The 72,089-nt window shown below is 31.3% G+C and overlaps 3 protein-coding genes, 1 long non-coding RNA gene and 1 pseudogene across 5 annotated transcripts; 3 read left to right on the top strand and 2 right to left on the bottom strand.

Annotated features, from left to right (window-relative positions):
• Positions 1-8,789: 8,789 nt before the first annotated feature.
• On the bottom strand, positions 8,790-16,124 carry LOC108477697 (CBL-interacting serine/threonine-protein kinase 9-like; annotated as a pseudogene).
• A 23,626-nt stretch (positions 16,125-39,750) lies between these two features.
• Positions 39,751-42,551, top strand: LOC108479966 (GRF1-interacting factor 3-like). 2 transcript variants are annotated; one of them, XM_017782845.2, is made up of 5 exons: positions 39,751-39,981; positions 40,089-40,208; positions 41,030-41,106; positions 41,705-41,792; positions 41,870-42,551. In XM_017782845.2, the coding sequence occupies exons 2-5, from the start codon at positions 40,131-40,133 to the stop codon at positions 42,248-42,250; spliced, it is 624 nt and encodes a 207-aa protein (XP_017638334.1). In that variant the 5' UTR covers positions 39,751-39,981; positions 40,089-40,130; the 3' UTR covers positions 42,251-42,551. The 2 variants fall into 2 exon arrangements, with proteins under 2 accessions (XP_017638334.1, XP_052879185.1); XM_053023225.1 differs by lacking the exon at positions 39,751-39,981 and having other exon boundaries at positions 40,199-40,600.
• A 134-nt stretch (positions 42,552-42,685) lies between these two features.
• LOC108479965 (uncharacterized) lies at positions 42,686-44,086 on the top strand. The gene has a single exon (XM_017782844.2). It carries the CDS (start codon positions 42,870-42,872, stop codon positions 43,965-43,967), a length of 1,098 nt encoding a protein of 365 aa, XP_017638333.1. The 5' UTR covers positions 42,686-42,869; the 3' UTR covers positions 43,968-44,086.
• Positions 44,087-53,087: 9,001 nt separating this feature from the next.
• On the bottom strand, positions 53,088-54,101 carry LOC128285232 (uncharacterized). The gene is made up of 2 exons (XR_008275684.1): positions 53,867-54,101; positions 53,088-53,244 (listed from the first exon to the last, which is right to left on the bottom strand). It is a non-coding gene; the product is annotated as an uncharacterized LOC128285232 (long non-coding RNA).
• Positions 54,102-66,616: 12,515 nt separating this feature from the next.
• LOC108476518 (GRF1-interacting factor 3-like) lies at positions 66,617-70,242 on the top strand. The gene is made up of 5 exons (XM_017778741.2): positions 66,617-66,852; positions 66,965-67,084; positions 68,400-68,476; positions 69,365-69,452; positions 69,529-70,242. The coding sequence occupies exons 2-5, from the start codon at positions 67,007-67,009 to the stop codon at positions 69,925-69,927; spliced, it is 642 nt and encodes a 213-aa protein (XP_017634230.1). The 5' UTR covers positions 66,617-66,852; positions 66,965-67,006; the 3' UTR covers positions 69,928-70,242.
• Positions 70,243-72,089: the final 1,847 nt, after the last annotated feature.

Genomic DNA, 72,089 nt, shown 5'->3' with positions numbered 1-72,089 from the left:
GTTTAATTATATATCTCATTCACTATCTAAATCAATTTCTATTATTTTTGGTGATTTTTCAAATTCACGTCATTACTACTGTCTGATACTATTTTAAAGCTAATTTCACCTTTTTCATGATTTCCATGGAATAACTAGCATTTAGGCATACATAACACCAAACATGTCCTTGATTAGCCATTCCAATAGCTAATCATTATCAAGCATTCACATACCATTCATTAGCCATATCACAAGATCATACACACAAAATGGCTACGATGCTATACATGCCATACTCAAAATGAAACGTCTAGCTATACCAAAATAATCCTTGTGATAGTGTGCTTGGACCTCCAACGTACTTTACGATCCCCGAGTTAGCTTGACAAAACTATAAAAAGAAGGAAAATAAAGGGGGTAAGCATTAAGCTTAATAAGTTTGCATGCAAATAAATAACAAAATTCATAAGAATTATCTTACTACTTGGCATGATACTACTTGATGTAACTTCATTAATTGTTATAGACATATTTTAAACTTCTTCACTTACTCACTTACTTAAATACTTACTTACTTAATCAAATTTATTAATGCATTTTACTTACCTTTTTCCTTATCAAGCATACATGAACATTATATACTTACCTTTGCTCTTCTAGCATGAACTTGTCTTACCCTTTTTAGTATAACTTGTCTTACCTTACCTTACCTTGATATTCTCTTTAAATTTTCCCGTTGAACCACTTGGAATACTAAGGATACACGGGTACCTTACCATTGCCATGAATTGTCATGGTCTTACGTGGTATTCTTTTGAAACTTACCATTGCCATGTCTGGACATGGTCTTACATGGTATCATTGCCTTATGAACTCACCAATGCCATGCCTTGGCATGGTCTTACATGGGACCTTTGCCTTATAGAAACTTATCAATGCCATGTCTTGACATGGTCTTACATGATATCCTTGCCTTAGAAACCTTACCAATTTCCATGCCTTGGCATGGTCTTACATGGTATCCTTAAACCCTAATGTCATGACATTTGTATCCTACATATTCCTAAGGTTCAACCGGGACTTTCTGAAATTACTTCCCCGTCAATTCATGCTTGAGTCTTCTTTGAATAATTTCATAAAATAAATTTACACATGCTGTAAATTAACAACATTAACATAAAATAATAGAATATTTCATTTATTTACCGCAAACTTACCTCGAAACAGAATACGATCAACTATATCGATTTAGTCCACTATCTTTTTGTAACACCCCGAATTTGGGCCTAGAAGTATTGGGCCTTGAGTGTGGGTCCGTAAGGAGGTTTTATATAGGTATTTAATTGTGTAATGAAATGACACAATTAAATGTCCGCTTTGGTGGTTAATGGCCCTGAGAAGTGTTAAAGAAATCTTGGGTTCAAACTTGGGCTTTAGCAAAAATTTTGGTATTAAGTGAAAAAAACCAAGATGCTTGGATGAGGGTTTTTAAATTATTGTGTTAAATAAATGACACAAGGAAGCTTGTAGTCTAGTGGTTGTGGTGTCATTAAGGTTGTATGGGAGCCTGGGTTCAAGCCTTGGCTCTTGCAATTTATTTTGTTTTTTTAAAGGGAACACGGACTTTGGCCTTTAGACCATATAATTAATTGGGGATAAAATATGACACAAAAAGCCTTGTAGCTTAGTGGCAAGTAGCGTGTGGAGCATTTAAGGGAGGCATAGGTTGAATCCCATGGCAAGAAAAGAGCATTTATTTTGCTAACAGTGGCGGCAAGAGTTGGTGTTGAATTTAAACTCTAATGTTGGAGGATCCCACATCGAAGCTAATATAAGAGTGGTTGTGAAGTCGGCTTTAAATAGAGGGAACCATGAAGAGAGTAAATGTACCTTTCTTGGTGATCCCTTTCATTTGTATGGCGTGCTCGTTTGGGTTGGGCGTCGGCTAAGAGTGCTCGAGGCGTGGATTAACTCCAGTCTCCTATCGGTGTGTATTTATCACTACTCTTGTTGTTGGATGGCTACTTGGTAGTGATGGTAGAAAGGGGCTATAATGGGCCCAATAGGCCTACGGGCCCAATTGGATAAGTTGTTTGATTGTGTAGTAAATATTGGACTAGGCTAGGTGAATCTAATATTTGTGGCTAGATTTGGGCTAAAAGGGCCACACGAGTGTGGGCCCATTTAAGTAGAGAATGGGCTTTAGAGCCATTAGTATCGTTATCCATGTTTAGAATACTTTAGTTTACTAAAATTACCGAAATACCCTTAGTTTGTAAAAATACTAAAATACCCTCGATTTGTAAAATTCTTGAAATACCTTCGACTTGTAAAATTACCAAAGTACCCCGATTTACGTAATTATCGTTTTACCCCGATTTACATAATTACCGTTTTACCCTAATTTACATAATTATCGTTTTACCTCGACTTATAGAATTACCGTTTTACCCTCGATTTACGTAATTACGGTTTACCCTCGATTTATAGAATTCTTGTTTTACCCTTGATTTACTAATTCTTGTTTTACCCTCGATTTACAAAATTACTAAAATACCCTTGGTTTGTGAAATTACCGTAATACCCTCAATTTGTAAAACTACCAAAATACCCTGTATGGTAAAATGACGAATATGCCCTTTTGTTCCGTATGGTGATGTGCTTAGGATTTACATATATTGATATTGGATTAGTTAAGTTTGAGTGACGGTGGTGGTTATCGTAGGCGATTGATTTTGGAAGCGTTTCAACTTCAACCCATAACGGTGTGTACTAACCTCTAAATAGCTTAGATTAATATTTTCGAAAAGCCGAAAGCTTCATATTTTAGTGATTCGGAATTAATATTTAGATCTATTTTCTAAGCACGTTTAAGTTGGATTCACAACGGATATGGGGTAGGAAGGTATTTGGAACGTTCTTCAATGAGTAGATCTCTTGGTAAGTATTGAACCTTCTTTCCATTTGTATCTTGTGGTTTAAGAAAAGTGAAAACCCTCGTCGACTAAGGCTAAAAGGGTTTTTGGTGTTATTTGGTTTGTTGGTGCTAGTGAGGATTAAAGGCTACCGATCGAGGAGTGTGAAAAGCTTGGATCGTCGGAGTGACTAAATCTAGTCATCAACTTCAAAAAGGTATGAACCCAAGGGCCATTGTGGATGGTGGCGAATGTGTAAGTGATGATAATAGGTAGTTTTCGATTTGGTTTAATATTAACATGGTCTAATCTATAAGTGGTTGATTATAGGAGAAATCGCATAGGAGATCTCGTCAAGGAATATCGCAAATCGTGTGTAACGAACCCTTTTCATAAGCTTAAAGCGATAAATGCTTAAAAGTCGAAATGCCAAATTCGCATTTCGAGGACTCGTGAGTGTTAACGCTCATTAACTAGTTAGATTCGTTGAGATGATGATCGGGAACATTGGAAAGCGGTAAGAATGTGATTTTTGGCATTCACGGTAAGTTGGGCCTCGAGGGTCGCAATAGGGCCCAATAGGCTTTTGGGCCCATTTGGGTAAAATTGGTAGAAAACGAAATCTGTTAAATTGCATGTTAAGACTATTATCTTGTTGTGGATATAGGCTAAATGGGTCTAGATGACGAAATTGGCTAAGTAGGGCCCATTAGGGTTTTAGGCCCAATAACTCGATTTCGCTAAAATGGGCGTAATCACGGTTTGCACCCATGGATTGTTAGTAATCGTTAATGAACATGGAAACCCTAATTTTGGTAAAATTACGAGATTACCCTTATAATATGAAAATGACCGTTTTGCCCCTAGGTAAAATGACCATTATACCCCTAGGGTTTATGTATGATTTTAATACATGGGATTTTGATAAATATGGTATGTATGATATGCACATAAAATGTATGATATGCACATGATATGTATGATATGCACATGAGGTAATCATAAATGCATTGGGTTGGGTTTTATATGGATGGAGGAAGTGAAAAGGGCTTATGCCCCGTTATCAAAAGGGCTTATGCCCCAGCTTATAAAAGGGCTTATGCCCCGATTATTGAAAGGGTTTTGCCCGATTATTAAAAGAAGCTAGGCCTCCGGTTATATGATAAAGCAACTATCTTTGCCAAAGTGGAGAGTTTGGCGGGGTGGGTCGAGTTAATCCCACATGGTGTGTTGGTTGGTACGGTGGAGAGTAGCGAATGGTGGGTTGAGTAGTCTCCCAAATGGGTTGCATTCTTTCATTGAAATTATATGTGACATTGAAATGGGCCTAAGGGCCATACTGCTTTCTGATAAAGGCTTGACCAAGAATATGAAATATGAAAAGGCTTCGCCCAAGAATATGAAATATGAAAAGGCTTCGCCCAAGATTATGAAATATGAAATATGAAAAGGGCTACTACCAAATGCATGATTGAGATTGGATTTGGGCTTAGACCCAACAGTCGTTATTGTTTTGGGCTCGAAAGGGCTTGTTGCACATGAGTTTCCAAACTCACCCCTTTCCTTAACCTTGCAGTGAGCCTTGATGTGGGGACTTGGGCGGAGGGATTCAGAGTGGCCACGGTGATCGTCTTGGGCTTTAAATAAAGTGTTGGTTTCGTTTAATTTCCTTTAACTATTATTTATTTTTGGGTTGTAATAAGGCCAATTTTAACTTTCCTTTTATTTCTTTTTGAATTATTTTAATTTTAATAACTTTAAAAATTGGTTAATAATTATTCAAATGGGCTAGACTTAGGGCGTGTTTTCAAAATGATACTTGTTTTCAAAATATCTCAACACCACGATTAATCAATTTATCAAAGACGTCCACTTAAACAAATTTAAACTCGATATAACAAAGTGTGGCTATGGTTGTGGGCATGTCAGATTGGATCCAATTAAAGAGCTTGGTACTTAAGCGCCTTCATGGCTCACCTCCTCTGTCTCGGATACCTACCGGTGCCCAGCTTCCATACACTTTGTTAACTCAATAAAATGTATGGTTTTAAAACACTAAAACGGAACGTGGGTTTTCAACTCCAATGTGGCACGTCAGATTCGGCCATAACGTCTGGGCCGGGTTTTGGGTGTTACACTTTTTCTTTCCCCGGTCTAACTCCAAATTTCATTCTTCTTGATCTATAATAACAAATTTATCTTATTTAATACTCAAATTTATTAAAACAATCCTTGACTCAAACTTTGGAAAAATTACATTTTTGCCCCTAAACTTTTACATATTTACACTTTTTCCCCAAGGCTCGGAAATTAAACTTCATCCTATTTTCTTATGTTTTATGACATGCCGATCATTTTTCCCCTCTATGGCAACATCAAATTCTCACTCTAACATGTACTTATGAACATTAGGTATTTTTACCGATTATGTCGTTTTACTCATTTTCACGTAAAATCGCTTAGCAAAAGTTGTTTAACACAATTTCAAGCTTCATATTCTACCATAAAACATCAAAATAAACACATTTCACCTATGGGTATTTTTCCAAATATAAACCCTAGGTTAAATTATTACCAGAATAAGCTTAATCAAGTTACTGGGACTCTAAAAACATAAAAAAACATTAAAAACGAGGCTAAAACGGACTTAAAATTGAGCTTGGAGGCTTGAAAAACCCTATCTATGTCTTCCTCATGTGAAATTCAGCCAAGGGGTTTAAGATGGACAAAAATTGGCTTTTAATTTTGTTTTTAATTCATTTTAATAAGTAAATGACCAAAATGCGCCCTTAATTAAAAACTATGGTGTTTTATCTTCCTTTAGGTATTTTTGTCCAAACTAGTATAATGGTCTAATAACTATCCAAGGAACTCCACTTTAAAAACCCATTACTCACAAGTACTTAGTACCTTTGTGAACTAGAACACACATTTTATGACTTTTTCAATTTAGTCCTAAATATCAAATTGGACCCTCTATCGATAAAATTTCTAAACGAAATTTTCACACAATCATGAAATCATGCCATAGACCTTAAAATGATAATAAAATAAATTTTTCCACCTCGAATTTATGGTTTCGCAACCATTATTCCGTTTAGGCCCTATTTCGGGATGTTACATGTTTTCCGTGCGCAAGTTAGGTATTTAATTTTGATCGCCAATTCAGCATCCAAAAATGGTCCCGAACTCAAACATGGTGATGTTTTTCCTTTTGTGTCGACATGTACCTAGGGTGTCTAACTATTAATCATTTTGTGGATTGATTGTAAATAAGATTATAAGCTAATATTGATTGGTTATATACATATAATAATGTGTTTTTGTTTGAGGTCATATTATGGCATGTTTAAGTTAATGTTTAAATGAACATGAAATAGGAAAAATAGATTGAATTTGGTATGTTTACAAATTAGACTTGAATAATACTTTGAAGATATGAAATGTTTTGAAATTGTGTCTATTTGATCGGTAATGCTCTAAAACCCTATTCTGGTGAAGGATATGGGTTAGGGGTGTTACAGATGATGATTTTGTAGGTCATTAGTTTAATTAATTAAAGATATATGTTTAATTAATCATGATTAGCTTAACTAATTAAGTTTAATTAACAATTAAATCAAAATATAAACCAACTTTAATAGAAAAAAATGAAAAAAGGTCATCATCTTCCCAAAATCTCCACCGTCCTCCATAAATAAAAGAAATAAAAGCTTAAAAACCCTTGTGCATTCAGCATTAAATCCATCCATGTAAGTCCTGGAGCCATTTTTCTTTGATTTTTATAGATTTTTTTTTTATCATGAGAGCTTGATTAAGCTAACCTATGTATCAATTTGATCAATTGGCAAAATTTTGGTAAGTTGCCATTGTTGAGAATTGAATGAATTGGGTGTGAAATTGTTAGAAATTAAGCTTAGATGAAGAAAATGACTAAATTGTAAAGTTTAATTGTTAATTTCATACATTAGGGATCAAATTGAATGAAATAATTTTTTTATGAAATTTTATAGGAATAGGAAGTAGAGGGTCCCTAATGAATATATGTGAAATTGGATTTTGATCCGAAGCTTTAAATTGAAAGTTATGCTTAAGGGCTAAATTGAATAAATTGAAAAATATACATAAATAGATATTCAGTTATGAATTGGCTGGTAATTGATCGTGTAATTTTTTTTACTGTTCATAGCTAACGTCGATGTGAAACCTTCGAGAGGGAAAGGAAAAGTGAGAGTTGTTGACTAGTGACGCGAGACCACGTTTTGTACTTTTGTGATTCATGATAGAAGTATTTGTTTGCATATACATGTTTATTGATTGATGAATCATTAAGGTGAATATATGTTAATAGTATGACATGTTTCGGTTGGGTTTGTATAGATTATCGGGATAGAGGACTAAAATGAATAAAAAGGAAAATGGCATGAAATACATTGATTATATTATATGATATGGAAATTGAAATAAAGTATGTGATATAATGTGAAACGTATGAGTTTGATAATAATTTGGATTATGATTATGATTGAGTGATTTTATATGTATTGAATCATAAAATGGGTTGAATGTTGGTACCCTATTAGTTGTTCGGGTTATGTCAGATATAGTTGCCAGTTTACCTTACTTCGGTTTAACCGATTATGCACTTTGGTACCAGTTTTGTATTTTGATTGGACGATCCATGTATTCATCCAAGTCTGAATCATATTAATAGGGTTATAAAGGTGAATTCAGCAAGTGAAATTGTTAAATGAAATGGTTTAACGACATGGCCTCATTTATATTTCTACGTGAAATATGATAGAAAGATCAAATAAGCTATTGAACAAATTATTGAAAAGGAGCCCAGGAGGTAAAAATGATTGTGAATGAGTCAAATGACTCCAAAAATGTGATTGAACAGTAAGCAACCGGGGTAAAAGATATTAAGTGAATATGATATTGAATGACATGTGGTTTTTGTAAGCTTGATTTGAATTGATTAATGAGTTGGCTTATCAATGCTATATGTATGTTATATGTATGAAGATATGGTGGAAATGGATTGTAAATGTAGTCATGAATTAGTTAAACATGAAATGTACAAGTATAAGTATTTGTACTAGATCATGGTATTAATGTTTGTGTTATACTATCTTGAATCATGAAAGTACCACTGAGCCCTACCGTTTAGCGTACAATTTGTTTTCTCCGTATGTAGGTATAGGTGATCCTCGAGAATACGAGAAGAAGTTCCAACATCCAAAAAGTGATCCCCAACTTAGCAAAGTTTGTAAAGTTCTCTTCTAATTAGGATATGGCATGTACCTAGGGTTTAAGCTAGTTTTGTATCATAAATGGTTTTTTTGGAAGTTGGTTTATTAGTGTTATTTTGAAGTACCATTTTGGAATATTTTGGCATGAAATGCAATTGGTATGTTATTGAATTGATTGTTTTTGGAATGTTTAGATGTTATTTCAAGTAGCCCAAACTTGTACCAGGTTGATCCTTTTGGAAATAGTGAGACACATTGCGACGACGTAGTCTCAACATCGTGACAAGATCAATCAAAGAGTTACATTGCGACTTCAACCTGATACTTGAAAATATTTACAAATTGGTCCTAATTCGACCTCGAGTTAGCATTAGAGCTTTTGTAAGCTCGTATAAAACCCTAAAATAATTGTGCATAAATGAACGTTTAATGGTATAAATTTAATATAATTTATCGTAATTACTCCGGCAACAAATGTGACATCCTGTAACTCGGACCTGGAGATCGAGTCCGGTATCAGGGTGCTACATGCACAATAAATGACAAAGTCAATGAATTTTTTTTTTTTATAAAATCAATTGAACTTAATCACTACAAGGCATTACCTTTACTCTTCTTCAGGAATTCCTTCGGCGTTTCAAATTAGATCTTTCAACCCAGATGAGAAACTTTTGTAGAACTGCCATGTTAAATGAAAAATTAAGTAGATAAAATTTACTTAAATAAATATACTTGGATAATATATCATTGAATTATTTAGAGGTGAGCAGTTATATTGGTTAAATCGGTTAAGGATTTGGTTAGAATGGGTTATTGAAATTCATAATTGAAGCAGGGAAAGAGATTAGTTAATTGACTGAAGTTAAATTAATTCGTTTAGGTGGATCAGAATTAAAATTGGTGGATGGATTTTTTATTGTTGAAGATTTATAAATTAATTTAATTATAAATGAAAAACTTATCGATCTTGAAATATCGATGATTCCATCCATCTATGTTCCAATAAAAGACATCTCATTCATTGAACACATAGATATGGCTTAGACAAGAGAGATCACAGTAAAAAAGGGGTTCTTAATGAACTATGGTTCAAAAGGTCTAATTCAGAAATTCAATCGCTACTTTACAAGAATTGAGAAATTAGTCCCTTTAATTTCTCATAATTTGATTCTAGTACTTTTCAAAAACTAATAAGATAGTGCAGTTGTTGATAAACACATTGTTGAATTGCTAATTAGTTGCTTACAAATTGTTGAATTGCTTCCATGTCAACAATTTGACAACAAAATTTTAACAAAATTATTTAAATGGACTAAATTCTCGATATTCCTAAAGTAATAAAACCAAATAATAACAAATTAGGGTATAGGGACTAATTTCTCAATTTTCGCAAACGTTGCTATGCAAGTATATACCTTGTGAAACTCCAATGTGTCCACCAGTTTTCCGGAACTCCACCATGTGCAAGCATGGAGCAACCTCAAACACCTGAGATCAAAACAGCAATGATTATTTTATTTTATTTTTTGCATTTCTTTGCTTCTATTGATTTTAATAATAAAAAAATGTTAGGCAACAATTAAGTACCTCAGTAGCTACAGAAAGTTCGCCCTTTCTACCACTTTTATCACCTTTCAGTTTCATCTATTATGATGTGAATAACACATACATGAGACATAAAACATAGTTAGTAATCAAACATATGTGGAAATCAGCCAGTGCATGCCGGTGCAACATAACCTTGTAGTTTCTCTTGTCAACATTGAAGCCTAAAGGCTTTGCAGAATCCTCAATTTTCGAGATGATTTCGTTAGGAGGACATTGGGAAGCAAAACTGGTCTGTCGCTTTGCAAGATGCTGTCGTTCCGAATTCCGATCCGACCCACAAACCAAAAAGATTATAATATGACTATAATATATTCAAATTCTTGAATCAACAGAACATTTTAGCATACCATTTGTTTCTCAAACAAACTGTCAAGACAAAAGCTTTGGGACCTAGAGATAAGTTCAAAAGCATTCATGGACATAGGTTTCACTTTCCTTTCTGTTACAAGATTTTCCTGGAAAATCATGGAATTAACAATAAGTAAATGTCACATAATGACAGACCACGTTGTGTTTATATATAAATGGTTATGACAAGACGCCAGGACCTGTTTGGAGTCATTGAAAGCAACATCAATGTCATCAAGGTTTACATCCTCTTCTTTTTCGAATTGGGGTAGTTTGTACCCTTTCTTGAACCATTTATCTTGTAAAATTTCAGGAATAGTTATACGCTGCCACAAAAAGCAGAATTTCAACGCAATTGATGCATGCATGTATCATTTATAACAAGTTTTCGGAACATACAGTAAGAGGGTTCGGATCGAGAATCCATTGTATCAATCTCCTTGAACCGGATGAAAACCACGACGAGCAAGTGAAATCAGCCTTGGAAATCTGAATATATTATCATAAAAAGGTTTTAACCAAGTTCTCATCCGGAAAATAATCCACAACTTGGGATTTTTACTTACTTTTTGATACATGCTTATGAGGTTTGGTTCATCAAAGGGCATATAACCAGCCATGAGTACAAAGAGGATAACACCACAAGACCATGTATCTGATGCTCTACCATCATAACCTTGATCTCTAAGCACCTGATAAACAAAATCAGACACAATGTTACAACTCACCGTATCACCATAATGGGTAAAAGTATCGTGGAGGCCTCTATATTAGTAGTTAAACTATATTTTACTCCTATTCAAAAAAATGGTCAAATTAATCCTTAAACATTTAATCAAAGAGCAAATTAATCCTTACGTTAAAAATTTCATTTATCTCTACTTTAGTAGAAATGACGAACTTACTTTTTAATCTAATGTATAGGAGCTAACTTGCTCATTTTCAGAGTAGATGGGACAAAATGCAGTCCAACTTGAACCTCCATAGTACTTTTATTTCTCCGTAATGTCATTATAAATACCTCAGGTGCACCATAATTTGGTGTCCCACAGGCTGTATGGAGCAAACCATCCTCCTACATTATTTGGAAACATATTGTTACTTTGCTTACATAATTTGCGAACATATTGTTACATTGGTATAAGGTTTTACCCAAACTTCTTGTGATAAAGAATTTAATCCAAAATCTGAGATTTTGAGAACACCATGGGTGTCTAGAAGAAGGTTTTCAGGCTGCAAAAAAAAAAATGGAGTATTACATATGAATTATGCTACTAATTGACAAAGTCTGAAAAGTGTTGAAACATACAAGTGATGAATGAGTTAATTAAAGGGCGAGTTGAACATTCAAATCTCTATTGTAAACGCCTGTACCATGGCAGAAATCAACTACATTAATAAGCTGCTGGAAAAAGGTTCTAGCTTCATCCTCTTTGAGTCTCCCACGACTGGCCTATATAAATATCAAATGATTTTTAGTACAATAAATAATAAACCCCGATTTTGTGTATATTAAATTATGATACACTCACACTATAAGTGAAAAATAGAATCATGTAATAAATTTATTTATAAAAATTAATATACAAAATTAATTATGTAATGACCTGAATTTTACCGATGTCAAAAGTATATTTTGGTCTTTATTTTTGAAAAGTGGATTAAGTAAATATTTATTTAAAAATATTTACGAAGTACAATGAGTGGTTAATTAGAGTTTAATTAAGTGAATTTAATTTAATTAAGAATAATTGGATAAAAGGATTAAATTGAATGAAGTGTGAAAATTTAATTATAGAATAAAGAAAATTAAAAGGACTAAATAAGTAAATAAACCAAAAAGAGTGCTAAGTGTATGACAAAAATAAAATACAAGTATAATAAATATAATACACACATTTGTAATACATATATGTATTTGCTTATTATTTAAGTAAATATTAATGTATTTATTATTATTAAATTAATATTATATGATAAATAAATAAAAGTTGACAAATGTATGATATGTATAGTGACATGTGTGATACTAATATACATACATTTGTAAAATACATGTATATTTACTTATTATATAAGTATATTATTAAATAATATATTATATAATAAATAGATTAGTGAAAGACAAGTGTGATATTATAATGGATACAAATGTTAAAAGAATATTTGTTATTAAATAGATTTTTATAATGGATAATTATTAAGTTATTATATTATATTATATATATATAATGGTTTAATGAAATAAAGAAAGAAAAAGAATAGAAATAGAAACAGGAAGGGAAAATTGAAGGTTTGAAGCTTGAGGTTTAAATAGGTATGTCAATTTAGCCATTTTACTTAATTTTGATGTTTTAGAAGCTTTAGAACAAAGTTTTGATAAAATTAAGTTGATATTTTGAAAGTTATTAGATTTGTAGGTAATGTTCATGTTGAGTAAAATGATGAAATAAGGGTTAAATTGATAGAAATTCAAGTTAGAAATGAAATAAGGATTGAATTGTAAAGTAATTCATAAATTTTATGTTGTAGGGACTAAATTGATGAAATTTCAAAATTAGGAAAATATGTTGGAAAATCAATAGTTAAGTATGAGTTTGAACAAAATTTGAATAGAAATGAAGTATGAATTAAGATAGAAAAAGTAAGTGAATTTAGTTAAGATTAAATTGAGATTAAAGTAGAAATTGAATAGAAATTGTATTAATTAGATATAAATTAGTAGTGAATTAATGAATATGAATTGTTTTAATTCCCGTAGCTAATGTTGTCTGGGGAAATCTCGGCTAAGTAAGGAAAAATGGCAAAGACAACGGGAGTTAGCTCGAGAAAATACGGTTTGTTTTTCTATAATCTGAACTTAATACTTAAATTGTTGGATTTATTATTTAATATATATATATGTAGTAGGTGTAGGTGTTTTGAGATGATTATTTGAATTGGATTGAATATTGATTATATTGAATTAATTTATGAATATATGTGAATGTTTGAATTGAAATGAATATTGATGTGGAAATTGAATAATAAATATTTGTTATATTGGAAAATATATGTAGTTGGAAGTGTGATGAAATTGATAGAAAATTGTGATTATTGTGAAATTGAATATTTATTAGTGAAAAGTGAATGGAATTATATTGAATTGAAAAAAATATAGTTAATTAATTAAAATATGAATTAATTGAAAATTGGAAAGTGAATTAAATACCCTATTAACTAGTCGGGCTAGTCGGATATAGTTGGCATGCCATAGGTTATGGAAGAGTACGGGGTTTTGCCGGCTTGACTTCATCGATCGAGCACTTATGTGTCGGATATTGTTCTTTATTCTTGTTACCGATTCGGCACTTTGTGTGTCGGATATTATTCTTATTATCAGTTATTATTATCGTTCGGATTTGTTCGATGAGGTACTCGTGTACCGCATCTTATCTTTATATCTTTATATCATTCTTTATCATATCGTTATTATTATCATTATTGTTCCACTTGGCCGATGAGGCACTATGTGCCGTACTGGTGTGTTGGTTGGATCCGTGTATCCGTCTAGGTCCGAGTCATGTTAATAGGGGTAAATAAAGGAACTGGAAAGATCAGTTGTTACTGAATAATTTAATTGTTACTGTATATTTGATTTTTACTGAATAATTTACTGTTACTGGATAACCGATCAATTGATTGATACTGAATAACTGACTATTACTAAAAAAATAATTGTTCTGATTGACTGATCGTTAATGAATATTACTGATTGATTAATTGCTATTGAAAAATAATAAATGATTTTGAATTTAAAGTAGACCAAAAAATTGGTTGGAAAGTGAATGTTTGAATACTCATTGAGTTTGAATAGTTCAATATATATAAATTAATATGTTTTATAATTGTTTAAGTGTTCAGATTATAGAAATACCACTAAGTGTATACTCAGCGTACGGTTTGTTTCCGTGCACAGGTTAAGTTAAGGCCAGATCATTGAATCAGCATCCCAGGCCGATCCCAAACTCGATGAGGTAAAGCATGTTGAGTATTGGTAATGGCATGTACCTAGGATGTCTTATGAGAGTCATTTAGGTTGTGAAAGTATTGATAAAATAAGTAAATTATGATTGGCAATGGTATATAGTATGAATTTGAAATTTGAAAGAAAAATTCGTAGTAATTCTCATTTAGTCCCGAATTGATTTTACTGTTCATATTGGACGCGAGAGCCCATTAAAGGGACGTCATCTTAAAATTATGATGAGTCTGAACGTTTATATTTAATTAATATCTGTATTGTACTGTACTGATTGGTAATGTCTCATAACCCTGTTCCAGCGACGGTATACGGTTAGGGGTTGTTACAAATTATATGGGTATGTTTTTTATCTTTTATATGAAACATATAAAAAAAATATCTTTAAAATGATATAATTTACTTCGTATAATAATATTTTAATAAGTACTTAATTGAATTGATTAATTTATAACACCCATTTAATAAAGTAATTAATAAAAAAATAATTTTTCCCACTAGTGGATGCTATAAATTAACGACAAAATGCTTACAATTTTGTCAAAAAGCTCTCCACCATCGATATATTCGATCACTATATAAATCTTTGTCTTGCTTGCCGTAACCTATGGATTTAAAAAATAAAAATTAAAATAATATAATATAATCTTATCAGTAATAATCTTACATCTATGTTCTAGGGATTAAGATTATTTACCTCGTATATTTTGATTACATTGGGATGCTTGATGAGCTTCATTATTGATATTTCCCTTTTTATCTGTTCCAAATAAAAGCACCCATTCAAGCAAAAAGGAAAATAAAACATCTTGAATGCAATAAAATATGGGATTAATTTTATTCCCAAGATTATCTTAAAAGAATCAAAATTTTAGATTTGTGTTTCGTAAATAGATCAAATAGTTTTGGGAAAGCTTATTTTTGTTTAGGATATTTTCTAATTCGATTCGGTTTTAAATTTACTCATAATTCAATATGACAGGTTAAGTAAGAGTTTTAATCCTCCAAAATACATTGATTTCTCTGAAATAAAAATTACTATTTAGCCGCTCATTAATTATGAATAGAAGTTTGAACTTTAAACCCAAAAATATAAAAATTTTATTTAACTTAAAAAGATATAAAATAAAATTATACTTTTAATCTTTAAAATTTATAATTTAATTATAAATATCAACACATATTCTTATATCAATTAACAAAGGGTTAATATAAATTTTGACCCTTTAGACTTAGTAACCAAGTCCATATTAGTATTTGTACTTTTTTTCCATTTTATTACCTAAACTTATAATTAAGTTCATTTTATCCTTAAATTGAATTCAACTAAAATTTAATGACATGACACTCTAAGTTAGACAACATTATCACCTAAATGATGTGTTATATCATCATTTTTAAGTTCAAGCATCAAAATAAACCAAAAACTATATAGGAACCAATTAGGACCTAATTGCAAAGGGGCTAAAAATTATATTAAATCCAAATAAAGTCCATGCATTTTACGTGGAGGATCATAGCAATGGTCCAATTTTTTGAAATGAGTAGACGTAAGACCCACATTTTTATTGACGACCGGCAAACATCTATGTGGTTTTCCATATACATGCAAAGATTATATTTTTACCTGTTCGACAATCCGGCGGCGGAGGACTTGCTCACGGTCCAGGATTTTAATGGCAACACACTCGCCGGTCTCCACATTTTTAGCGAATTTAACCTTCGCAGAGCTCCACTCACCCAACGTTCTTCCCAGTTCGTACTTCCCCACACGTGTCCTCGTCGTCCGTACCTGTCCCACGGTATTATTACTACTCTTCTTCGTGCTCATTGTCCTGCTTTAAACAATCCGTACAGATTTCCCCTTTTTTTAGGGGAGTTCTTTGGCGTGGGGAGAATTGACGAGAGAGAGAAAAAGAGCGGAAATGTGGTGGTGAGGGGGAAGAAAACGGCGGAGGCAACAGCGAAGGAGTGGCAGGAATGATTTGAAAGGAAGCATGGAATTATAGATATCGAGGCATTAGAGGGATTATATTGGTGAGCGGGAAATGTGGGGCCCAGAGGATAATGACGTGGATCCGGAAACATAGTTGCTCCTTCCGTGGCTGCCTTTTTGAATTTACTAACTTAACCCTTCTGATCTTATCTATTAAATTTAACGAATTTACGTAGAATGGGGCAAAAGACAATTATCCCCTCCCATCATTTCTTTCTTTAAAAGGAAACAAAACACGTGGGTTAACGAGTTTCGTGTTGGAGTGGATTTATTTTTTTTGCTTTATTACTTGTCTCGTTTTCCATATTTTAAAAAGTAGAATAAACTATAAAAAATACTCTCTCTTTTTTTCGGATCATATATTAGTTATTTATATTTGAAATGTTATATTTTAATTACTTATATTATTATTTTGTTACAAAATAGTCATTCTATCGTTAAGTTTCATTACCTCCCTAACGACGATCTTACATGGTAGTCTAAATGAATTTTAAGTATCAACTCCAAGTGAGATGAGAATAGATTTTTAATTAAATAAATTTAATTAATTAAAATTTTTAAATTAATTACACCTTGAACTGAAAAAGAAAAATCGTTCGTCTCTTTTTTCTTTTAGTTTTCTTTTCTATTTTGACTGAAAAAATTATTCTTATCCAAGTTTATATTTAAAACCCATTTGGGCTGCCATCTAGGATTGCCGTTAGGAAAGTAATAGAGCTTAACAATGGAATGACTACTTAGTAACAAAATGATAACGTAAATGACTAAAACATAATATTTCAAACATAAATAATTAAAATGTAATTTGAGGCAAACAAAAGTGATAGTTTACTCTAAAAAGTATTTTATTTATTTATAATTCTAAATTGAGAAAATTAATATTTTTCCATTTTTATCCAATTTGAAATATTATTTTGACTTAATTCCCAATTTGATAATTATTTTTCTCAAATACTTAAATTTTTTATCTGAAGTATGCAAATGTGAATGTTTTAGTTGAACAAAAATTGTTCACACAATAACATTTTAAAATTTTCAGAACACAAATTTGAAGAAATTATTTTAGAAATATATATTATTTAAAAATATTTTATTTGAATTAAATAATGTAGTAAAGAGAAAAGGTACCGTTTCTTCCTGTTTCTCATTGACTCCCCCTCTTTAACTAGCAGGAAAGTTAGAACAAATATTAAGGTTTGAGACCCAGCTGATTCCTTTCATCTCTACTGCTCCCATTGACACCAATTCTTCATCTCTTCTCTTATATTTTAAAATTTCTATTCAAAATATTTACTGGAAACCTTCTGGGGATTCAAGTCTCTCAAAGGGTAAAATATTTTAATATAATTTGTTACTCTGTTGAAGAGAATTAAGGTTCATGATAAAATGAACTGATGATGTTCCCTATTTAAGAATTTTAAAGTTGAAGATAGAAACAATTTATGTTTAGGGTTGAACAAAACTCGATTTTTTAAAATTTTGATGAATTGGTCTGGGGCGAAACTAGGGGGCTAGTAGGCCTGATCTCCCTAAAATGGAAAACTTTCCATTTAGACTCTTTAAATTTTTAAAATTTTAAATTAGTAAAGGTAAAATTACACTTTGGCCTCTAAAAATGATAAAAATTTGATTTAATTCTTTAAAATTATAAAAATATAGGCTATAAAAATAGTGAAATTATATTTTACTATAGTAAAATTACAATTTAATTTCAGCCCTTAAAAATTTCTAACATTGCCCTTAAAGTGGCATATATATGGATTGTCGTGTGGATACATATCATTATTTAATTAGTTTTTATAATTTAAATTTTCAATATTATTATAAAAATTAAAAATTAAAAATTATTAAAATTATTTAAAAAGTATGAAATTTATAGTAAATATTTTATTATATTTTAAATTTTATTAAACATTAATATGTTATTATCTACTTGACAATTTATGTATATGCCAACATTAGAAAAATTAATATTAATTTTTCTATTTAATAAAAATCCATATTCAAAACTAAAAGAGAAAAAATCAAATAAAAATTAAAATAAATATTTTTATGAAATTTTGAGTGGGAAAAAATCATTATGCCTGACCTTAATGCATTTGTAACACGTGCACCAATGGAACTCTTCAATCCACAAACCAACCGAGCAAGACTGGTGATCGTCATCGCCATCATGATTGTTATTAGTATTCTCCATAAATCAGCCAATGGAACTCTCTTTTATACCATACCATATGTATACTTGCCTTATCTTCCTATTCAACGTCTCTAACGACTCCATCATGTGGGAACCACTATTTTACTTCTTTTAGTTTTCATCAATTATTAGTAATACAAATAGACGTGGAAACTACGGATTTTAAACATAGATATATATTTAAAATAATTTATTATAAATAATAAAACATATAAATTTAAATTAATTAATTATAATAACACATAAAATTAAAATATAAATATATCGTATTAATAATACTAAATGTATTACAATTATTTATCCCGACATTATCATTAAACGTGAGTTAGTATCGAGTTGATTTATGATACCGATTCAACTAACAAAATAAATATATACAATTAGAATAAAAATAAATAAATATATATAATTTATGGAAATAATAAATTATGCATATTAAAATAAGTATATATAAAATACATCAAAATGAAACTTTGATTAAATGGTAATTTTAATGTTTTATTATTTCAATTTCCATTATATGCATATCTTTTTAGTTTTGTGAAAATAAAAGACTAAAATATTCTCAAATAATATGACTTATTTTAATTATGAAAGGGTAATTTTTAATTTCCTTAATCACCAACTCATTAAAATACTTAATAAATAGTATAAATCATTTTATTTTAAAATATAATAAATTAAATACTTATTTAAAAAATAAAGTGATTTTTAAATTATTTAAAAAGGAGGATTTTTTTCTCCTACTACATTAGAGAACCGATTCAACATGCATAGAACATGTATGACACTTTAATTTTTTTTTTTCCTAGAAAAGATAAGATTATCAAATGTTAGCCTTTTATGAAACCACCAATGGCAGTTTAATAGAAAGTTGACATGTGAAACTGCCGTGTGGCCATTTAACCCATTTTTAAGTGTAATTTATAAGAAAAAGTTTTTTTTTAATATTTATAGAAATGAGTTAATTTTTTTATTATTTATTAAAAAGGGCCAAATTCTCTAAAAGCGCATCTTCGTCAGCGCGATGTCAGGTGACATGTCAACAAAATCCTCTCCCAAGGACGCGTTTTGCTCCGTTTTTTAGGGTTAAGATTTTTCTACATTTAAGGTTAGGGTTTTACGGTTTAAGATTTTTAAGAAAAAAATCAAATAAATTAGGGTTTTGAGTTACTTAATTAAATTAATTATTAATTTAAAAATAAATTAGATTTGGGTTTAGGATTAATTAATTAAATTATGGATTAGTTTTTAAAATAATTTTGTGTTTAGGGTAATGGAAAAAATATATTAGCAATAAAAAAAATTTCTACAATAGTTTCTGAAAAAATAAATTAGAGAAGACGTATCTGAAAAATAATTTTAAGAAGATGTTTTTAAACAAATAGTATCGAAAACGCTTCAAGCAGGATGCATTGCAAGCAAAAGTACTGAAAAAAGCTCCCACGTGGATGTTTTTTTTCTACAGTAGTTTCTGAAAAAATAATTTTGAAAAGATGTTTTTGAACAAATAGTGTCAAAAACGTTTCAAGCAGAATGCACTATCAGCAAAAGTACTGAAAAAAGCTCTCACGTGGACGCTTTTTTCCTACAGTTGTTTCTGAAAAAATAATTTTAAGAAGATGTTTCTAAACAAATAGTGTCAAAAACGCTTCAAGCAGAATGCACTATCAGCAAAAGTACTGAAAAAAGCTCCCACATGGACGCTCTTTTTCTACAGTAGTTTCTGAAAAAATAATTTTGGGAAGATGTTTCTGAACAAATAGTGTCAAAAACGCTTCAAGCAGGATCTACTATCATCAAAAATACTGAAAAAAGCTCCCACGTGGACGCTCTTTTTCTACAGTAGTTCCTATTTGGCTTGAGCCTATAAATGAGCCAAATTTTATTCTCAGATTGCATAAGTTACAGCAAGAAAAATTAAAGACGCTAAGCAGAATAGAAATTGAAGATAAGTGAACGTATTAGTGTTCTTATTTACTATGATAGTAAGGTCTGTCACACCGAGAACAGCGTTGTTTTTTTATCGGAAAATACAATGCAACTGATTTTTAATCAGAACATAGATTTTACAGAACTTTGTAAAATAAGTAGGCGTAAAATTTTCGAAACGATGCCAATGAAAGTTTTGTCTATTAGGTATCGATTTTGTACTTCTGTTGATCCTGTGACATATGACTCATTCGACATCAAAGGTGCTCGTAGCTTAGAGGCAATGGTGCAGACTCATCTCGCTAGTAGATCACCCTATATTGAGTTATATGTACAATTTTCATCGTCAAATGATGCATTTGCGACTTCAACATCTACTGTTGTTCGAGAGGAATACACGAACCCTGCCCGACACTCCGTTAGTGGATGGGACATGCACTTCGGTGGGTCGATGTTTGATGCTGGAAATACGTACTGGGAAATGACATCAACTTCTAGTAGTTGGCAATTTACATCTAATTAGGGACGTTATGAAACGCCCAAAAGAAGGGATGATGTACTCCTTACGACGCCCACCGGTAAGGGGACCTCGTACGTTGCAGATGATGGTGAGTTAGATAATGAGTCTGATGTTTCACTTTGAGAGCCCAACCTCGATGGTGCAGAAGTTGCATTATTTTCCGAACTGGAGCCTATTGCAATCGAACCTGAAGATATTGACAAGGGTTTAAATGAAGAAGAAGATCCACGATTCAGGGCATACTCGCCTCCAGCCCACATGCATAATGTCGATCTATCGCAGATGTTGCGTTGGAGTTTCCAGATCTACCACACAGAACACGTGATCATACAAGTTCGTTATTGGATTCGGGTCAATTGGAAGTTGGTAATAAGTTTTCCAATAATGATAATTTTCTTGGTACATTGAAACAACATAGTATCATGAACAGGGTTAACTACCACGTGGTTAAATCTAAATCTGATAAGTTTGAGGCAAAGTGTGCAGTGCAAGACGGTACATGTTCATGGAAAATCTATGCCTCATTGAGGAAAAGGACAGGGTTGTAGGAGATAAAAAAAGTACAATGGTCCACATACATGTGCTAGAGGTACAGTATTTAAGGTTTTTGAATAATACTGTTATTATGTAATGTTGCATTATTTAACGTACTTCACTGACAGGTGTTGCACAAGATCATCCCAAGATGGATTCAGATATGTTAGCTAGCTTAATACTACCGACTGTGAAGGCAGATCTCAGGACTTCAGTGCAGGTCTTAATTGTCAATATTCGTAACTAAATGAGGTACGCGCACTCTTACCACAAGGCTTGGATAGCTAAGCAGAAGGCGTTAGAAAAGATGCATAGTGGGTGGGACGCTTCATATAATGAAATGTGGCAGTTGTGTCAAGTGCTAAAGGGATACATCCCAGGTTACATAACAAACCTTGAAACGACACTTGCATACTACAATGACTGATTTTTCCGTGGATGCTAAATGTTTAAACGTCTATTCTGGAGCTTTAAGCAATATCGAGACACATTTCTATACTGCAAGCCATTGGTACAAATTGATGGTACCTTTATGTTTGGTAAATATACCCATCGGCTATTGCTAGCTGTGGCACAGAATGGCGAAGGCGCGGGTGAACACCATGCACACAGTGTGTCACGATCGAGATAACCTATGGTTTCATGTGACGGAGTTTGACAGACTGCACCAAGGTATTACTGGAGGGCAATATCTTGTACACTTAAGAAATAGGACTTGCGACTGTGGGAGGTTTGACGCACTTTGTTATCCATGCGCTCATGTAATTGCAGCTTGTCAGAATCTTCGTTTGGATCCCATGAGCTATGTCGACGAAGTGTACAAAATAAAATACATGTATAACGTGTCAAGACACTTATTCTCACCGGTCCCAGATAAACATAAGTGGTCGTCTGTATCGCTTGCTCCGTTTAAGTTGTTTCCGGATAGAGAATTGCATCGTAAACCAAAGGGTCAACCTTACTCGACTAGAATACGTAACAATATGGATATTCGAGAAACAACCAACCAACAAAAGTTATGCGGATGGTGTAGGAACCCAGGCCATACAAGTCGATCATGTCCAAATCGAAATAGCTGATAGTTGTTGTAATAAAACTATGTTGCATTTTTTATATTTTATTAAAAATATAAAAATATTCAAAATATTACCTTATTTAAAAGAACCTCTATTTTATTAAAAATATAAAAGTAAATTACAATTACTTTATTCAAAACAATTTTTATTTTATTAAATGAAACAATATAAAAAATTTTGTACAAATATATTAAAAAAATTAATATTGGTGCGGGCCCGATTTAGTGCCACATGGGGTTGTTGACGGTTACGCACTGGATTCCTCATTTGTCCAGTTTCTGGCAGGGTTGTGGTTGCTCCGGTGGGGATTCTGATTCCTTCGACAAGGGATCTAATTGTGGGTGTTGGGAGGATGACCCATCTTAATAGAATAGTAAATGCAGAGGTGTTTGCATCACCCATGGTGAATGAGTTTAAATCCCATAAAGAAATGGGGATTGGTAAAAAGAAGAGCTCATCAATGGCGCCTCGTGCGATCCCTAATGCGACGATGGCTTATAGATTGGCGGTCTATTTGGAGTAATCGGGAATGGAGATGAACCGGGTCATGCATTCCAACCTGCCATAGGACTGGAAAAAGGAAACATATAAGGGTCAGGATACATAAAATTGCTAAATACGCACCTGACATAATCTGAACAGGCTGTGATGTGGGTGTCGTCGGTTGAAGTGATGGGCCCGATGATTTTGTGAGCGCTGTTGATGGGCCTGGTGATTGTATGGACATCGTTGATGGGCTCGGTGATTGTGTGGGCACTGTTGTTGAGCCCGCGTCGTCATCCCTTCTTCTTGGATTTAAAGGGCCTCGTTGTTCCCTTTCGACACGAATTTTCCATCACCTTTCATCTGCCGACAGTAAATATGACTTGTCATGAATCCTAAACCATGGCATGTATTCCGGTACGCACGCTAACTCTGTAACAATGATCGGTTCCCGAGTAGGTATGTAATCATACCGATTTTCCTACATTTCACTATATGCTGACCAATATCTCGGTCAATCCATATGCAACTGCCGTAAGTCGATTTCGTGCTCATCATCGAGCACTTCAAGTGCTACGGGAATCGGTTGTCAGAATCCAAATTGCCGCAATATTCTATCTGATTGGTGCATCTCCACGATGGCATAGTTGACCAATAGGACCTTCACATGCCAAATGTTTGAATTTTGAAAGTATTCATCAGAAATTACTGCCCGAATTGCCAGATCCTCGTATGGTGTCCATTGAAACTATATGAACATTATAAAAATATTAGTTATATACACAATACTAAATACGAATCGACTATTTTATCATTTATATCTATTTTATTTAACAGTTACTTACGCTTCCGACCGTTGGTCTAATAGAAGCCGTATATCTTCAAAAGAGGTAGGTAATCCAACATAACTTGCCGAACGGTTCCACCTAATTAAATAAATTTTTAGCATACGATTATATTTTAAATCTACGTAGTAATTGTAAAATCTAATATAAAATTTACCTCGTTATGAGTGGAAATGTATATGGGTGATCCACTCAAGGACGTAAAAATGGAAAGCGAAATCGTGCCCATGATTGCAGTTGTGATAGACAACCTCCGATTTTGGCTTTATTCGATCGCGTCGCCCCGCAAATCTCCCGGTACAATGTCGGGCATCTCAGATAAATTCACCAAATAAATTCACAAGCTGCTCTAAAATCAACGAGTTTCAACAGCCATCTCAGATGTATGAGGTTTCGTGACAAGTCGGGCATCAGATAACCTCTAATTATCTCAAGAATGTATGCCCGAGCATATCGTATTCTTTCTAGTTCAGCCGAATCATTATCCGGCTCCGGGAATGTGTCTCGTAACCAACCCATCTCGATATGACCTCCGTTAATATTATCCGGAATAGCACTCAAAAGCTCGTAGCATACAGCTCTCCAATCAGTATATTGAGCAAACCCGGTGACTGCGTACCCATCCACCGACAATCCCAATTACAAATGCACGTATTTCAGAGTGATAGTACACTCTCCACATGAAAGATGAAATGTTTGCGTCTCGGGTCACCATCTCTCTATCAATGCACTAATGAGTTTCGGGTTCAACTTGCACCCCTAGCCTATCGTGGCCATGTGCCAAAAACCTACTTCCTGCAGGTAATTCTCTATCAACAATGATGGAGGACCAGACATATTACGGATATAGCATTGCAACACCCGATCTACAAACTTTTATAAAAAATTATAAAATAAAAATTAATTAAAATTGCATAAATAAAAAAAATCTTAAATAATATTGAAAAATTAAATTTAACACTTACCATTTTCATTTGTTCGATGGAGATGTGTTTATTATCAAGACGAATTAATTCTCCGACCATTTCTAACACAATCGAATATTTTTTTATTTAAAAAAAGTATTCAGAAAAAATTTAAATAGAGCTTTTTTGCAAAAACTAAAAAGAGCTTTGAGAGGAATTTGAGAGAATATTGAAATGATTAAAGTGTGAAAAAACTGAAAGGGGGGTTTTATAGCTCTTTTTTTTTCCGTTGGGGGTTCAAATGGTCAAAAAAATGGCCGTTGGGGAGGGGTAAAACGGGCAAAACACGTCCTTGGGGGAGTGTTTTGCCACGTCAGCATAAAGCGTTTCCTTGAGGGTGCGCTTTGTGCTGACGTGGCAAAACGTTCCCCTAGGGACGCGTTTTGCTGACATGTCACCTGACATCGCGCTGACATGGACACGCTTTCGAGGAATTCGGCCCTTTCTGGTAAATAATCAAAAAGTTGGCCCATTTCCGTAAATATTAAAAAAAATGGCTTTATCTTGTAAATTACCTCATTTTTAAATATACTCTACTTTTTAAATAATCTAAATTTCATTTTATTTTTAAATAATGATTTAATTTGCTATTTTTCTATAATAAAACTTACTATTTTGGCATTCGAGTTAGGAGAATGGACAAACAAAAGCAATGTCGAATTTTTTCAGTGAGTTAAAATTAAATTATAAATTTTAAATATTAAAATGTAATTTTCTTATCATATTAACTTGTAGTTTTTAATTTTTTTTTGGAGGGACTAAGCTCATCAATTTATAACTTTTGTGGAAAGATCATTCCCATCATTTAGGGACAAAGTCAGAAAACTGTTTTACTGAAGGTTAGAGATGAATCATAAATTATTGGGAGGTCAAATGCAATTTTATCATTATATTACACGTAATTTCATAAAAATTTAAGGATTTGAATGACAAATCTATCATTTTTAGAGATCAAGAACCTACCTGCCCTCCTTTGTCTTTGTCCCTACCTCCACCTTGGCACCACCTGTAAAAAAATTTACTTAAGTTTAAAATTTAGATAGTGCTTGTAAATCAACTTAGTAATTGAATTTAGGTGTAATTGCTTATAAATACACAATGATAGCATATTTGAATAATCATTGTAATTGATGCATTCCATCGAAATGAGTGTAATTGAAACACCCAGATTACACTTTTCAATTTTTAGGAGAGGGTGAAATTTTGAGTAATTACATAGGCAAAATTCACTCAAATCTTTTTTTAATATACAAGTTATAAAAATTATATTATAAACATGAACATACACGAGTGTTTGGAATAGTTATGATAAAAATTTTCTTATATTATTAATTCTAAAAATTATATTATATAAATAATTTATGTGTTTATAAAGTTATAACAAAAATATATATTATTTAAATTCTCAAAATTTATAAAGTTATTGCTAAAAATTTTATTATAAAAATAATTTACATGTTATAAAATATTATAATATATTATTTATAAAAACTTATAGTCAAGAAGTATGAACATAACTTATTTATGTTAATGTTATATATTATAAAAATAATATATTTATTCATAAAAAATTTATAATTTTTATCATAACTTATTTATAAAAAAATTATAAAGTTATGATAAAAATTATATTATTTATAAGAAGTGTTACTAAAGTTGTTGGATAATTTATAACGAACACATAAAATATTCAAAAGGGAATAAACCAACAAATATACACTAGAACAATTAGATAAAATTACATATGATATGTATTTTCTTCTCATTTTTATTAGTATTTGTATTATCAACTACTTTCTTAGACTAACATAATACATATGATGATTTAATTTTAATTTTTGTTACTTGTTGAGAAATTATTTTATCACACTAATCATTTTTATAGTAATTAATATTTCTTAAAAATATAAATTATGTAACTATATAATTGCAATCTGTACTACTAAACATGATAAGGGAATTATGATATAATTACACTATCATTCAAACACGTCTAGTTAATTACAATTCTTTGTAATTACAAAAGAGTGTAAGTAATTATGCTTATACTTTCATTCAATTACTTTGTGCTGTCCAAACAGACCCTTAGTTTAAATTTGACATTTAGTCTAGAGTTTGAATTATAAAGAGTTAAATATGTAGTTTACCTCCTGAACTTGTCCAAAAGTACTTAGTTGGTACTTGAACTTTTCTTTTTTATACCTGAACTTGTATTTCGACACACACATTCCCCTAATTTGTTAATAGTGTTAATTTTTTAAGGATTAACATGTAGCTTGCCCCCTAAACTTGTACAAAAATACCTAGCTGGTACTTGAACTTGTCCAAAAAGTACATAGTTGGTACTTAAAATTGTCAAAAAAAGTATACTTGTTTTAAATTAATTTTTATTTTTTAAAAGATTTTCAATTTTTTAGTTTATGTCCACCACACATCATATTGAGAGGCTGCCACATGTCATTATAGGATTGACTATCAGTGCCACATCATCACAAACTAACGGTATTAGTGTGGATGTACCAACTTGGGTGATGGAATACAAGTTCAGATACTAACTAGGTACAAAAAAAATCAACACGAATGAGGCTATAACAACTTCAAAGAAAATATCAAAGAAATTTTTAAAAAAGTTAAATTATGCTATTAGTCGCTATACTTTATGAAAGTTGTGAATTTAATCTCTATACTTTAATTTGGCCATTTTTTAGTCCATGTACTTTTTAAATTTTATAATTATAGTCCTCACCAAAATATAAACTGTTAAATTCATTAAGTTCTACTATTTTCAAATTTTGATGCGGTAAACGTATTATCATATGTGTAATGTCATGTGTAACAACTTGAAAGTCAGTAGTGCCGGAAAATACGGTTTCGGAACTCTATTTCCGTAAATCGGACCCATAAATATTAAATTAAAATATTTACAGAGTTGGTATAATAGAATATTAAAATTTAGTCCTTCAATTTTGTTTATTAATTATTTAATTTAAGTACAATGATTAAATTGTAAAAGTCTAATCACTATAGATTTTTATTTAGAAAATGAATTGAGGACTTAAATTACAATTATGTAAGGTTTAAAACAGCAATTAAACCATAGTACAATGAGATATAGTGAACGGTATAGTGATAGGTGATTAATTAAGTAAAATTAATATAATTAACTAAACTAAGTTTAATTAATAAATAAACTTGGTATAAATACATAATGAGTTGATGGAAAGAGAAGAAAAAAGCTATCATCTTCTCCTTCCATGGGGGAATATACATAGGAAGAAAAACACCAAGGATTTCTTAACTTTCAACTAGCAAAATTGGTAAGTATTCAAGTCATTTTCTTATAATTTTTATGTATTTGAGGTCATGAGAGTTTGATTTAGCTAGTCCATGTACCAATTTGTAAAACTGTTAAAGTTTTAGAAAGTTTAAATTAATAATTTCTTAAAGTTTTAGGTGTTAAATTAATAGATTTTAAGTTGAGATTTGAAAAGGACTAAATTGTAAAACTTAATTAATAGTTTTATATATTAGGAACTAAACTGAATAAAATGTAAAATTGATAGTGAGAATAAGAAATAGGAGGTCCCTAATGAACAAATGAGAAATTGGATTTCAATTTGAAAATTTAAATTGAAAGTTATGCTAGTCCTAGTTTTATGGACTAAATTGAATAAATTACAAAATATGTGTGATTTGAGTTGAAATTTTGTAACGCCCCTTACCCGTATCCAAGGCTAGAACAGAGTACGAGGCATTACCAGACTTAACAATACACATAGACGAAAACCGGGCCATAAAATTCCTTTAATTCAAAACTTTTCGAACACATACATAACAAACAAAGCTAACTGTATCATTACATCAAAACATAGGACATGGTACGATTAATTAAACTTATAAACCATAATGGATAAGGACTACATCTCATGATCATATACAATAACTCAATGCAGACTGATACGTATGGTCAAAATCATAATAAAAATACATATCACAAACCAACTTCCTATACATGTCACTCACTTGATATTTTTAATATTTGAATTAATTCTCCCAAAATGATAGTTTGATAGTGTGATTTTGCCTCTGACGATCTCCAACCCCAAGCCGACCTGCCAATACTAAAGAAATGGAGAGGATGGGTAAGCTTTACGCTTAGTAAGTTCATATGAAAATAATAAGCAATTACTACCACGCTTTTCAAGATAAAACACTATAATTGTACAATTACACATGTTCAGGTTAAGCTGTGTTATCGAGTTACAGTTATTAAATCATTCATATCTGAAGCTAAAAAACTCCAAATTTAGTTTCGTTAATTTTCCTTGAAACTAGATTCATATATCTTTCTCCCATAAAATTTCCAGAATTTTTGGTTCATCCAATTAGTACAGTTTATTCATTAAAGTTTCCCTTATTTCAGGGTACGACTACTCTGACCCCTGTGCACTACGAACCAAATTTCTCCCTATAAAGAATTTCAACAACAATGACGTTTATTTCCCTTAAAAATAGACTCAATAAGGAATCCATGCATGTAAGGTATGACTCTTAATAATTTTTTTACAATTTATGGTTAATTTCTAAAGTCAAAACAGGGGATCTCGAATTTATTCTGACACTGTCTCACAAAAATTATAATATCACATAATATATAGCTCTTTTGCAACCTATGTTTCTTTTATATGAAAATAGACTCATTAATATTTAATTCCATAATTTTTTTGAAATTTAATTCAACTTACATAATTTTTGGTAAATTTTCAAAGTCATGCACTGCTGCTGTTCAACACTGTTTTACTACTAAAGTTCACTTTTACACAATTCACTTAATCCATTCCATTTTACCGAGGTTCGCTCAAATATCGAGCATATTGCTCATAAATTCATATAAACATATACTTGCACTTGTTCATCACATAATCACTTTCACATGTATTTTCATTTAATCGATTTCCCGTTGAACTTATCGGAATAATAACAGATACACAATTGCCTGCACATTTTCCCATTTCCACACTTGTAGCCGAAGCTATCTAGTACGCATAGTAGCCTGCACTTAGTACTACACACGTGATCACAGTTTTCGGGTACGCATAGTAGCCTGCACTTAGTACTACACATGCGACCAATTATCCGGTACACGTAGTAGCCTGCACTTAGTACTACACACGTGACCTCACAATAGTTCATTTGTATCGTTTCTATTCCGAAGGTTCAACCGGGAAATTCCTCACTTTTCAACATTTTACTAAATTGTCCGTAATCAATTTAAATTCATAATTTACATCAAATAACCATTTGATAGGCAGCCACATTTCATATGATATCAAAATATAATAACATAAAAAGAATTGATAGATTATTTATGTACGAACTTACTCGAAGTGTCGATCTCACTATCCATAGTACCAATTGTCCATTCATAGTATAATAAGACACAACTCAAATATCAAATCAGCTTTTAAGAATTTACATAACATATATCACATATTTCATATATCACTTGTCATATATCATCATTTTCTTGCATTTCATGTAACATTCTTTCATGTCATATTTCCACATCATAAACACTATTCCATCAACTTTTCCAATATATTAAATCATACAATATATGCAATAATAGTAAGAAATATAATTCAAACATAACATTGCATTATTATTATCATACGAACTTACCTCGATCCAGAAACGGCAATTTACCATTGTAGTCCATAACTTTGTATTTTCCTGATTTAAGCCCGAATCTCGATTTCCTTCATCTATAATATCACATTTAGCCTAATAATTAGTCAAACTATTCATACGGGTCCAAAAATCATATTTTTACAAATTTTCATTTTGACCCCTAAACTTTTGCATATTTGTACTTTTGCCCCAAGGTTCTGAAATTAAATTTCATCCTATTTTCTTATGTTTTATGACATGCTGATCATTTTTCCCTTCTATGGAAACATCAAATTCTCACTCTAACATGTACTTATTACTATTAGGTATTTTTACCGAGCCTTTTTACTCGTTTTCACTTAAAACCGAGTAGCACAAGTTGTCTAACATAATTTAAAACCTCATATTCTATCATAAAACACCAAAATACACAAATTTCACCTATGAGTATTTTTCCAATTATGAACCCTAGGTTGAATTATTGCTAGCATAAGCTAAATCAAGTTACCGGGACTCTAAAAACGTAAAAATCATTAAAAACGAGGCTAGAACGGACTTACAATCGAGCTTGGAAGCTTGGAAACCCTATCTATGGAGTCTCCCTTGGTATACACGTCCATGGTGAAGAATATGAACAAAATTGGCTTTTAATTTTGTATTTTAATTCATTTTATCCCTAAATGACCAAAATGCCCTTTTTACTAAATTTTCCAAAAATTCCATCCATGTCCAATTTTTGTCCATAAACTTAGAAATTGGTCAAATTTCTATTTAAGACCTCCTAATTAATATTTCAAAGCAATTTCATACTAGAAACTTCTAGAATGCAAGTTTTGCAACTTATTCAATTTAGTCCCTAACTTCAAATTAAGCACTTTATGCATAGAATTTCTTCACGAAATTTTCATACAATTATGCAATCATATCATAGACCTCAAAATAATCATAAAATAATTATTTCTATCTCGGATTTGTGGTCACAAAACCACTATTCCGATTAGGCCCTAATTCGGGATATTACAAATTTAATATTTTGTAATGTCGGATATTATTCATAGCTAAAGACGACTCAGGACCGTCGAGAGAGAAAGGAAAGGAGAGAGTTGGCGACGAGTGATGCAAGCTTTCAATTTGTATTTCTATGATTCAGTTCAATTTAATTATTGCTTATTCATGTTAAATTACATGATTTAGTTATGAGGTAAGCATATAATGCTTGTATTAGTTAAGATGAGATGGTTGATATGGTATACCGAGATAGATGACTAGATTGAATAGAATAGAAATTTGCATGGCTTATTTGATATATGAAATTGATGATGAATTGAGATTGATAGAGTGTGAATTTAACATATAATGAAATTGGAAAATGGTTGCCTATTAAGCCTTTGTTTGTTTCATTGAAAATGACTTCCGAAAAATTATTTTTGGAAAATGACTTACTTTTTTTGAAAAGTTAATATTTTATGGTGTTTGGATGAATTTGTGTAAAATATTTTCTATTATTTAATAGATTTCCTGAAAATATTTCATAAAAGTTGTTTTCAATTAAACAAACACACATTTGAGATTTTCTTATCTTTTCATTGTTTAATCGAGTTTATTTATATCTATAAATTTATATTTTACATTGTTCTTTGTAAAACAAACACGACATAAATATATATGTTATGAAATATTATAGTGCAATTTCCTTCTAACAATCAAAATTTATTTTATAATAAAAAATATTTTGTAATAATCAATGTCATATATCAACTTAATAATAAATAATGCATAATTAAAACTTAATTTAAATTTTATATATTACATATATGAGAGTACATATTGACACATTAAAGTTGTAAGGTATAAATGAAACCAAGCATTATTTAAACAAATACGCATGTTTATATAATTAAAATATTTATATTTTATACTAGGTTCAAATCATCATAAGTCCTTATACTCTTCATAAATTTGAAAATTAGTCCTTGTATTTTTATTTTGGGTTAGTCTTACTTTTTAAATATCAAAATTCGTGTTCAAATTGTTAGCATTATTACAAATATTTTATTAAATTCATGTTCATTATAACGTCATTTTTTAGTTACATGAATATTGAGTATTTTTATTTAAAATGTGACATCAACAAAATTTACAAAAAAAATTTGACAATGTTAACAATTGGACTTGATTTTCAAATCGAAAAGTAAAGGGACTAAATTATTGAAAATAAAAATACAGGACTAAATTCCAAATTTGTGAAGAGTGCATAAACTTACGCATATTTTAACCTTTATACTACAAAACATTTATTATTAATATATTTATAATTGTAATAAATATTTATTATTAAAATATTAATATTGAATATTTTTCAATAATATATAAAGAATATGATTTAAAAATATTATTTTAAAATTTATTACTAAAATAAAATAAAATTATTAAATAATTTATTATATGATTGGATATAAATAATTAAATATGTATGTTTAATAATATTGAAAATATAATATTTTATATTAATATTTTATTATTTTAAATATTTTAAAATAAAATAAAAATATTATTAATATAATAATATTAAGTTTGACTTAAGTTAATTTTTATATAAAATAAATCACCCATAAAAGAGCTCTTTTCTGGAAAATGACTTACGCTTTTCAAAAAGGTAAGTCGTCTTATAATAAAAAAGGCTTATTTTTCGTTGAAGTTGTAACAACCCGTTTTCAGTGGGGTCAAAAATAGTGGTTTTGGGACCACAATTTCGATGAGTGAATTATTATTTTATTATTTATTCAATGCCTAGAAATTATATTAAGGTCGTATTAAAATTTGGTTAAGAAATTTTGTTGTTTAAATGGTTAATTAGGTGGAAAGGACTAAATTGTAAAAGGTGTAAAAGTTAAATTCTATTATTTAAAAGTTAAATGGCTATGGAACTGAAAGTTAATGGACTTGAGTAGTAATTATTTCATTTAAAGAGTTAGTGGATGTGCATGGACAAGGTTTTATTGAAATTATTGATTAATGATAAGGGTAAAATGGTAAATTAGTTATTAAAAAGAAAATTAAGTAAGAAAAGATGAAACAAAGTTATCATCTTCATTATTTTGCCTATTTGGAACCCTAAAATAACCATTGGAGAAGAGAAAGGTTCGACCAAGCATTGTACCCTTGCATGGTAGGTTTTCAAGCCCTATTTTTAATGATTTTTATGTTTTTGAGTTCATTTTAGCTTAATCTAGCTAGCCTGGGGGTTAATATGCAAAATTTTTAAAGGTTGAGGGACTTTCCATGGATGTTTTTGAATGTGTTTTGGTGTTAGTTGATGGATTATTTATCTTTGTTGTAAAATAAATATGTTTTGTTAAGTGATTTGTGATGAATTTTGGAAATAGGGATTAGATTGTTAAATATATAAATCCATGGGTTTTTTTGTGAATTTTTGGTAATTATGGGTTGTTTCAAGGTCCCTTGTAACATTGATTAAGTTGGATTTAGGCTAAAATGAGTTATATTCAAGTTATGAGCTTAACGACTAAATTGTAAAAAGTTAAAATTATAGGGGCAAATTAATAATTTTGCATAAATATGAATTATTGATTAAATTGAATTCTAGAAGTATTTAATTGAATGAAATTATTTATTTAGATAAAGACAAACCACAATCGGACTTAAATTAATAAAAAGTTAAAGCTTCGGATTAGTGTTCGATTCTACTTTTACGCCCTAGTTATCGAGGTAAGTTCATATGAATTATGATCATTTTAATGTTAGATAAATTGACTATTTGCTATGTTATTTTAGAATAAATGAATCTATATACAAATGTATTCATGTTATGGTGAATTGACGGATAACGAGTCTCAGTTGAACCTTAATAATTCTTAGGATACGAATGACATGTCATTAGGGATTTTATGTTTCAGGTGCTGGTCTTGAATGTCCTACCGATAGTTGAGGTCTTGCATTTGTTGCGAAGTCCCCAAAACTCATGTGAGCAGCATCATGTAGCTTACATTCCGACCCACAGCTCGTATGAGCATGCCCATTTTACAGCTCATATGAACATTGATATAAAGGAAATGTTACAGTTATAGGTAAATGTATACTATGTATGAGCTTTCCCAAGTATCCAATGTAATTCTAGATGGTTCAACGGGTAAGAAAATGAAAGGACATGGTAAGTATGCAAATGGAATAAAACATGAAGTTATGAAAAGCTTGATGAGTTAAATGATGTATATATATGCCTATGGTAATCTACTTATCTTATGGTTGAATCCATTTGCATCATGAATAAGTATACTAATTTGTGAGTTGATGATGCTTGTATAGGCTTATGCTAAGCTTATGGTTTTGGTTGATATTATGCTTATGCTATAAACTGTGAAAACGAAATGATAAGTTATGTATAAGTTAATATGAGCTTACTAAGCACTCATTGTTTACATTGTTACTTTCCTATGTCTTATAGATTATCAGAAGCATAATAGGTTGGAAGCTTGTCGTAGACCTGTCACACTATCCAACAACCATTTTGGTAGTTTTTGAGTGTTTTGGCCAAGGTTAATAATGGCATGTATAAGATCTTTGTAATGTATATTTTGGTATTTTTAAGTTTTTGAAGTTATGTTTGGCTTGGTGAACTTTAATGCCTTACCAAGTTATATTATTTTGGTCACTTTTTACGTGCTTGTATATAAGGTCTTTTTTGGCATGTTTGTGATGGCTTGTGAATGGTCATTTGTGGTATCATGTGGTAGATAATTGAACTAGGTTATTATGTTTTAAATATGACAATGTTAACTTGTTTTGGTAAATGGTGTTTTGATACAGTTGTGGTGCCTTTGAAAGACATATTGGTTAGATGAAATAGGGTGTTTGAAATGACATGTTTATATGTGTTTGAGTAAGGTTTAAACCTCTTGATTATGTGCCAAAATAGTATGGATGGTTAGGTATGAATTGGAATTGAAATGGCTTGATTTTAGGTAAATTTTGGGTTTACACGGCTAGGGACATGGGCTGTCACACGGTCGTATGACACACACGGCTGTGTGTGGCAACTCAGAGAGTTACACTGCCAGACCGTGTGACCCTATCAGTGAGTTACATAGGTGAAGACACGGTTGTGTGTCCCTTGTTTGAATGTTACACGGCCTGGACTATGTCACACGACCATGTGACCCCTATTTTCACATTTTTGCATATTTTTCTTAAAACTTCAGTTTTGTTTCAATTTAGTCCTGAATTGCTTTTAATCTATTTTTAGGGCCTCGAAGACTCGATTTAGGGACAAAATGCATATGAATGAATGGATTAAAATAAATTTGATTTATTTTATGTTATAATGTTAAATGATTTTCGGTTGAACGGTAATACTCCGTAACCATAATCCGACAATGGAGACAAGTTAGGGGTATTACAGAACTATACGTCATTTTTCAATGACCAAGCTGTTTTCCATGAAACAAACACAAGAAAAAGCAGAAAACATTTCTGGAAGTCATTTTCAGTGAAACAAACATAGCCTAAATGTACAGGTCATACTTCGATTTATCCGATGATGTATTGTGTATGTTAGTATAATTACTTCGGCTTGTCTGATAATGCACTGTCTGTGCCAGTATAATTGCTTTGGCTTACCTGATGATGCATTATGTCTGCCAATATATTTCTTCGGTTTATCCGATAATGCACTATGTGTGCCAGTATATTCCATCAGTTTATTCGATGATGAACGACATTGTCAGATTGGGATACAGGTTGGTTAATAGGGTTATAAACGATTGAATTACTTAATTGATATGTAAAATGATATATAAAATGAAGTACAATATACAAAATGAATTGAAATTGAACCTTAGGGGCTGATTGTGAATTAATGAGCCAATAGATTCGGAAAAGATATGAAATGTGTAATTAAGTGAGATGTATGTGTATATACATGCATGTTAGGGATGAAAAATGAATGAAATTGATTGTAACTATATACAGTGAATGAAATGAACTTAATGGCCAATGAAAAGTTGAGAATTTGGTAAACTCATATGCATATTCATTGAAATAGAATATAGAATTGGTTGTATATGTGCCATTGTGTAAATGAAGGTGTTTTACTTGAAATGGTATGATGTTTTAAATGGAATTGAAGATGTACATGTTGCATATATATATTTATTTGGTCTTGAATCATAAGATTTACCACTAAGTTTTATCACTCATTGTGCAGTTTGTTTTTCCATGCACAGATTAGGTCCCAAACAAGATTCTGAGTATCAACTTCAGCATCCATGTAACCTCCCCAACCCTGCATTGACGTTAGGCCCAAATTCGGGAGATTACATCGACCACCAAGATGACCTAGTACAATCAGAGATTTTTTTTTAAAACAGTAAAATTAAAACATTTGTTTGTTTTTAGAAGAAACTTAGTCTAATTTTAGAAAATCCCATGAGCTATCAAAAACAGATTTAGATGAACTTTTCTAGGTGACAGTGATTACCTTTTTAGAAAACTTGGTTAATTTCTCATTTCTTTATTACTCAAAATTTAATTATATTTTTAGTAGTGGAAAAAGTGATATCTAACTTAGCTTTCATAAAAATTGAAGTTCATGCGTAATTAAATAACATCCATATTTCAATAACCTAAAACCAAATAAGATGTCATGCATACTATATAAAAAGAAACCAAATCCTAAGTCCCATGCCACAATTCAATATATTAGCCAATTATTCAAGTCTTTGTATCATCCGGTACCTGGACCAGTGATCTGGTTGGGCATAAGGTGTTACATTTTGTACTTTAATGTTTCATATGTCCTAAACTTGAATCAATTCATTTATTCATTAACACATATTTCAAGCTTACCAATCAAGCATATCATCTCAACTTCATTCCATGCCATTTCAAATACCATATGTAATTTATCACACTCTTGAACACAATCAAATACATATATGCTCGATAACAAGTATGATTCAAGTCACCAAATCAACATTTTAAGTAAAGGTTAAAGCAAGCTTGCTATATATAAGCATGTTTACATACTAAGTTGCAACACAAGACACTTTATATACATGCCACAATCTACGACTCAAAATTATCAAAAGCTACCAATTCGGTGATAGAATAGTATGAGCTTCAAGTCGATTCGGCTTGATGTGTTTCACAAGGTAATGATCTACAAGGAAAAGGGAAAACAAACGGGTAAGCATATAAAATTCTGAGTAAGCTCATATGGAAACTAAAACTTACCTTAATCATTTAAGCAGAAACAATTCATCTACTAGCTACCAAATTACCTTCATTGACACTTGAACACATATCTATACATGTAACATCACCACAAATCGAATATATTAGTTATGTTCTCGAATAGTAATACCATCAACATTTAAAACATAATCACATAGCAATATATATGTCAAGTATCATCAATACCATTTCATTTTCAATTCATGATTAAAATTTTGTTTTCAATCAATTGAATATCGCCAGATGAAACTATAGTAAAATGAACTTGCATACACGAGAATGTAATCCTTACACAAGCTGATAGTATTTCAGGGTTGCTCATACAAGCTGACATTATAGTCAGATTGCTCACAAAAACTGACATTGTATCGAGGTTACCTGTCTGGGCTAAACCTACGATACATATAATTTGGGAATCTACAACAAATGCCAGATCTTGGAACAACATGTAAATCCCTGATCAAATACATATATAACCTTAATGGCATGTCATACGTATCCTAACATTTTACTAAGTTCCCTCGAGCATCATTTATGTATAAACGATATTATCAATTTCTGTACACAATTTCATTTCTCATACAAGACATATATTTAGTCAACAATCTCATGTACAACCTGTTCTATTTCCATATAACCAATATTCTTATGAATTTACAATTCAGTCCATTTCAAGCAATTAGTGCCAAATTCACTAATTCACTTCAATCTAACATATAAATGCAATAGAACCCAAATCAATATGAACTTACATGGTCAAAACAACAAACAAATTGAATCTTTAGAGACTAATCAATAATTTTTGTTTCCCTCCAATTTGTTCCAATTCTTGATCAATCATTGTCGAAAGCTTAAAACCCTTGAAAGTTTTTTTTCTTATTCACTTATGATCGGTTGAATAAGAAGAGAAATTCTCTTTTATTCGACCACCAAATTATAAATATACTGATATTAATATTAAATTTAGTTAATTAATTAATTAAACTTCACATTAATCAAATTTATAAATTCTTAATCCTACCGTCCACTACCACCTCTTGAAAATGATTTATTTATCATTTTAGTCCTTAGGTTAATTGCAATTTAAGTCCTTAAATCTTTAGCCAATTAAAATCTATGGTGATAAAACTTTTATAATTTAGTCCATGTATCCTAATTAAGCAATTAATAAACAAAATTGAAGCAATAAACTTTAATATTCATTTATACTAACTCGTAAATATTAAATTAGAATATTTATAGACTTGGTTTATGAAAGTGAAATTCCAAAACTGCTTTTTTGATGCCACTAGAAATTAGACCGTTACAATCATGATGTAATTTAACAAATGAAAGCCTTAAAAGAAAAGAAATTATTGAAATTGTCTTTTATACTCAATTTGATACTAAATAAAAGATTCTTTTGACAAAACTACAAAATTTTAAAAAGAATATATATTTTGACATAAAATAACAAAACCATTAGACTTTTTTTTTCCATTTTTATGAAACAAATTAAATTAAATAGATCCAGTTTTATTTGTATAAAAACTAAATTAATTTATTTAACAATAGAAAATTAATTTAAATTAAAGGTAAATTACATTTAAGGTCATTAAATTATTAGTAAATTTATGTTTTAGTCACTCAACTTCAAAATGTTAAAAATGGTCCTTAAACTATTCGAAAGTTTTTATTTAAGTCGCTAGACAGTTAAAATTGTTGTTGTATAACCTTCTCTGTTTGTATTGTCTGTTCCAATCTAAAGCTCTTCTTCCTCTTATCTTCTATAGTTCAATTTTTTTTTCATGAAACTACTTTAAACATCACGAATCTACGAATCAAAATTCAAATAATGTCTTCTTTGATCTTCAACATTGACCATCAAAATGACTTGGATCTAAGATATGTCTTACTTGTTGATGGGTATTGATCCACCATAGCGATCATCAAATCAAAACTTAACAACATAGTAACTTAAATAAAAACTTTCGAATAATTCAATAATTTAAAGAAAAACTTTTAAATAGTTCAATGACCGTTTTGTAACTTTTTGAAGTTGAATAACCAAAACATAAGTTTACTAATAATTTAGTGATTTTGGTGTAATTAACCCTTAAATTAATATTATACACAAATTAAATCGAAAAAAAACTCATTATTCGGGTGAGTTTTGTCTTTCAACAAACAGAACACAACAAGACATGGACCAAATCTAGCTTCTTTTTCTTCGGCTTTATCCATTTTACCCTTTTTCTAGGATATTTATATATCCCCCGTCTTAAATTCCTCAACCATCGTCACTAAGTAAAAACCCTATTTCAAGATTAAATTAATTTAAAAAAAAAAAAAAACAAAAAGCAAAAAACGGAGGACATCCTCCACACTCATCTGCTCAAACAAGGTAAAAAAAATAGTACATACCCTTTTTTTTTTCCATTTTTTTGTTTAATATTTATCTATATTTGATTGAGATGTTTTTTTGGGGGAATTTTTTTTCATGGTGATTAGGTTTAGGGTTTCTTTTGGAGTAAAGTAAAAGTTCACACGAAGATGCCGCAGCCACCCCAAATGATTCCTGTCATGCCTTCATATCCACCTACTAATATTACTACTGAACAGATTCAGAAGGTGTGTATATTTGTATATATATTTTCTTTTTTTCGTTATTGTCCATGTATTGTGTTTAATGTTAGTATGTTATAGTTATGGGGTTGTTGAGGAAGGAGATGTTGATTTCGAACTTGTAATTTTTTTGGGTAATCTTTAGTTATGTATGAGATAGAAGAAACCCTTTTTTTTATCTGTTCCAAAAGAAAAACAAATGAAGCCCTTTTGTTGGATTTTATGAACATAACGTTTATGACATGGAAGAGTTGATTGTGCTTTTAATGGTAGTTATTTGGGATGGAATGGTGGTTGGTATTCAGTTTGAAAAGGTGCAATAAAATTGATGAGTGAAATAGAGAAATGAATGGAAGTTATTGGTAATGCGGAGCGATATAGTTGGACCATCTTGAATGGTGAGTTGCGTATGGTGTAACAAACAGTTATGCTTGATGTTGGGGGAGAATGAACAGTGTTTTTGCCCTTTTCGATTTGATTCTCAGTGTTTTGATTCTTTAATGCAATGAAATATTTGTTTGAACTCAATGATTTGAAAACAAAAACCGATAGATCTGCTCAAAGGCATACTTGAAATCCAGCTATTCTTTCTATTCAGCAACTTCTTATTGAAGGGGCTATCCTTTCCTTGGTTCGGTCCTTTTTTCTGTTGTGCCTAAACTCTAGAAAAACCATATATGGTGTAATGTATGGCTTTACTGTTTCTGTTGTTTTTGTCTGTTTTCGCTATTTGTTGTGTGTGTTCACAATATCTTTCACTTAATGCTTAAAAATGGAGTATATTATGATTCATTAAGTTCTTGTGTTTTAATTTTCATTCTTACCAGTATCTTGATGAGAATAAGAAGTTGATTTTGGCAATTTTGGACAATCAGAATCTTGGAAAACTTGCTGAATGTGCGCAGTAAGTGATTTATAAATTTCAGTTTCTTCTTTTATCTACCTTAGTGGCGCATGCTGCATCTTTAAGTTAATGTTTGAGGTTTATTATATATGTTTGCTTTAAGTTGGAAGCGGCTTGTTGAAAGTGCTAGATGCCGTAGGATGTATTATGGTTCACGTACCTCAAACTGAAGTATTTAATGTTATCGTCAATTAGTTGTAAATTCTTCCTTCCTAGATAATTGTGTGTGTTTTTAGTTGAAAGTGGGACTCGAATCAGGAGTTTCCTAGATCCAAACTGGGATGAGTCTTCTGCGGATATGTCTGAGCCTTGTAATGCATATACGGATGGTAAAATCTCCACTCCAACCAAACCCGATTTGGTTCTTGTTGCCATTTATCTTGCATCAAGAGCATTTATAGAACTAATTAATGATCACTATATTATTTGTCATCTGTATACATTAGCTTGGTTTTTCTGCAAATGTGCTATCAAGGATTCGTGATGGAAACCAAGTTTATTGTATTGGTTTTTCTTTGTATACATCATTCGCACATGCATATATGCTTACATGTGCAATATCTAGGCAGTGTACCTATACAAGATTTTGATGATGTAGGTATCAAGCTCAGCTGCAAAAAAATTTGATGTATTTAGCTGCTATTGCGGATGCGCAACCGCAATCGATGCCAACAATGCCTCCTCAGGTGAGTGTTAAGATAACTTCTTTCTTCTAATCTATCCGCTGCTACACTGCTTCCTGACACATTTTCCATCATCAAAGATGGCACCACATCCTGCAATTCCAACCGGAGGATATTTTATGCAACATCCTCAGGCTGCTGCAATGGCACAACAACCTGGCATGTACCCTCAAAAGGTGCCATTGCAATTCAATAACCCACATCAAATGCAAGACCCTCAGCATCTCCTGCACCAACAGCATCAGCAAGCCATGCAAGGTCAAATGGGAATCAGGCCTGGAGGACCCAATAATGGCATGCATCCCATGCATTCCGAGGCCAGTCTTGGAGGTGGCTGCAGTGCTGGCCCCCCTCAATCTTCAGGCCCAAGTGATGGACGTGCTGGAAACAAGCAAAACCCTGAAACCGGTGCCAATGGACAGGGCAGCACAACCGGCGACAGAGCCGAGGAGGGAAAGTGACTGTGATGGTAGGTTTATTTTACAATAGAATTTGTATTCCTCTGGTAGTCATCTCATAGACTGTTGTAGAATTAAAACCTTCAACTTGCTCTTTAATGTAGCAGTTTAGGTAGTTTAACTCTTGTTGAGAGGTTGTTGGCATGCCAATGAATTAAACAACAGGTTGTTAAGACAACGATGGTTTTGTTGTAAAAGGAGGTGATATATACGAGCATGTGGTCACTACCTCTGAGGCTGTCATTTTGTAATAACCTATAAAAGTTTGCAGCTTGTATCTAAATTGTGATCCAGTTGAAAATTACATTGCTTTTTCCTGGTTTTGCTTTTGTAAATTACTTTGTAAATCCAGGTCATGGTTGTCAAAGTGGAACCTTTCATGTTGAAGAAGCTAAAAATCTGTTGGCTTATCTCATCCATTGTATTCGGCCTTTAGAAATGCATCTTTTAGTAAAAAAGCAAAAAGCAAAACTTCATTGATTGTAAAACAAACGCATCGAGCATGGTAAAATGAGCTATAGATGCTATGTCTCTTAACAATTAAGATTAGAATCAAAGTACAAAGAAGAAAACAAAATCAACTTGAAAATTCTTTAACATATTCTTTAGATGTCAGCTTTCAATGGTGAAAATGAAGTACAAAAATCACTCTCAAAACATTTGGCACGGAACCAATGCTGGAAAAGGAAAGGCCTTTTCTTTAACTTTCTTGTTCTGTGTTTTGATTTTAGAAGACCTGAGCAAGAAAAAGCAAAAAACAGAAACCGCCATGAGAGAAGACCAACAACGCCCTGTTCACCTCCATAACCACCAGAGAAACAAGCTTTTTATAACCACCAAGCTCTTCACTTATACCACCGTGTATGTCATCATCGTCTTGCTCAGTTACACCTTGGGCTACCTCTCTCACTCCTCTCCTCCTGCACCACTACCACCACTTCCTCCGCCGCCTTCTGTCTTTCAACTCGCTAGCTTACCAACCCAACTCGACAACTTCCGAGTCGCCCCTCACTGTTCCAACTCACCTCTCCCACCCCATCTCGTCTTCCCAACGATTCTTCAACGAGTCTTCAAAGGTTCCTCCCCTTACACCGATTTCCCACCACCCCACCTCCGTTCCATCCTAAAACCAAAAAGAATCAGAGGTTGGGGATCTAACGGTGACGTTTTCGAGCACTTAATAAAACGAGTCAAACCCAAACTCATCGTCGAAGTGGGAACTTTCTTAGGCGCGTCAGCTCTTCACATGGTGAACGTGACTCGGAAACTCGGACTCCAAACACAGATACTATGCCTCGACGATTTCCGTGGATGGCCGGGTTTCAGAGACCGGTTCAAATACATTAACGACATAAACGGCGACGTTATGTTGCTTCAACAGTTCATGCAAAATGTGGTTTATTTCAACGCAACCGGGTCGGTTTTACCCGTACCGTTTTCGACAAGATCGGGTCTAGAGAAGCTATGTGAATGGGGAATAATGGCGGATCTATTAGAAATAGATGCGGGTCATGATTTCATATCCGCTTGGGGAGATATAAACGGAGCGTATCGGATATTGAAACCCGGTGGGGTGATTTTTGGGCATGATTATTTTACCGCCGCGGATAACCATGGGGTAAGAAGGGCAGTCAATTTGTTTGCGCAAATGAATCATCTCAACATCCGAACTGATGGTCAACATTGGGTCATTGATACTGCTTTAGTAAGAAATTTTTGATATTTTTATCCATGTAAAAAAGAATGGGAAAACTTTGGGGTTGATTGTGTAATAATGGGATTTACCTTGGCCTTCATAGTCATTCAACAAAGCAAGAATAAAAAAAATAATTTTTTAAATTATCCATTAATTTGTATACACTAAACCAAACAGTTTAGGAAGGCAGTGAAGTAGAATAAGTTTTGGTATTGAAAAACTCAAATTAAATTAGAATTTATATCAATACCAAAAAATTAAATTAAACCCAAAAATATTAATCCCTAATACCATGTTATCTTCAAATCTTAAATTTCTTTTCATTTCAATTTCATCGGACCCATCCAAAAATATGGATTTGGTTTTATCAAAATAAAGTTAATTTGATTTCGATTTTTAGAAAATTTGATTTTTTTTAATTTTTTACATCAAATTCATTTATTATTATTTTTACTCTTGAATCTTTGAATACAAAAGATGGTACGTGTTGAAAAGCACACCTCCAAATAATAATAACAATAGTTATTTATTAAGTATTAATTAGTACTTAATTAATGGTAACAGAAAATGGAGGACATTTCTGGCTTTTTACATGAGTCGGGTGGTCCATCATTGGAATTTAAATATTAATTGGCCAAAGATATCCAAATTCAATACTATTTGTTTTTGTTGTTAGTTGTTGCAACTTGCAATAGATTTAATAGTGTATTATAACAAGATTACATGATTCAAGGAATTATGATAATATAAAATTACGAGATGGAATATAAAGTGTGTTATATTATCTTACTTAATTAAAATATAATATTTAAATACAAATTTTACTAAATTATGTTTGTTATGAAATTTCATTGTAAAATAAAGCTTGAATGAACTCAAACGTAAAATAAGATTCTCCATTTCTCCCATAAGTTGATAAGTGCCAAAAAAAAAAAAAAAAATTTCTCTCAAGCTTGCTAAGCCAACATGAATAACTGCAAAAAATAAAATAAAAAACCAGTGACAACTATGATAGGTTTTTTCTTTTCCTGTTATTATATGAATAAAAAAAATATAAATTGTGATTGAAAATGATACACCAAATACTCTCTCAAGTTTGGATTAACTAAATACGGTTTCAAGTATGTCACCCCTGATGAGAATAAATGAGCAACACTTAAAACATCCATTGCATGTTCCAAATGGGTCAATTACAAAAGCAATAGTTAGACGATTCAGAGAAACATTTAATGGGCTAATCCAAGGGATATGGGTTGATTATGAAAAAAAAAAAAGGTCCAATTTTGGATCAAATAAAGATCAAGGCATATTTAATGTTATAAAGGCAAATTGAAATGACTATTTAGTTTTTAAATTCGCGACCTTTGCTCAAAGCATCCATGGGATATATTTATTTCTTATCAAAGCCATTTAGTCGCTTTTAGATGCATTATATGTTGGTTAAGTCATATTCGTCATATGCAACCATTTATCTCTTTCTAGATTCGTTGTATTGTTGGATTCATGCATATATTAGTTTGTTGCTTTAAATATGATTTTTTCTATTCTTGGACGGTTGTTCCAAGTAAAAATAGTGGGATATGAGTCTGCAACAAACGATTTTGAACCTAATATATTTGGGGAGTATTTTCTTTTTTTTTGTTGTTCAACCAACTTTTTAGAACTTATTAAGATCTTTCTTATGGCATTCTAACCTATGTTTTATCACTCACAACCTTTTTTTTCTTGAGTATGACAGCTACTTTCTTTTTTATACCTTTGGATCATATCTTTTTATAATGGTCAAGGTTCTTTGATATTCTAGAATTTGGTTTAGAACAATCCAAGGCATCCTTGTTCTAAATTGAATTTTTGGGTCTCATTACTCTTTTTGGGTTCAAATTACTTAAAAATCGCACCATTTGATATCATAGCTTACGGTGTTAAAATTAGGTTATTATTTATCTTTATTCAAAAAAAAAATCAGTTGAAGTTACATTCTCAAAAGTGTGTTTCTATCTTATCTTAAATTTTCTTTACTTCTCATTTCTTGTAAGTTGCTTGTTCAGTTGTTTATTGCTATAAAAATAATTATTCAGGTTCATTAATGTTAGAATTAAATGACCCGAATCCTTATTTAAATAAAATACAGTGGTAAAATAAAATAAAAGTAAAATCCATACAGAACTACACTTCTTTTATTTTATTTTAGAATAAGGTTTTTTTAAACCTTATTAAACTCTATCTATTTTATATTGATTAGAATAAGTTGTTTCAGTCTTACTAGAATACGACTTTACAAGCCTATAAATAGACATAGTCTAATCCTCCTGTAATCATTCGAATTCGACATAGTGAATTTTCTTCTCCTCTGCCCGTGGTTTTTCCCGAAAGGGTTTCCACGTAAAAATCTGTGTGTTCTTTATTTTATTTTATTTTTTCACAAATTAGTATCAGAACTTTCGGGTTGTTCATCTCAATCACGGTAATGGCATCTTTGAAGTATGAAATTCCGCTGTTGGATCGTAACACCAGATTTGCATTGTGGCAGATTAAGATGCAAGCAGTTCTTGTGCAGATGGATCTGGAGGATGCCCTACTAGGGATGGATAAGATGCCTTCGACATTAATAGATAAAGAGAAGGAGCGTAAGGATCGAAAGGTATTAACACAATTACATCTGTATTTTTCCAACGAAATTCTGCAGGATGTGATGAAAAAGAAGACCGCTGCTTCATTATGGAAGAGGCTAGAAAAAATATGTATGTCGAAAACTTTAATAAGCAAGTTGCATATGAAGTAGTGTCTTTATGCTCATCGTTTGGAGGAAGGTGCGTCTATACACGAACACTTAACAGTGTTTAAAAAAAATTCTCTCAAACTTGGAGGCCATAGAGGTTTAGTATGATAAGGAAGATCTAGGGTTGATTCTACTTTGTTCGTTACCCCTGTCTTATTTAACCTTTAGAGACACGATTTTATGTAGCTGCAAGTCTCTCACAGTTGATGAGGTTTATGATTCTTTGACCTTGTATGATAAGATGAAAGGTTAAACCCGACTCTCAGAGAGAGGGTCTCATTATTCGTGGGAGACAAGATTGGAATACTGATGATGATTGTGGATGGACACAGGAACGGAATCCTCGCGATAAATCTAAGGGTAGATCAAAGTCTTCAAGCAGAGGTAAAACTTGTAACTTCTGCAAGAAGAAAGGGCACATCAAATCTGAGTGCTATAAGCTACAGAATAAGATTAAAAGGGAGGCTGCGAATCAAAAGGGAAAGCAACCAAAAAATTTTGGTGAAACTGATGTTGTAGAAGACTACAACGATGGTGAACTTCTAGTCGCTTTAGTTAACAATTCTAAAGTGAGCAAGGAGTGGATACTTGATTCAGGCTGCACCTTCCACATGAGTCCCAATAGGGATTGGTTTACAACTTACAAAACAGTGTCTGAATGTGTTGTTTTGATGGGAAATAATACTTCGTGTAAAATCACAGGTGTTGGAACAATTAAAGCTAAGATGTTTGATGGAGTTGTCAGAACACTTAGTGACATACGACATGTTCTAGAATTGAAAAGAAATTCAATTTCATTGAGTACTCTTGATTCAAAAGGGTACAGATACGCAGTTGAAAGTGGGGCTTTAAAAATTTCCAAAGGTTCCCTTGTTGTGATAAAAGAGCAGAGAAAGACTGTCAAGTTATATGTTTTGCAGGGTCTACTGTTACTGGTGATGCAGTTGTCGCTTCTTTTTCCTTGTAAGATGATGATATTACTAAACTTTGGTATATGCGCCTAGGGCATATGAGTGAGAATGCAGAATTGAGCAAAAGAGGACTTCTTAATAGGCAAGGAATTTACAAACTGAATTTCTGTGAGCACTCTATTTTTGAGAAGCAAAAGAGAGTTCGATTCACCAGAGGAATCCATAACACAAAGGGAACGTTAGAATATATTCATTCTGATCTGTGGGGGCCATCTAGAGTGCCTTCGAGAGGTAGAGCTAATTATATGCTAACCTTTACTGATGATTTTTTCAAAAAAGTTTGGGTGTTCTTCTTGAAGCAGAAAAGTGATGTGTTTTCCGCATTTAAGTATTGGAAAATTATGATTGAATAATAGACGGGAAAACAAATAAAATACCTCCGTACAGACAATGGCTTAGAGTTCTGTTCTGATGAGTTTAATAGATTATGCAAGTCAGAAGGGATCGTAAGACACTTTACAGTTCGCCATACTTCACAGCAAAATGGCGTTGTAAAACAAATGAACAGAACGATCATGGAGAAGGTTCGATTTATGTTGTCAAATGCCAACTTACCAAAGTCGTTTTGGGCCGAAGCAGCTACTACATGTTTTTTGATCAACTGATCCTCATTCGTTGCCATTGAGAAAAAGACTCCACAAGAGGTATGGTCTGGTAATCCTGCTAATTATTCTGATTTAAAGATCTTTGGGTGTCCTACTTATGCTCATGTTGATATGAAAAATTGGAACCGAGATCCATTAAATGTGTTTTTCTTGGTTATAAAGCTAGTGTAAAAGGGTATAAGTTATGGTGTCCTGAAAATAGAAAAGTAGTGATTAGCAGAGATGTTGTTTTTGATGAAACTGCTATGCTACCTAACTTATCTCTTAAAGACTCTTCCAATAAAGAAAATCAAAAGCAGGTGGAGCATCAGATTAATACAGAGTCGACTCCTCAAGCCAGTACAAAAATTGAGAATAGAGTTGCTTCTTCACCGCAATACTCTATCGCCAAAAATAGAACTAGAAGAGAAATTAAACCTCTAAAGAAGTATGCCGAGGCTGATCTAGTTGCTTATGCTTTAAACGTGGCTGAAGATATAGATGCGAATCAAGAGCCATCTAATTATTCTAAGGCGGTTAGCTATGAAGGCTCAGAAAAGTGGATGTTTTCTATGCAAAAGGAGATGGAATCACTCCACAAAAATAAAACATAGGATCTTGTGAAACTTTCTAAAGGTAAAAAGGTTGTTCGTTGTAAATGGTTGTTTAAAAAGAAAGAAGGGACTCTAGGAGTTGAAGAACCCAGATATAAAGCAAGGCTTGTCGCAAAGGGTTACAGTCAAATTCCAAGAGTGGACTTCATAGATGTGTTCTCCCCAATTGTTAAGCATAGTTCGACTCGAGCTTTTCTTGGTATTGTGGCCATGCATGATTTGGAGCTTGAGCAGTTAGATGTAAAAACTGCATTTTTGCATGGAGAACTTGATTTACATGCAACAATCAGAGGGTTTTACAGTCTCAGAAAAAGAAGACTATGTTTGCTTGCTGAAAAAGTATCTTTACGGTTTGAAACAGTCACCAAGACAACAAGAGGTTTGATTCCTTTATGACTTCTCATGATTTCAAAAGAAATAGTTTTGACAGTAGTGTTTACTTTAAGAAAAATAGTGATGGTTCTTTTATGTATCTACTTCTTTATGTTAATGACATGTTGATAGCAGCAAAAGATAAAGGAGAGATAAGAAAGGTCAAAGCCCAACTAAATGAAGAATTTAAGATGAAAGATTTAGGACCAGCAAAGAAGATACTTGGTATGGAGATTCTCAGAGATAGAAAAGTAAGTAAATTGTACCTAAGTCAGAAAGGGTACATTGATAAAGTTCTTTGCAGGTTCAATATGCAGAGTGCTAAGCCTGTTAGTATTCCTTTAGCAGCCCATTTTAGACTTTCATTGGATTTGTCTCCACAATCAATTGATGAGATTGAGTACATGTTACATGTTCTATACTCTAGTACAGTGGGATCTCTCATGTATGCTATGGTTTTTTCACGTCCAGATTTATCATATGCAGTTAGTGCAGTTAGCAGATACATGGCAAGTCCTGGTAAAGAACACTGGAAAGCAGTTCAGTGGATTTTAAGATATTTACGAGGTACTATTGATGTTTGCTTATAGTTTGGAAGAACTAGAGATGGAGTCATTGGGTACGTTGATACTGATTTTGCTGGAGACCTTGATAGAAGAAGATCTCTCACAGGTTATGTCTTTACAATTGGAGGTTGTGCAATTAATTGGAAAACCACTTTGCAAACTATAGTCGTTTTGTCTACTACTGAACCTGAGTACATGGCAATTACTGAGGCTTGTAAAGAAGCTATCTAGTTGAAGGGACTCTTTAGTGAACTCAATGAAGACCTTCAAATCAGTACAGTATTTTGTGACAGTCAGACTACAATCTTCCTTACAAAAGATCAAATGTTTCATGAGAGAACAAAACACATTGATGTTCAGTATCATTTGTTTGTGATATTATTGCTCATAGTGATATTGTTGTGAGCAAAATTAGTACTCATGAAAATCCTGCAGATATGATGACTAAGTCACTTCCTATAACCAAGTTTGAGCATTGTTTAGACTTGTTTGGCGTTCATTGTTGAAGTAACCCTTAAGGGGTTTTATGGAAGAGGTGGAGAACTTGTTCGTTGAGAGTTCGCGATGAAGAACTTGTTCATTGAGAATTCGTGTGAAGGTGGAGATTGTTAGAATTAAATGACCCGAATCCTTATTTACATAAAATACAGTGGTAAAATAAAATAAAAGTAGAATCCATACAGAACTACACTTCTTTTATTTTATTTTAGAATAAGGTTTTTTTAAACCTTATTAAACTCCATCTATTTTATATTGATTAGAATAATATGTTTGAGTCTTACTAGAATATAGCTTTACAAGCCTATAAATAGATATAGTCTAATCCTCTTGTAATCATTCGAATTTGGCATAGTGAATTTTCTTCTCCTCTGCCCGTGGTTTTTTCCCGAAAGGGTTTCCACGTAAAAATCTGTGTGTTCTATATTTTATTTTATTTTATTTTATTTTTTCACAATTAAGTTCAATAAAGAATAGAAAGAGGGAACTTAAGAATGGAAAATGCAAAAGAGTGTGAGATTATAAGAGGATAAAATCCAAATTTGAGCAAACACGAGTATGAGTGTTATCATTATTGAGTGAGACACGTAAGGGATTGGGTGAGGTAATTTTCAACATTGATTTTTTTTAATCATGTCCTAATATTAAGAAAAAGACACAAATAAAGAATGTGGTGTTCCAAATTTACAAATTCAAGCCTTAGTGGGAAAGATAAGACGGATGATGGGGGCGAAATTAGAACAACTACATAAAGGATGGATAGGGTAGAAGAAAGAACATAAAGAGGGCAACCACCTATAGCTCCTAATATGCAACAAAGATAAAGGAATCCCAATAGATATGACTATAATGATTATTATGGCAATAATGAGGATGAAAATGATCGCGCCTCTATTGTTAACTTGGGAAGATATGGTCATGGGAATAGAGGTAGAAGAGCTGAAGATCGAATTGATGACAATTTTGGAAATACTAAGATGAAGATTCCATCTTTCTAAGGAAAAAATGATTCTGAAGCGTATTTAGAGTGGGAGAAGAAGATTGAGTTGGTCTTTGATTGCCACAACTATTCTAAGAGGAAAAAGGTACCATTGAAGTCACTAACTATGTTATTATTTGGTAGGATTGAATGATTTTGAGCAGGAGAAGAAATGGTGAGAGGCCTATTAAGACATGGGAGGAAATGAAAGCTATCACGAGAAAAAGATTCATTCCAAGTCATTATTAGAAGGACTTATTTCAAAAACTGCAAAGCCTCACTCAAGGGTCTAAAAGTGTTGAAGATTACCATAAAGAGATGGAGATAGCTATGATTCAGGCTAACATAGAGGAGGATTCCACAAGGATGGGACAAAGTTCTTCTTTAGCATGGAATTAGAATTGGAGCAAGAAGGATGAGAAACCTCAATCCAAGAACAAGTTTGAAGTTTCCAAAGACAATAAAAATGGAGACCCCCAAAACAAAGGTAAAATTGAATTCGAACCTTCTAGAAATAAAGATGTTAAATGCTTTAAATGTTTGGGAAGGGACTACTGAAAAAAAGGGTTTGGAAAACGCAACAAAAAATAAATTTAAGGAAAAATTAGAGTTTTAAATTTTTTTCAAAAACTAGAACTTGGTTGTGATATCTGAAGTAATACACTTAATTAAAATTGTACCTTTTTTATTCGTCTAGGATGAACGCTTCGGTCGAGTAGTACTCTCTGTTATCCTCAAGCTCACGTTTGCTGAGTGTGGGCTCGCTTCGAATCATAAATTTCCACAAAATTACCAGTGGGGTAAATTCACAATTTCTCTACACTTCTGGGTCAAGTTGTAAATAAGAAAAATATCTCTAGAAATCTTCTGAAATAATTTCTTCATAAAATTTTCTCTATACAACTTCTCTTGAATTCAAGTGTGTGAAAAATAATAACCTCGTTTATCGTTCAAATACACAGAAAATAGTTACATGTTTACTACAAAATGGACACATTTCACAACAATCTTCCTGTAACACTCCTTACCCGAGACTGTTGCCAGAATCGAGCACGAGGCATTACTAAACTTATTCTATCCCTTAAATAGGTTTAAATTGTTTATTTAAGCATTTCGAATGTACTGCCATTCTGCGTCAGAGTCGCCTAAAATTCATATCTTGAGTTCAAACTCGAAATTAAGATCCGTAAATTTTTCCTGAAACTAGACTCATATATATATCTACTAATTTTTTTCATAGATTTTTTTACTTGGTCAATTAGTACAGTTTATTAGTTAAAGTTTCCCCTATTTCAAAACTCGACTGCACTAACCTCTTGTTACTACGAACCATGTTTCTTCCTGTACAAAATTCATATCACTAAGCCGTTTGTTTCTCTTAAAACTAGACTCAACAAGGATTATAACCATATAAAGTATACCTTCTAATTAGTTTTGTACAATTTATGGTGAATTTCCAAAGTTGAAATAGGGGTTCCAGAAATCGCTCTAACCCTATTTCACTAAAACTCAGATATATCATGAAATATAATACCTTTACCTATTTTTCTTATTCCATAAGAAAATAGACATAATAAGATTTAATTTCATATATTATTCATCTTCAAACTATGTTTATGCAATTTTTAGTGATTTTCAAAGTTACGTCATTGCTGTTACTTGAATCTGTTTTTAGGTTACTTTCACATTTTTCATAATTTTCATGTGATAATCACCATTCAATCATACATATTAATAAACATGCATATCATCGGCCATTTTATTAGCTAATCACTAGCAAGTATTTACACATCATTCATTGTTCATATTATACCAAAAGTGGCTAAGTTTCTATACATGCCATACACAAAACAAAACGTCTAATTATACCGAGTTATTTCTTTGATAGTGTGATCGGCCTCCGACATTTCCTTCGATCCCCGAGTGGCTAGATAAGTACTATAAGAAGAAGAAAATAAAGAGATTAAGCACTAGGCTTAGTAAGCTTACAAGCAAATAAATCACAACATTCAACATAATGGATAATTATGCATAATATCATCTAACATCATAAATTTCTTTACTTCTCAATTTCTATCTTCTTCTTTATTCCTTACCTTCTTTCTTACCCGACCTTTCCTTTTCATAAGTATAATCTACTTTTCCTTTGCTGTTAATTCACTGTAATTTAACTCGTATCCTGACCCGTTGAACCACTCGGAATACTAAGGATACTAGGTCGTTCTGTCTATCAATATCTCGCCAATGCCATGTCTTTGACATGGACTTACATGAATTATTCCTATCTCCAATGCCATATATAATATGGACTTACATGGCTCAATCCTGTCTCCAAAGCCATATTTCTAATATGGACTTACATGGCTCATTTTGTTCTGTCCTGTCAACCCTAATATCCTAACATTCCTAGGGTTCAACCGGGGCATTCTAACACTTTTCCTCTGTCACTTCACCTTAAATTCGACTTTAAATATTTTCATAACATAAATATATAAGTGCTGGAAATTGACAATAATAATGTAAAATAAAAGAATATTGCATTTATTTACTGTAAACTTACCTCGATACAAAATGTGACTAAACTTTACAATTTAGTCCTTTGCTTTTTCTTTTCCCCGATCTACTCTCGAATTTCGCTCTTCTTGATCTATAATAGCAAATTTAGCTTATTTAATATCAACATTTATCAAAACAACCCTTTACTCAAACTTTGGAAAAATTACATTTTTGCCCCTAAACTTTCACATATTTGCACTTTTGCCCCAAGGCTCGTAAATTAAACTTCATCCTATTTTCTTATGTTTTATGACATGCTGATCATTTTTCCCTTCTATGGAAACATCAAATTCACACACTAACATGTACTTATGACTATTAGGTATTTTTACCGATTAAGCCTTTTTACTCGTTTTCGCTTAAAACCAAGTAGCACAAGTTGTCTAACATAATTTAAAACCTCATATTCCATCATAAAACATCAAAATACACAAATTTCACCTATGGGTATTTTTCCAAATTTGATTCCTAACTTAAATTATTGCTAGCATAAGCTTTATCGAGCTACCGGGGTTTCAAAAACGTAAAGATCATTAAAAACGGGGCTTGGAATCACTTACTATGAAGCTTGAAAGTTGAAGAAACCCCAGCTATGGAGAGAGGTAAGGTTTTGCTGGTAACTTGAAGAAGATGATACAATTTTATCATCTTTTTACCTTTTATTAATGTTAATAACCAAATGACCAAAATGCCCTCCTTACTAAACTTTCAAAATTCCTTCCATGTCCTAATTTTGTCCATGAACTTAAAATTGGTCAAATTACCATTTAATATCTCCTAATTAATATTCCAAAATAATTTCATACTAAAACTTCTAGAATGCAAGTTTTGCAAATTATTCGATTTAGTCCCTAACCTCAATTTAAGCACTTTATGCATAGAATTTTATCACGAAATTTTCACACAATCATGTAATCATACCATGAACCTCAAAATAATAATAAATTATATATATATATATATTTTTTTACCCTGAATTTGTGGTTTCGCAACCACTGTTCCGTTTAGGCCCTATTTCGGAATGTTACACTTCCACTTGTCTTAGTGTAGTAAATGTGTCATGTTTCGCATTCCCATATCCTCGACGTGTTTGTTAAAACTCTTAGTTACAAAAGTCTTAGCAAATGGATCCATAAGGTTATCTTTAGAAGCTACTTTCACTACATCTACTATTCCTATGGCGAAACAGATATATGGAAGTGTGCAAAGCATCGCATACATAAGGCTTCTAACTGTCGAAGCATATGGAACCTTCCTCATATGCTCCCTTTCTTCTACTGTCTTAAGACAGTCATCCAGAGAAAAATGAAAACCATATGTGGCCAACTGAGCGCTTGGCTTCGCATCTATCATTGCAAATTGTTCTAGTACCTTATCAATGTATAAAGCTTGTGATAGAGCTATTATTTTATTCTTTCGATCCCTAAAGATTTGAATTCCAAGAATATAACTGGCTTCACCCAAGCCCTTCATACTAAATTGCTGAGATAACCATAGTTTGATCAATGACAATTCTCCTACATCATTTCTGATAAGTAGAATATTGTCGACATGCAAAATGAGGAAGACCATCTTTTTGTCCTTTATATGCTTATAAACACAAGGTTCATTAATTTTTTGCTCAACCCAAAAATCTTGATCGTTTGATCAAATCTTTTATTCTATGAGCAAGATGCCTACTTAAGTCCATTAGTAGTTTGCAAACTTTCTACTCATTTCCTTTGACAATATAGACAGTGGGTTGAGCCATGTAAATAGTCTCTTCAAGATAGTCATTCAAGAGTGTTGTCTTGACACCCATTTTTCAGATCTCATAATCGAGAGTAGCGACAATGGATAAGAGTATGTAGATAGACTTGAACATGACTATCAGAGAGGTCTCATCGTAATAAATGTCTTCTTTCTGTGTATAACCTTTTCCTACAAGTTTAGCTTTATGTGTTTCCATTTTTCCTTCCACATTTATCTTCTTCTTGTAGACCCATTTACACCCTATGGGTTTAATCCCAACTGGTAGCTTGCAAGTTCCCACACCGTATTGAATTCTATAGAATTCATCTTGGCATCCATGACTTGTTTTTAGAGCTTGGAATTCGTAACTGTAATGACCCAAATTTTACGGTTATCGGGAAAGTGAATTTTCGGGTCTCCATTTCTAAAAAAATAGATTCGTAAATATTTATTAAAAATATTTATGAAGTCAATTGAATGGTTAATTAGACTTTAATTAAGTAAATTTAGCTTAATTAAGAGTAATTAGTGGAAATGATTAAATTGAATTAAGTGTGAAAGTTTAATTATAGAATAAAGAAAAGTGAAGGGACTAAATAAGAAATAAGCCAAAAGAGGTGACAAATGTATGGTTAAAATAAGTTAAATGTGTACAAATATAAATGGTACACATGTATTATACATGTGTATTTACTTATTATATAAGTAAAATAATAATAATTAAAATATATTATATTAATATTATTTTATATTAAATAAATAAATAAATAAATGTTATGACAAGTGTAAGGTGAAAATTAATACATGTGTATTAATAAATATACACATGTATAAATAATAAATATTATAATAGTTTAATAATAAAATAAAGAAATAAAATAAAGAAATAAAATAAAGAAATAAATGAAATAAAAGAAATGAAAAAGAAAAACAAAGCAAACGAAACAGAGAAGAACAGGGGAGAAATAAAGGAAAGAAAGAAAGAAAGGGAAAAAAGGGAAAATCAAGGTTTTGAAGCTTTAAACTTTAATAGGTATGTCAATTTAGCCCTTTTTACTTAATTTTGATGTTTTAAAAGCTTTAGAATAAAGTTTTGATGAAATTAAGTTGATATTTTGAAAGTTATTAGATTTATAAATATTGTTCATGTTGAGTAAAATGATGAATTAAAGGCTAAATTGATAGAAATTCAAGTTAAAAATGAAATAAGGATTGAATTGTAAAGTGATTCATAAGTTTTATGCTTTAAGGACTAAATTGAAAGAATTTCAAAATTATGGTTTTATGATGAAAAATAGATAATTATGTCTAAGTTTGGTTAAAAATTGAGTAGAAATAAAGTATGAATTAAGATAGAAAAGTAAGTGAATTTAGTTAGGATTAAATTGAAATTAAAAGTAGAAAATCAACATTTTGCACTAAGACTATTTTGGACAGCAGCAGTAGTATAAGTTTGAAAAATCACCAAAAATTGTATAAATTGAATTAGAGGGTGAATAAAATATGAAATTAAAGCTTATTGAGTCTAATTTCTTATAAAAGAAACGGTTTAAGCAATTTAATTGTAAATTATGAGATACAATGAATTTTGTGAGACAAGGTCAGAATGAATTCGGGTTCCCCTATTCTGAATTTGGAAAATCACCAAAAATTGGAGAAAAATAATTAGAGGGTTAAAGTTATATTTTTAGAATCTCTAATGAGTCTATTTTTAGGAAAAATCAACAGGAATATTATCTGAGTTCTGTACTATGAGATAATTAATTTTTAGTGAAGAAGGGTCGAAACTGTCAGACAGCAGAATAGGGGTGAATTTAAAGAATAAACTGTACTTAATGGCTAAACCAAAAATTCTGAAAATTTTATGGTAAGAAGATTTGTGAGTCTAGTTTTAGGAAAAATTAACGGATCTTAATTTAGAATTCTGTAACTCAAGATATAAATTAGTAATGTATTAATGATTATGAATTGTATTAATTTCGTAGTCAATGTGGTACCGAAAATCTTGACGGGAGTTAGCTCAAAAATTACGGTTTGTATTTCTATAATCCGAACTCAGTCATTATTTGTTATATTTATATACATATGACAATTGTTAGTGTTAGAATTATGATGTTTTACAATCGAAATGGATTGATTTTGGTATGTGATGAATTTATCAAATTTATATTGATTGAAATCATTTTGATTGAATTTATATTGATTGAAATATATATTATATATATGATTTATGTAAAAATTTGAATATTGAATGAATGTTATATTAAAAATTATATTGATTGGAATATGAGAGAATTGATATGAATATATGAGATTTGTGATAATTGAATATTTGATATTGAAAAGTGAATTGAGTTGTATTGAATTATGAATTAATGTGAATAATTGAAATATATTTGTTGAATTGAATGAAAATTTATGAAATTATGAAAATGTGTGAATATATGTGATTATTAGAATGGTATATTGATGAAAGATTTATTAAATTGAGAAAGTGAATCGAATACCCTATTAACAGTATCGGACTAGATTGGATACAAATGGCATGCCATTGGATTTATGATGTGATGAGGAGATTTGTAGTTCGGCCGAGAAGATGTTTCTGTTATTATATACTTCGGTTTATCTGAAGAGGCATTTAATGCCTTATTGTTGTGTTTGGGAGGATATGATATACTGGTGTGTTATGGAGGATTTATAATATTCCGGGTGTGTTTGGGTTGGATATTTTGGTGTGTTTGGGTTGGATATTCTGGTGTGTTTGGGAGGAATCCACGTATCTATTAGAGTCCGAGTCTTGTTAATAGGGGTAAATAAGTGAAAAGATAAATCGAGTGAATTTGATTGATTGAGCTATTGGAATGAAATGAGAAATTGAATTGAGAATTGAAATTGAGATATGAGATTAAAAACATGAACCAAAAGGTTCATGAAATGAGTGAAGTTCAAATGGATGATGATTGATGTTAGAATGAATTAAAATGGTATATTGTTAAGAAGTAAAGTGTGAATACAAATGAATTGTGAATATATTGTAAAGAATTTATACGGCAAGCAAATGAAAAGAATTGAGCAAATATGTTGTTGTGTTTGTTATATGGCTTGTATAGAATTTTTATGGTAACTAAATGAAACTTATCTATAAAATAAATAAATGAATAGTTATATTTGTTATTGTGATTTTAAGTTTAATTGTTATATTATCAAGTGTTCGGATTATAGAAATACCACTGAGTGTATACTCAGCGTACGGTTTGTTTCTGTGCGCAGGTGAAGTTAAGGCTAGATTGTCGAATCAACATTCCAGGCCGATCCCGAATTCAATGAGGTAAAGTATGTTGAGTATTGATAATGGCATGTACCTAGGATGTTTAATGAGAGTCATTTAAGTTGTAAAAGTATTGATGAACTAAGTAAATTATGGTTGGCAACGGTATATAGTATGAATTTTGAAATATAAAAAAAAAAATCGTATTGATTCTAAATTAGTTCCAAATTGAATTTACTATCCATATTGGACCGCGAGGGCCCATTAAAGGGACGACATCTTAAAACTAGGATGAGTATGAATATTTATTTTAATTAATGACTGAAATTGGACTGTACTGACTGGTAATGTTTCGTAACCCTGTTTCGACGACGGTATAGGGTTAGGGGACGTTACCGACCCGAAAGTCTATAATGTCAGAAAACATGATTCCATTACCTCATTTCCGTAAACTAAAGTCATAAATAATTTTATTAAATATCTAGGGAGTTATTTTAGAAGTAAATTGAGTTTCAAATAATTAATTTTATCTAATTAATGATTAATTAAGGTAAAATGACTAAATTGTAAAAATAGTAAAAATTCAATTGTTAATGAATCTTTAAGTAAAACATGTACAAGGGACTTAAGTGGAAATTAAACCACTATGAAAATAGTAATGGATGGTGGTGTTAAGTATACAATGAAAAATGTGATAAAGTTTAATGTGAGTATAATGTGAGTGTAAGTTTTTGTGCCTCTAATTTATCTCCTTTTGATGTAGGTGAAGATTTGAGGACAAATCCTTTTCAAGAGGAAATGAATGATGAAAATAAATGAGCAACACTTAAAGATCCATTGCAAGTTCCAAATGGAAGAAGTACTTAATAAGCTAATCCAAAGGATATGAGCTAATTTTGAAAAGAAAAAGTCCAAGATTGGACCAAAAAAAAATCAAGGCTTATTTAATGTTTTAAAGGAAAATTGAAATGGCTATTTAGCTTCTAAATTTGTGGCCTTTGTTCAAATCATCTATAGGACATATTTATCTTTTATTAAATTCATTTAGTTGCTTTTAGATGCATTGTATGGCTAGTTAAGTCAGATTCATTGTATGGTTGGATTCATGCACATATTAATTTAATGCTTTAAATATGATTTTTCCTATTCTTGGAGAGTTGTTCCAAGTATAAATAAGGGGATATAAGTTTGCAACAACAATTTTGAACCTAATATATTTAGGGAGTGTTTTCTCTTTTGGTTCTTTAACGGACTTTTTAGAACTTATTAAGATCTTTTTTATAGTGCTTCAACCTATGTCTTATCACTCAAAACCTTTCTTTTCTTGAGTGTGGCGACTACTTTCTTTCTTATACCTTTGGTTCATATCTTTTTATAGGTAACGAGTCTAGATTCTTTGATATTCTAGAATCTGATTTAGAAAGATCCAAGGCATCCTTAATTCAGTCATTTAAGCAAAATACCATATCCACATGCCAATTTCTAACCATTTTAACAATACATATACATTATACAACACATCATTTTTACTTTGTTACCTAAGAAAATTACTACATTTTAACCATTTGACCATTTGGTACCTTCTCATTACATTCAACCTAATATCATATATGTATATCAAACTCATTTCAACTTCAACAATTTCAAAACATAGCATATACATTACCGTTTAACCATGTCAATTAACCATTACTAATATAAATTTAAACATGATCACTTAATATACAAAACTGACTCGAAACCTAAGTACATGCCATATATTAAAATGAAAATGGACAATACAAACATTTTTGAGTCAAGGACTACTAGCTAGATGTTGAATCATGTCACAAGACATCGAGATCGTCCTAAGCCTACTCACGGAATAAACAAATCGTACACTAAGTGGTAAATCTCAGTGATACTTTCATGATTTAAGTCATAAAATGAGTATACTCACTATAATAACTCAATCAATATATGCTATAATTCAGCCATATCAATTTACATGTTCAATACTTAAATATCATTCTCTTACACTATTTCAATTGATGATCAAACTAAATATTTTATACTATGCATCTTATCAACAAAAATGTAATAATTTCCATTTCCATTTTATATATTCATGTATGCATCAATATGACATTCAATCTCATTTTCATCCAATAGTATTTAATCATTCATTTGACGGTTCAGTTCTCTTTCTTGAGTCTATTGACTTGTTCAAATTCGATTCATCCCTCAGAGCTCGTTATAACCAGTTCGCATGATTTTTCACATGCTGTCATTTTCCATATTTTATATATATACAAGCATATTAATTCAATCACATATATCTCAATTATCATATAACCAAATCATATTTTTATAACTCTATTAACCAGACACAGACTTTGAATGAATACACAAATCTATAACTCTATCATCTCAGGTTGCCCGACAATAATGACCACTGGAACATGTACATGCTACCACCCAGGTTACCTAACAATAATGACTTTCACAATCTGATTATTCTATCATATTGAGTTGCCCGACAACGATGACTTCCATAATCTAATTATATTGTCATCCTGGGTTGTCCGAGACGACGACTATTGGCATATGTACTTTCTACCACCCCAGGTTGCTTGGCAACAATGGTTTCAAATCATTATAGCTGACCTTATGACATGCCAACTATATCCGACCCAATTCGAACATCTAATGGAGTAACCAATGTCCTAATTACATTATATAATCCAATTCATATATCATCATTCTCAATTCATCTCATCATCAATAGATATAGACATCCAATGCCACACAACATAAATCATAGCATTATCATCACCATTTTGTATCACAAACCATTTATCAAATATATCATACTTTTTTTCTACTATATTCAATTCAGTCTAATATGCCGATATTTGATATCATTCAATGCAAATCAATTCATACGACAATCATAGGTTTACCTCAATAGTCAATCGTGCCTTCAATATGTATATGAATATAAATATAATGATCTCGAATCATAAAAGTACAAACCGAATCATTGCGTCACTCGTAGATGAATATATCTTTTCCTTTCCCTCTCGATGGCCCTACGTTACCTTTAGCTATATATGATAATTTAATAAACAAACGATATCAAATTTCATCCAATTCGTATTCAAATACAAAGTCAAGCATATTTTATATTTTATTCAATTTAGTCCTTATACTTAAGATATGCATATATTTCGAAATTTAGCATCGAATCAAAATTTAATTTCACATTCTTTCATTAGGGACCCTATACTATCTATTCATAGCACAATTTCATAAAATATTTTCAATTTATTCAATTTGGTCCCTAATGTTACAAATTTAAGTAGCAAATTATTTAGCTTTACTATTTAGTCATTATCATGATTTAAGCTTAATTTGTATCAATTTCAAGCCTAATTCATCAATTTCTTAGTAATGACAACTTGCTAAAAGCTTAACAATTGAAAACAAGTGATACATGGGCTAGCTAGATCAAGCTCTCATTATCATAAATCTATAAAAATCAAAGAAAAATGGCTTAGGGACTTACTTGAATTGATGGTCGAAAGTTAGCTAAACGTTGAAGCTTTTTTTCTTTTGTTTTAATTGTTGATGGTGGAGAAACTAAAGAAGATGATGATATTTCTCATCTTTTTCCACTAAAATTAATATTTATACCATAATTAGCATTTTAATCTTAATTAGTTAACTTAATTATGGTTTAATTATAATAATTTAATTATCAATTAAACTAAATAGAAATTTCATCATCATCCACTAACTATAAGAAAATAATGGTATAATTACCATTTTAATCCTTTGGATAATTTTCATCTAGGTCCCTAAGCTATTTCTTAATTAAAACTTAATAACGATTGTACTTTTACAATTTAGTCCATAAACTTTAATTAACTATTTTTTGGCTCAACTATTTTACCGATCTTTATTGTATTTTTATATTAACTCGTAAATATTCCTATTTTATATTTACTGACTCGATTTATGAAAATAAAGTTTTGAAATCGCATTTTTTGACACTACTAAAAATTGAATCGTTACAAATATGAGGTTATTGAAAAAGAACATCTTACTTAGGTTAAACACAAGTGTCTTTCAAGCACTCTCTCTTTGAGAAATCTAAGAACAAATTAAACCGCTTGTTTAAGGGAATTGATTCACTCTACAAGGTTTTGGTCTAGAAAAATGTATTGCAATGTATGACGAACAATAAATATGAAAAAGGAAGTAGAACAAGGAAGGAGCTAGAAATTATTTTTGGACCGAAATTGAGTTATGTATTTTTATGAGAGTTATAATGTAATTTTTATCATTGTATTAGCTTATGTCTTTTGTAATTTTTAAAAGGTTAAATTAAAATTTTATCATTTTGGGACCCCAAATGTAATTTGATTATTTACTAATTTATAATTTTATAAAATATAAAAGGAACGATATAATATTTTCCCATTTTGTTCATTTAACTATGATAACTTTTACCAAGCTTGAATTTATATAAATGAATATAAGTAGGGACCTAGCTAGGTCCTGGTTGAACCGTTAGGCCCTACCAATGCAGTTGGGTTCTTTAATTCACATCATAAATGATTCACATGTTTCCAAAAACTATTAAATATTTTACAAGTTTGTTTTTATTTTTAATTTTAAGAATTTTGAATATTAACATAAATGGCACTTTTAAGTTTTTATGTTTTCTTCATGTTATCTTTAAATATATTGTCCCTTTTTTTTTTAAATTTTGAAAAATTTGAAAGCATAATCATCGTTTTTATTCGAGTGAAGTGAATTTTTAACAAATTCCTATAATCAAATAATTGACATTATAATCTTCTTTTCTTAAAAAAAAATGTAAAAAAAAAAAACGCAACCGTGGCACCGTGCAAAACAAAGGTTAAATTCTGTTTCCAATCCCTATACTCATTCTATATTTAAAATTTAGATAAATTACATTAGTAGTCACTACATCCAAGTCAGTCGGGTTGATACAAAATTTTAAGCCCATTTTTTAAGTTTATACTTGACCTGATAATGGACCTAAAATTCTTTCCAAGCCTGACCCAAATTAAAAATGTTACCCGTGTGTGACTCGATCTGTTCATATTAATTTTTATATTATTTTTTATATATATTTTTAAAATATAATACATCGAATATACTAAAAGCATTAAAATAAATATTTTTCAACAAATTGAAAATACATTTAAAAAAGTCTTCATACTTAAATAATACTAAGATAGTTACAACTTAGCAAGCAAATGCCTCTAAATAATAGAAAAATTAATAATAAAATAAGAGTTATACAATATCCAAATAATAATAAAATAGTAGTAATATAGTAACAAAATGGCAGCAAAATAGCAACAACACATAACAACAAAAAAGAATATAAGTTGATTCGAGCTGGGTCGGGCAAAAAAATCCTACCCGAGACCCGATCTATTTAGAAAATAGGCCATATTTTTTTTATCCAAATCCTCTCACTTTCGAGCAAACTTAAAATTGATCAGTTTTAGTAGTCATTCAACAATGTTTTTTTTTTTAACTCAACTATTCCATTTTATCTTTTTTTTGGGCAGCCAACTATATTAATTTTTTTAGTTATTTTTATTTTACATTAGCCAAATGGTGACCATAAAAATAAATTTATAGATGTGGAAATTTATAATTTTTAAAGTTTATTAAATAATATTAATTTAAACCCTAAAAATCAAACATTTTTAGATGAGTTGGAAGTAGAGTCTGTGTTGGTTTAAGGATCAGTGGATAAATATAATTAGAAGTGGTGTTTGCTATTGTTAAAGGTTTCTTTTTACTTGTTATATATTTATATTGATCATCATGCCACCAAATTTTTATTTTAAAAAGTTCTCTAGTTTTATTTAACAAATATCTTTTGATGATATATCATTTATCAATTATATTTTAATTATTTAATAAAAAAATAAGTTTGAGTTTTCCACAGGTTATCTTTAATTGGATTAGATCAATCAATTAAATCAAAATTTGATTTGAAAAAGATTTTAGAGTAATTAAGGGTCTATTTGTTTCACTGAAAATAGTTTTCCAAAAATAACTTACTTGGAAAAGTTAATATTTTCGGTGTTTGGATGGATTGTGTAAAATATTTTCTGTTGTTTAATGATTTCTTAAAATATTTCATAAAAGTTATTTTAATGAAACAAACATACATTTGAGATTTTCTTATCTTTTCATTGTTTAATCAATTTATTTTATATCTATAAATTTATATTTTACATTGTTTTTGCATATATTAAAAAATATTTTGTTAAATTTAGGTTCATTACAAGTCATTTTTAGTTACATGTTACCAAGTGAGTATTTTTATTTAAAATATGACATCAACAAAATTAATAAAAAAATTAACAATGTCAACAATTGGACTTGATTTTCAAATCTAAAAAGTAGAGGACTAAATTCTTGAAAATAAAAGTATAGAGACTAAATTGTAAATTTGTGAATAGTACATAGACTTATAACATATTTTAACCTTTATACTACAAAACATTTATTATTAAAATATTAATATTGAATATTTGCAATAATATGTGAAGAATATTATTTAAAATTATTATTTTTAAAATTTATTATTAAAATAAAATTAAAATATCAAATAATTTATTAAAATAATAAATTATATTAATTATATTAATAATTTCTTATATGACTAAATATATATAAATAATTAAATATGTATGTTCAACAATATTGAAAAATATAATATTTATATTAATATATTAATATTTTAAAATAAAATAAAATTATTATTACTATAATAATATTAAGCTTGATTTAAGTTAATTTTATATAAAATAAAATTACCAATAGATAAATTCTTTTCGAAATATAATTTACGCTTTTCAAAAGAGTAAGAATAAGTCATTTTAGAAAAAATTTTTTTTGTATAAAAAGAGATACAAGCCAAAATTACATAAAATGATATTGATGGTAAGAGAACCCCTAATCTTGTGAGATTCGATGAAAGCCAAAGTTTCTTTCGAGGGAGAATAAAAAACATATAAATCTTCTTTATTAACCAATGCCAACTTCGTTAAGTAGTTCGCAACTTGATTTTTTTTCTCTAGGAATATAATGGAAACTCCACTGATTTTCTTGTGCCAAAATGCATTGTATTTGCCTGATCAATGCAGAATTCGTAGATCTGGAGGAGCTTCCTTGTATGGCTTCCACTACTTCCAAGTTGTCTGTTTGGATTATCACATTGTCATGGCCTCCACTTTGAGTGAGTTTAATACCCTCCAAGATTCCCCAAAGTTCTAAATAAAAAATCGGGCATTTCACTAGAAAATTGTTATAACCAAAAGCACATCACTAGATCTTATCACGCACTATTCCTCCTGTAGTTGCATTTCCAGATTGTAGAGAGACAAAACCATTTGTATTGATTAAGAAACATTTTTCACTTGCGGGTACTCCAACAGTAGACTCAAATTGACTATCCAGAATAGTATTGACATCAGAAAAAAATTATCTAGCCCAGCTGATCAACACTTTAACAATTTTTTCTGGGCTTCAAGTTTTTCTTCGAAAAATAGTTTATTTTACGTTGATATATAAGTTATTTCGTTGATTAAATTATTTTTTTAAAACAAATATAAAAAAATACAAAAAATATTTCTTGTAAAACTTTCTCCGTGTAAACAAACATCCTCCAAATTGTAAATCAAACTACAAAAATTAAATTTTAATAATTTATTTAATTAAATCGTTAGAAATTGATTCCATCCTCGACAAACATACAACACAACAAAACATCGACCAAATCTAGCATCTTTTCTTCGATTTTATCCCATTTTGCCCTTGGTTTAGGTTATATATATATGCCTGCTCTTAAATTCCTGAATCATCGTTGTTATTAAGTAAAAACTCTATTTCAAGAATTAAATTAAATTTTAAAAAGGAACAAGAATTCCTTCATACTCATCAGCTCAAACAAGGTAAAAATAGTACATGCCCTTAATTTATTTCCTTTTTTTTCTTAATATTTAGCTATATTTGATTTAGGGTTTTCTTTTTTTCGTTTTTTGGGTTTTTTTTCGGGGTGATTAGGTTTAGGATTTCTTTTGGAGTAAGGTAAAAGCTCACACAAAGATGCCGCAGCCACCGCAAATGATTCCTGTGATGCCTTCATATCCACCTACTAATATCACTACTGAACAGATTCAGAAGGTATATGTATATATATATATTTATGTTTATATTTTTTTCCCTCTTATTGTTCTTGTATTGTGTTTAATACTAGTATGATATAGTTATGGGGTTGTTGAGGAAGGTGATTCTGATCTCTAACTGCTAATATTTTTTGGGTAATCTTAAGTTATGTATGAGATAGAAGAAGCCCTTTTTTACTTGTTCTGAAAGAAAAACAAATGAAGCCCTTTTCTTGGATGTTTTTGAACATATCTTTTATGATATGGAAGTGTTGTTGTTGTGCTTTCTGTGAATTGATTGCGCTTTTAATGGTAGTTATGTGAGATATAACGGCGGTTTGGTATTCGTTTTTAGAAGGAATTGAAGTTATTGGTAATGCATGGCAATATGGTTATCCCTTTTGTTAGAGGCGATGTTGTTGATTATATTGGGGCTTTTGTCTGTCATTTTGTATCTTCTGTGGAGAGCTAGAAACTTGGACTATCTTGAATGGTGAGATGCATATGGCGCTTGAAATGTTTATGCTTGATGTTGAGGGAGAATGAACGGTATTATTACCCTTGTTGTTTTCATTCTCAGTGTTTTATCTATAGATTCTTTTTGGTTCCTATTTATAGTTTCTGTCGTTTATGGCATGTGTAAATTTCTTGAAAGTCTCCTAATGTGTTTTAGATTCAATTTACGATATCCACCTTGACCTTCGATTTCTTTGCTTTTGGAGTTTCAAGGCTTAAATTGTCAGACTAAAATAATCTCTGTGTTAGTTTTTGAGTTAAACATTATTTCTCTTTTACATAATTACACTGAACGAGATTATTTATTTTTTTATTTTCCATTTTGGTGAAAAACTGGTGATTTGCTGCCATTATTTTACTGGGTACCACCATGGAACTTTTATATTTTTTCCTAGAAAGTTGATATAACTTCTAATTCTTTAATGCAATGAAATATCTTTTTTGAATCTAATGATCTGAAAACAAAAACCGAAAGATCTGCTCAAAGGCATCCTTGAAATCCGACTATCCTGTTTATCCAGAACTTCCTATTTATGGGGCTATCCTTTCCTCTGTTAGGTCCTTGGAATCCAAGATTGAGAAAACTTGAGAAGAATTTAAGAAGTGGATAAACTCGATAAAACCCCTAGATATTGTAATTTATAGCATTACTGTTTCTTTTGTTTTTGATTCTACGTGATGTTTACTGTAATGATCTCATCCTCTGTAGCTATGTGTTGTCCATATTCACAATATCTGTCACTTAATGCTGAAGAATCGAGTCTAGTATAAATATAATAGTCATTAAGTTCTTGTGTTCTGATTTTCATTCTTAACAGTACCTTGATGAGAATAAGAAGTTGATTTTGGCAATTTTGGACAATCAGAATCTTGGAAAACTCGCTGAATGCGCCCAGTAAGTAATTTATAGATTTCTGTTTTTTTTCCTTTTATCTACCTTAGTGGCGCTTGCAGCATCTTTAAGTTGATGTTTGAGGTTTATAATATATGTTTGCTTTAAGTTGGAAGTGGCTTGTTGAAAGTGCTAGATGCCATAGGATGTCAGAACTGTTGCCAAACATTTGTTTCTCTAACAGCTGTTTCTACTTTTATATTGCTGTTCATGTAGCTCAAACTGAAGTTTTTATTGTTACTGTCAATTAGTTGTAAATTGTTCATCCTAGATAACTGTAAGATGTTTCTAGTAGAAAGTGGGGCTAGAACTGAGATGTTTCTAGACCCAAAGTGAGATAAGTCTTCCATGGATATGTTTTGAGGCTTGTAATGCATTTATGGAAGGTAAAATCCTTACTCCAAACCCAATTTGGTGATTGTTGCCATCTATCTTACTTGCTTCAGGAGCATTTATAGCTAATGATCGCTATATTATTTATCATCCTGATAACATTAGCTTTTGTTTTCTGCGTAATTTGCTATCAAGGATTCATGATAGGAACCAAGTTTATTGCATTAGTATGTTCACTGTTTGGCAATCATTAGCCTATGCTACAGTGTCACTGATAATGCTGTGGGTTTTCCCTTGCCTGGTTTCTGCCTCTCTCCCCTTGTCCATGTAGCCAATGTTCTTAGCGGGTTTTCAACCAAGACAGTACCAGGAAGACGGACAATAGGTTATCAAATTGATGTAATAGAAACTTTTGAATGTTAAATTGTTGCAGTTTAATTTTATCCCATAGAATTACTCCTATTGGCCGGTTTTTCTTCCTATACATGTTTGGTTTGGCACATTCACACGTGCACACATGCTTACATGTGCAATATTTAGGCAGTGTATTTGATGTAGGTATCAAGCTCAGCTGCAAAAGAATTTGATGTATTTAGCTGCAATTGCGGATGCTCAACCTCAATCAACGCCAACAATGTCGCCTCAGGTGAGTGTTAAGATAACTTGTTTCTTCTAATCTATCTGCTGTAAAACTGTTTCGTCACACGTTTACCATCATGCAGATGGCACCGCATCCAGCAATGCAACCCGGAGGATATTTTATGCAACATCCTCAAGCTGCTGCAATGTCACAGCAACCTGGCATGTACCCTCAAAAGGTGCCATTGCAATTCAATAGTCCGCATCAAATGCAGGACCCTCAGCACCTCCTATATCAGCAGCATCAACAAGCAATGCAAGGTCAAATGGGAATCAGGCCTGGGGGACCCAATAATAGCATGCATCCCATGCATTCAGAGGCTAGCCTTGGAGGTGGCAGCAGTGGTGGTCCCCCTCAACCTTCAGGCCCAAGTGATGGACGTGCTGGAAACAAGCAAGAGGGCTCCGAAGCTGGTGGTAATGGGCAGGGCAGCACAACTGGTGGGCATGGTGGCGGTGATGGAGCGGATGAGGCAAAGTGACTGTCCTAATCAGTCATTTTGTTTGGATACCATGTGGCTGTTGATAGTAGGTTTCTCTTACAATAGGATTTGTATTCCCCTGGTGATCTTCTCATAGACTGTTGTAAAATGAAAATTCTTCTTATTGCTTTTTAATGTAGCAGTTTAGGTAGTTTAACTCTTTTTAAGAGGTTGTTGGCATGCTAATGAATTAAAGAAACAGGCTGTTAAGACAAGGATAGTTTTGTTGTAAGAGGAGGTACAAAAGCATGTGGTTACTACCTCTGGAGCTGTCATTTTTTAATAACCTAAAAAAATTGCAGCTTGTAATCTAAATTGTGATCCAGTCGAAGGTTCATTGGTTTTTCCTGGTATTGCTTGTGTAAATTCCTTTGTAAATTGGCAACATGCAGAACAGAAACGCCATGGAGGGGGAGAGTTTGTCTGCTCAATATTTTGAGACGTTTAGGACCCTTCTTACTTTGATGCCTCCCCTTTCTCTTGTTCTTGGGAGTGAGGTGTTTGTTCTATGAATCTTTCTAATTGTCCCCTCTTTACACTTATTTCAATGGCATCCTTGAAGGTGAGATAGTCATTCGGGGAAAAGCAAATATTCAATTAGGCCACAAAATGATTATACAGTATCATTGTCAGTGAAATAAATTTGTTAGGAAATGTATTGAAGATGGAACTGTAGATTTTAGTAATGAGTAAAAGGAATGAATATGCAATAAACAAAATAATAGAAGACGGAAATACCCTATTCAATCCCAATTTAGTATCTTACTGCTGACAATCTCTTAATTATGGTGGAAAGGACTAAAATGGAATAAAATGAAAGTTTCCTTCATATATGAATGAAGGTGGTGTGAGAATGGAGGAAAAATGATGGCAAATTCTAGATTTTTCCATCATAAAAATCTATTAATTAAATAATTAAATTATAAGAATAAAATAAAATAATCCCAACATCATAATATTCATCTAATGGCCCATGTTTGTTCTCAATTTCTAATTTCATCCAATGGCTCAAAATTTTCCACTAATTTATAAGATTTTTTTCTCATAAATACTTATTTATATATTGACTATTTTGCCATTGAACTTCCTCTACAATTCCCTCAATAATTCATGACATTCTCATGTTATAATTACACTCCTAGTCCTTCCACCATTTCCACTCTATTCAATTCAATCATTTACGCTTTTGATTTTCATACTTTTTCCCTAACACTTTTCACACTATTACAATTTAGTTTATACTCTAGATTAATTTCTTCCAATATATTAGTCTTTTCATTTCCCACTAGTCTCCAACTACCCTCTACTAACACTAATAATTCATATTTTATTTACTTCAAAAATTCTAACACGTATATTCTTGAAATAATATTATTCCCGACTTAAGGGGTGCCAGAGATGTTACAATTATAGTGGCTCACACTGTATGTGGTGTGGAGAGCCACTGATGACGAAGGTTTAGGATATATAGAGGTTGGGAGAGAGTTCTTACAATGTGATCGTATAATAAGTGGCTTGGTGTGGGTCTTAGTCATCAAGTACACTGCCCCATAACTACAAACGATACATTGGCGGGTTATTAGCTAGGAATACTATTTTAGTTAATGTGAGGTAACTAACTGGAGAGATGTCGGGAATGAAAAGGTGATGGATTGACAGTATTGGGGATAACTACTCATAATTCATATATGTTAGGTCCTTATTACTTTACTTTTCATTGATTCTCAAGTAAAATATCATGTTTTAGCTTAATTTGCATGTTTAGTGTCACATTTGCATACATTAGCATTTTTAATTATTTATGCTTTAATTTTATATAATTTAGTATTTGTTAATTAATTAGGTGTTTTAAGACTTTAATCAGGTGCATCCGAGCTTGGGATGGCCGAACCATTGGAAGCAAGTATGGAATTTAAACCAAGCAAAACACGGAATATGGAAGGAAGGAAATTTGACTGTAACTTAGAGAGTTGGAGCCATGACCTAGTTGGATGAAAGGATTTGGTGCTGGATGTGAGTCTTTGTGAGCCCTAGCGCCGGCGCTTGTTTGTGAGGCAAAATTAACCATTCCAACTCTGAAAAGCAAGTGTGTTTTCGTCTTTTTTCAAGACTTTTAGCTCACAGAAGCGTGTAAACCTAATCTAGGTCAATTAAACTTTATG

Source organism: Gossypium arboreum, chromosome 12 (genome assembly GCF_025698485.1).
Source record: "Gossypium arboreum isolate Shixiya-1 chromosome 12, ASM2569848v2, whole genome shotgun sequence".
Lineage (NCBI taxonomy): Eukaryota > Viridiplantae > Streptophyta > Magnoliopsida > Malvales > Malvaceae > Gossypium > Gossypium arboreum.
Note: the sequence above shows the minus strand (reverse complement) of the source record. Positions and strands in the feature narration are given on the sequence as shown.

What these genes read in the sequence shown, in the direction of transcription:
- LOC108479966 (XM_017782845.2), top strand. Translation starts at nt 40,131, where the DNA reads ATGCCGCAGCCACCCCAAATGATTCCTGTCATGCCTTCATATCCACCT. An exon ending in CTACTGAACAGATTCAGAAG is followed by an intron (nt 40,209 to 41,029) that starts GTGTGTATATTT and finishes CATTCTTACCAG; the next exon opens with TATCTTGATGAGAATAAGAA. An exon ending in TGCCAACAATGCCTCCTCAG is followed by an intron (nt 41,793 to 41,869) that starts GTGAGTGTTAAG and finishes CCATCATCAAAG; the next exon opens with ATGGCACCACATCCTGCAAT.
- LOC108479965 (XM_017782844.2), top strand. Translation starts at nt 42,870, where the DNA reads ATGGTGAAAATGAAGTACAAAAATCACTCTCAAAACATTTGGCACGGA.
- LOC108476518 (XM_017778741.2), top strand. Translation starts at nt 67,007, where the DNA reads ATGCCGCAGCCACCGCAAATGATTCCTGTGATGCCTTCATATCCACCT. An exon ending in CTACTGAACAGATTCAGAAG is followed by an intron (nt 67,085 to 68,399) that starts GTATATGTATAT and finishes CATTCTTAACAG; the next exon opens with TACCTTGATGAGAATAAGAA. An exon ending in CGCCAACAATGTCGCCTCAG is followed by an intron (nt 69,453 to 69,528) that starts GTGAGTGTTAAG and finishes ACCATCATGCAG; the next exon opens with ATGGCACCGCATCCAGCAAT.